This window comes from Miscanthus floridulus, chromosome 1 (genome assembly GCF_019320115.1).
Source record: "Miscanthus floridulus cultivar M001 chromosome 1, ASM1932011v1, whole genome shotgun sequence".
Lineage (NCBI taxonomy): Eukaryota > Viridiplantae > Streptophyta > Magnoliopsida > Poales > Poaceae > Miscanthus > Miscanthus floridulus.
This window is the reverse complement of record NC_089580.1, coordinates 179,289,980-179,360,061: the sequence shown is the minus strand read 5'-3', so window position 1 is coordinate 179,360,061 and position 70,082 is coordinate 179,289,980. Positions and strand designations below refer to the sequence as shown.

Below are 70,082 nucleotides of genomic sequence, written 5' to 3'. Positions count from 1 at the left end.
AGACACGGCACGGTCAGGCACGGTAGTTTTGCCGTGCCGTGCCACCGTGCTCAGCCTCTGGCCCAGGCATGGCACTAAGCACTCCAGACCGTGTCGTGCCGTGCCGTGCCACTGGGCACGGCAGTCCAGCATGTTAGTGCCGTGCCTTGGCACTAACCCATAAAACCACATCAAAATTTTAGAAAACAGAGAACAGCTCAAATATGAAGAAATCAAAATCAAGAAGAGAACACCAGGCAACAAAATATCAAAAGGAAGGGCTGTGCAATGGCTGCCTCATTAAAAACCTGTCCAGGTAAAACTCATCCTTGTGAGAAACCCTAGACAGGGAAAAAGAGTGCAGCCAGCCCCTTAATGTAATTCAATTGTTCATTACATCCAATCCACAGGTCCAAAGCATCCAAGTCCAATTAAAATTACAGACCATTACATAAATGAATGACTAATCAAGATAAAGGTTTTCAAAGGCCTCCTCGAGCTCCTTATCCTCCACCATATGGAGAGACCGATGTCCTCCTGCTCATCCGACATCTCGTCGTCGCCGGCCTCCGGTCCCTCAACGCCAGTGGCTTCAAAAAAAGAAACAGATCTAGGGTTAAATCAAGAAGAAGAAAAAGAAGTAAAAAACAACCAAGCAAGATCAACAAGAAGAAGAAGTGAAGAAGAACAGCGAATCAAGAAGAAGAAGAACAACAAAAACAGATCTAACTCACCTCGCTTGACGAAGCACCAGAGGCAACGGCGACGACGACATCGCTCAGATTCGGCGTCCTGGTACCTCAACGCATCATAGCGGAGCCCCAATGACGCCGGAGTCCGGCGAGATCGACGAGCGCGACGAGCGCGACGAGAGAGAGACGAAGATGATTCGTTGGAGATCTCAACGACTAAGCTACATCGCCGGTCAGAGAGAAGAGAAGGGGTGTACAAGGCCGTGCCGTGTGCCCGTGCAAGCCACCGCCGCTGTCACCAGCCACTGGACGGCGAAAAGAAGAGAGTGAGCGGCTAGGGTTTCGAACGAGAGAGCAGAGCCGAAGAGCGAGGTGCGCGCGGCGCGGAGGGGGAAGAAATGAGCATAGTAGCTTCCCCCGGGCGGCTCCTGGCTTATATAGGCGCCCCACCGCAGCCCTTCATCCAACGGCCAGCGCTCGCCGGGGGCTTCATCCAACGGCTCTTAGCCGTGCCGACCCCGTGCCGACCTTTGGAGCGGGCCGTGCCCGTGCCGTGCCAACGGGCTAGCATAGCGGCCCAGGCACGGGCACGAGGCCGTGCCGTGCTTGGCACGAGCACGGGAGAGGCCGGGCCGGGCCGTTTTCAGACCGAGCCAAATCAGCACCGTGCCCGTGCTGGCCCGATGGGCCAGGCCCGTTTGGAAAACTTTAATGCTGATATAGAATCTCTCAGCATCAGCATGTACAGATCTTCGCTTGTGTACACCTCTCAGGAGAAGGTCAACCGGTGGCTCCGCTATGCCATGCAGCACTTCGTTAAATCTTTCCGTCTTGTCCTCCCAATCCCAAGGGCAACGTACACGTCACCCCTCCGGGTGGATGGGCCGGCTGTCGTGAGCCTGTTCGGTTGGCCAGTTCATATCGTTGCTGGTTCGTGAAGAAGTACTGCTGGCTGGTTTGTGTGAGAGAAAAATACTGTTCCGGTTAAAAATTTACGATCGTTTACGACAAGCCACAGCCAAACGAACAGGCTGACGACTGTGGGAGGATGACGTCCATCTCGATGCTCCTAACATCATGCTACAGGTCCAGCTTCCGGTGGCTGCGTCGGCCAACTACGAAGCGCTTACAGAGCTCAAGCTCTGCAGTGCGTCCTTCTTCGGCGAGGAGTGCAGCAGCGCCGGGTGTACCTTGAACACTTTGGCCCTATTTCACTGAAACACGATACGGCTGATAAGTTTAAGCGAACATGTCTTTGTGTCGTCCTGCTGCCCTCGCCTGCGTAAACTTGAAAACCCCTTTCTCAAAGGATTGGCCCAGCTTGCCATCCGCTCCGAGGCGTTCAAAACGTTTAAGCTTAGATCTGCAGAGGACCTACGAGTGCTGGACGTAACCGCACCCACCCTTCGCGTCCTCGAGCTAGAGTACTGCTTTGACGATGGGAGCGACGACGAGGAGGAGCACGTCAATGTCAGCAAGACCTGCAGAATCGCGTCGTCGAGGCTGTAGGAGATTGGAATAAGCCACCATTTGTGCTTTCGCCGTCCGGACCTGGAGATACATGACCTAACAAGTGTTTGCCGGCTCAGCAGTCTTCATCTAAACATGCACGGGCAATACTAGGACGGCACCACGGACGTTGGTTTCTGGCCGTTGGAGAAGTGCCCTAATGTTGAACACGTAGGCGTGTGGCTTGGACATCAGCCGTCGGAAGGCAGCGTCATTATTGTTGATTTGACGTTGGAAGGCGCGGCGCCATTTGCCAGGGTTAGGAGCATGGATATGACCGTGAGCGCAAATCAGTTTCAAGATTGTCAACTAGTGCCAAGTATATTTGCGCAGGATCTGACGATACAGATACAGCAAGCCGGGTAATAAGTTTCTTAAATTGAAATTAGAATCATCTAAGTACTACTCCCATGGAAAACACAACGAACACACACACACACATATACATTATTAACTAGAAGAGTCGCGTTGCTGCGGGAACTAATGATTTGGAATGATATTTAACTATTTATATAATTCTTAGGAAGAGATTAACTATTATAAACTAATGTTAGCGGATAACGTGACACGCTGATGCGGACAACTAATGTATGCTAGTGGATGACGTGTCTCGCTGACGTGGATATCATAATTGCTTGTGCTAGTGAACTTTAATTGCAAGTGATAGTGGACTACTGAGGTGAACACCTTTTTTCAAAAGCGTGCTTTGCACGTGCTTCATTAAGAGAGGTTAGGGATGATACAACACAAACCGGCGGCGAACGACGGCGAGATGTCGAGGTCGCTGCACGGTTGCACACTAACAAAGGTCACCGTCTCAAACGGTACAACTAAACAGGCGTACTAACTAACTAACCAATTGTTGCGACAAAGCCAAAGCACCGACGCCAATTAACTCACCGCGGCGAAGAGCGCCGCCAGACTCCAATGCCCGCGACGATCCATGAGTCGGCCTCGTCGCAGATCAAGGAGAAGAGGTGGGCCGGCGACTTGGCAAGGTTATCGAACATCCGCCTGTTTCGCTCCTTCCAAACCGCCCAAGAGACAAGTAGGACGAGCGAATCGAAGCCGCGCGCCGTAAGGTCCCTGGGATCTCAGCTCTCGTCCGCTGGAGGTGGACACCTTACGTGTCAAGAAAATTTGCTAATGGGATTTTGTTTTATAAGAATATAGGATTACAAACTAAAGACGCATTGCTTTGTTACTTACGTTTTTTCCTCTGCAGATGCCAATGCCATGCCGGATGTGTTTCTTCTGTGATGAGCAGTATGCGTGGACAGATCACCGGTCGATCTCCTTGGAATCACTAGAAGACGTGAAATTAATCGGTTTCGGAGGAGCGGACGAGGACATGGATCTTGTGAGATTGTTATTTGCAAGCTCCAAGAACTCAATCAAGAGCATGACTTTAGAAGAAGTAACTAAGACTTCCGGTACGGTTTATTTGAAACGGATGATGGCAGAAGATGATAATGGCACGGAGACGATTGACCACAAACTAATGAATATCCCTACTGTTGATCGCGGGCGTTGGCATTTTGGGGACACCATATACACTTGGACGTGCTAGTGCTATGCAACAGAGACTACAACACCGTGGCCGGTTCATGGTGACGACGCCAATACTGCCAATTCAGCATATATAGAAATAGCAGGCATCTATATATGTACGTATCACTACTACAGAATGGACTTGTTGTCCCGGGCGGTAACAGCCTTTAGTCCCGGTTACCGCGCCGGGACAACGATCCCGGGACTAAAGGTGGAACCTTCAGTCCCGGGTCATCGAGCCGGGACTAAAGAGGGACTAACGGTTCACCCTTTAGTCCCGGTTGGTAACCTCAACCGGGACTAAAGGTTCCTTTTCTTTTTCTTTTTTTTTGTTTAATTTGTTTTCAGTTCAGTTACACGTATTTGTTTAATATATAATATGTTTTTATGTACGTATTCTACGCTGCTAATATAAATATACGCATGCGTATAATTACATCTAATTCTCATCTTGAGCATTATTATATTCGAATAAAGTATGAAACTATATATATTATAGATATATATATATATATATGTATATATACAACACTTTCATAATCTTATTCTCGAAAATAACGATATCAATAAACATTTAATTTACATCATTTATTCCTTAAGATCAAAGTAGAACTCGCCGTTGGGATTTAGCACTTTTTCTAGAAGATATCCTGCTATTGACTCTTGAACTGCTTTCAGATGGTCTTTTTGCATGACCCTTCGTTTCAACCATTCAGTCTTGCATTTGAAGTAAAAGGAAAAGTATTAATACACATATATGTATATATATTCATTTAAAAATAAATAAAAATTGATATATACGTACTCTGAGGACATCTTCAGGAGTTCTTCTTATGTGCGCAGTGATAAATTCACAAACGTAGTATCCACACAAGTTATTACCTGGTTCCTGCCGCAAACACCACTGTACGAGAAGAAGATTATTCTCATCATCTCACACGTAAATTGAAGTACGATATAGTAATTAAACACGTGGGGAAGTGTATATAGTACAACTTACTGGTATTTCAACTACATTAAGTGGTGCCTTGCAATCCTTACGATGTTGCCGAATAAACTCTTTCCAAACCCTGTGCGACCAATAATGTACGATCGTTAATAAATTATGGCAAAGTCTATTCAATAATAGTTGTGCGCGAGAGATCGAAATTACCCCTGGATAATGTCTATCATATCTTGGTATAGTGCCCGTTCTTTTCTCAACGAGTCAAAGATTAGTAACCGACTTGAGTTTAACTCAATAACAATGAGTATCCAGTGAAAACTGCATTAGTTTATACACACACGTACATGCATATAAGTTGTATTGATATTACATAAAATGTATAGACTACATTATTATTAACACTTACTCAAAGTTGTACGGGAAAAGTATTGTTGTCTTGTCGTGCTGCTTCACGAAGAACATCATGATATTCTCCTGTGCTTCAGATACCCATCGCTCCTTGACAATAATACCGGTTTTGAATATGATATAAGGATCAATGAAGCCAACACTGGTGTCTTGTATTCTTTGGAGCTCTGACATCTGGAATCTGTATATAAATATAAGATACATGTGAGGATAATTATATACACGTACGCATGGAAGTGAGTTTATTAAATAAAAGTAAGAATCACTTACAAACAAAAGGAGCTAATGATTGATTTGTCCAGAGCGTCCATGTGGTATAGTTGATGCAATTCTTCGAAACTAATATGTAAGATGTCATCGCCACAGAAGTAATGATGGTCTCTAAATCTGACAAAGATCCACTGCTCACCCCTGCCACACGCCTGCATGTACCACTTGTTGAGCAAGTACATTTACGTACCCAATTCATTCAGAGCCGCAGGGTTGTACAGACTTTTGCCATATTTATAAGTCTTCCAGGTATCAACTTCCAGGTTCTGGATTGGAGCTTTGCCCGTCAATTGATCCAAGGTTAAACCAGTATCTTAAAAAAAGCATTAAGGGCTTGAACCGACACTTCTCCAGAGTTGTCTGGTCGATAGACTTCTATGTTGAAACCATATTGATTAGCAACAACAAGATTTTGCATTGGTTGCTTCTGTTGTCCGAGCTGTGGGACATCATTCCCTGATGCTCTTTTCCTTTTCTTATCTGCATCATGTGACTTCACGAGGGAGCGGTCATAGTCTGATAGTGGCGAAGGCTTACGAAGTTCAATCATCTTTTTCTTGTGAGCATCGACCTTCTGCCTCAGCACCTCTCGTGGTAGGTAAAAGTACGGCTTCTCCTTAAGCTTCGCTTGACTCTTCTTTTTGGTATCTATAAAAAAATCTTTCACTTTTTGTCTTCTTCAGCTGCTATTTGCTCATCAGTTTTTTTAGAAAGTATTTCTTGAGAAATAACTCTTTTTCTCGGGGTCTTCTTTGCCGCCGGGACCTTAGACGTCTTTGTAGTGCGTCGCTGTGGAGGGGGTGGGGCGGTGTTGGAGACTGGCGTGGAGGCGATGTGGCCGGTGTTGGTGGAGACCGACGTGGAGGCGTTGGAGATCGTTGTGGAGGCGGTGGGGCCGGTGTAGGAGTTGGAGATCGTCGTGGAGGCGATGGGGCCGGTGTAGGAGTTGGCGATCGCCGTGGGGATGAAGTCGTCTCGCCCCCCGCGACGCTGTGATGAGATGGGGAATGAATGATTAGGCTGGGGGAGACCCTGCTACAAAAACAAGTTGTGTGTCAATTATTTTTTAAGCCAATAGAAAATTAATGGAAAATAATATTTCATTCACTTTCATTCGTACCTAGGGTGAGGTAGGGGAAGCGGTGGCGCCCCAGGAATGATGATGAAGCGTTTGCGCCATTGAATAAATGTCTTTTCTGCTTCTCCTAGTGTCTTTTCCCCATCACCGTCTTCAATGTCAAGAGGAACATTGCTGTAACCTTTAAGCACTCTATCGACCGAGACGCTACCATATCCAGGTTGAATAACTGACCCATGGATTCTTGGTGTCTTCGTTCGGTCTATTGGAGATACAACCCCGACAGCCACCATGATTGATGCATTATTACCATCTGGAATGTGCAGCTCACATGTTGTTAGAGGCTCGGTAATGTCATCAACAGGGAAGCGCAACCCAGCGTCGTCTTGAATAACTGGCAGCTCCATAGAAGCACAACTACTTTTCATCTGACCAACGGGGCTAATGGTGACTCCTGGCGTTGATTGCGATTGCATTTGACTCATTGCTAGCTGCACTTGCCTCTTGATCTTCTCCTGCATTCTTGCCTCAAGAGATTTTTCTCGTTCACGTGATTCAAGCAATGCTTGTCGTGACTCGTCAACAAATTGCTCCAATGCACGGATTCATTCTGCCTCCTCATCCTTCTTTCTTTGGCGGCTTCTGTAGGTATCCTTGTCTGCTGGGAATGCGTGTAGCCACGGAACCGCCCCATAGCCTCTTGTTCGACCACCGTGTTCGGGATTCTCTAGTGCATATGTCAATTCATCCTTCTCTCTGTTGGGCTTGAAAACACCACTATCAGCTTCTTCCCTAGCACGAGCTAGTCTCTGTGTTGCTCTCTCAATTTTTTGGCCGAAAATTAGCTTGCCAGTGTCTAGGTCTAGGCTTCTCCCATGAGCGTAGAACCAATTCTTCGCGCGTTGAGGCCAGTTCTTCTCTATTGTTTCAGGTATGATTCCCTTGGCAGTAATCTCTGCTTCTAGGTTCTGCCACTTGGGAATAGCACTCTTATAACCACCTGATCCCATGCGATGATGGTATTGCTTCTGTCGGGCATTCTGTCGATTCCTCATCACACGTTCCTCACTGTCTTGGGATGTCTTGTATTCTACGAAGGCATCCCAATGGAACTCCAACTTGACAAACGCCTTAGCATTGAAATTCGACGTAGCATTCTTCAAGATAAACTTTTTATACAATGTCTTCTTCCAACTCTGGAACAATGTTGCCATCTTCTTTATTGTCCAATCCCTCACTAGCTCCTTCAAAGCATCATCTGCTTGTAATGTGAAATGTTGAGTGATATCACTCCAAGCTAGGTTCTTGTCACGATCAGATACAAAACTAACATTAGGAGCGGATATCTTCTGCTTCCATTCACGAGCACTAACTGGGATCCTATCCCTTACAACGAACCCACATTGATTGACATATGTCTGAGCATGTGGTCCCAATGGTTTACCGGTGTCGGTGTCGAATTCTGATATTATGAAACGGCCCTCTAATGGCTTTTTTGGCCCTCGGACTTTTCTACTTTTGTCGGTGGTTGATGTAGATCCAGAGACCGGCTACATGAGTACAAACACAACGATTAACAACAAATATACGTACGCATGCATCTATAAGAGATGATAGATAATCGAATATACCTCGCCAGTATTTTCTTGCGCGACAATTTGTTGATCTTCAACCACCGGCATATTCAGGATATCCTCATAATCAGCAAAGTACTGACTCGTGTCATCTACATCCACATTGGTGCCGGCGTTGATAATATCCGCCATTATGTCATCACTCAAGTTATCATTCGGAGCAGCCATTTGTATCTTCAAGATAACACATAGATAGAATTACTATGGTGCATAATATAAGTACATGTGATAACACATATAGAATTACTAAATCCAATTAAATATAATAACACATAATATTTCATCAACATGGAAATAAGTACATGTATATATACACATAGAATGATACAATATATTTTCTCTCTCTCTCAACACATAGAAATAAGTGCATATGTCTATATCTCTAGATATGCATGTGATACACATAGAATGTCTCTCTAGATACAATTTTCTCTCTCTCAACACATGAAAATAAGTACATGTATATATACATATAGAAATAATTAAGTACATATGTATACATATAGAATCTATCTCTAGATATAATATATATAGAGAGATAGAATATATAATTACTAAATCCAATTAAATAAATCTAACATGAAATTAGATAAACTAGTAAGATAATACATTTTAATCTAACATATATCAAAAACTATAATAAAAAACTATCTAAATAAAATACTAATTAAATTTTAATACATTTAAATCTAATATATCAAAAACTATCTAAAAATAACTAAAAAACTAACAATAAACTACATGTACTTATTTTAATCTAACATACAGCCGAGACTTTGTAAAAAAAATCTAAAAAAAAAGCCGATCGAGAGCAGCAGATCATATCGAGTTCGATCGACGGAGGCCGTATGGCGTGGGCGCGCGGGAAGCGTCGGCGACGGATGGTGGGGTCGGGTGCGGCGGCGGAGACGGGATGCGGCGATACAGGCCTGGAGAATGGCGCGGCCGGGCGGGGGTAGACGACGACGGCGGCGCGGCAGAGACGAGCTCGACGACGGCGGATGGCGCGGCCAGGCGGGCGGCTGAGCGACGGAGGCGAGATCGAAGATGAACAGAACAGACGTTCGATATATATAGCCTGCGACCCTTTAGTCCCGGCTGGTAACACCAGCCGGGACTACAGGGCATTTAGTCCCGGCTGGTAATACCAACCGGGACTAAAGGTCCAACCCTTTAGTCCCGGTTGGTCTTACCAGCCGGGACTAAATGTCCTTTAGTCCCGGCTCGTGTTGCCAGCCGGGACTAAAGGTATTTTTTGGCGGGCACTGAAATTGCCGCCCACCCTTTAGTCCCGGTTCTTGGTCTGGGCCGGGACTGAAGCCCTGAAAAATTTGCCAACCCGCCAGCGTAATTGGAAAGGCCTGGGATTTTGTTTTTGTTTAATACTAGGTTAATCAATTAATTCCATAGCAACTTCAATACCTTGCAATATTTATTTTAAAAAATACTATTGATTAACTAATTATTTATTGTAAATAGGAAAATTTTGTAACCTAAAGTTTTTAATTTCTTTTATGAATATAGAATATAAATGTTACTAATACTAAGTATTTTGTTAATGCAAAAATATATTTCTAACTTAAAATTAATAAAACTAATATTATTCGATAGGGAATTTATTATCACATTATTGTAACGTCAATGTTTCAATTTTTTCTCGGTTTTTGACCAAAATTGACATGAATTTTTTGTTGAACCTATAAAAATAGAGAAAATGTAGTATTTTTTGTTCTATAGCTTTCTCAAATGAAAAAATGGCCTATATAAGGATTGTATATATTGATGAGCTTAACAAACTCGGTATTCAAAACTTTTCAATTTGAGACAATCTAGGGTCCCGAAAACTAGTTTGTAGGCGTTGAAATTTAAAAATCATAAATTTGAACCATCCAAACTTTCTCAAATGGAAAGTTGACCAAAACAACAATTGTAGATCTTTTTGAGTTTAACAAACTTGGTATTCAAAACTTTTCAATTTGAAGTCATTTAGAGTTCATAATACTAGAGTGAAAGTGTTGTTTTTTATTTGACCAAATTTGACTTGGTCAAACTTGCTCAAATGAGACACTAAATGACCTCAGATGAAAAAACTCTGAATACCAAGTTTGATCATCTCAGAAAGATCTACAATTGTTACATAGCTCATTTTCCCATTTGAGAAATTTTTATCAAACACTAGTCACAACTTCTTGAATCTCATATATACTTTCTAAAACTATGTCACACACTTGTGAAATTTGAACTACATTTTGTTCAAGCTTTCTCAAATGAAAAAATGGCCTATATAAGGATTGTATATATTGATGAGCTTAACAAACTCGGTATTCAAAACTTTTCAATTTGAGACAATCTAGGGTCCCGAAAACTAGTTTGTAGGCGTCGAAATTTAAAAATCACAAATTCGAACCATCCAAACTTTCTCAAATGGAAAGTTGACCAAAACAACAATTGTAGATCTTTTTGAGTTTAACAAACTTGGTATTCAAAACTTTTCAATTTGAAGTCATTTAGAGTTCATAATACTAGAGTCAAAGTGTTGTTTTTTTATTTGACCAAATTTGACTTGGTCAAACTTGCTCAAATGAGACACTAAATGACCTCAGATGAAAAAACTCTGAATACCAAGTTTGATCATCTCAGAAAGATCTACAATTGTTACATAGCTCATTTTCCCATTTGAAAATTTTTTATCAAACACTAGTCACAACTTCTTGAATCTCATATATACTTTCTAAAACTATGTCACACACTTGTGAAATTTGAACTACATTTTGTTCAAGCTTTCTCAAATGAAAAATGGCCTATATAAGGATTGTATATATTGATGAGCTTAACAAACTCGGTATTCAAAACTTTTCAATTTGAGACAATCTAGGGTCCCGAAAACTAGTTTGTAGGCGTCGAAATTTAAAAATCACAAATTTGAACCGTCCAAACTTTCTCAAATGGAAAGTTGACCAAAACAACAATTGTAGATCTTTTTGAGTTTAACAAACTTGGTATTCAAAACTTTTCAATTTGAAGTCATTTAGAGTTTATAATACTAGAGTCAAAGTCATAACATATTACATAATATCCGTCTCTAAAACATAATATATTAAACATGCATCGTTGTATCATGCGGGCACAACAGTGAATTTCTTCTTGACGTATGACCCTTGGTTATGATCTTGTCGTAACCATGGAGTGTCTTCATCATTTAACATGATGCTTGGATCTTTCTTCACTATGAAGGGTGAAATTCGGATATTTCTTTCGTAATCTTCTGACATGTCTGACTTGTCTTCAATTCCCACTATATTTATTTTCCCAGAAAGAATTATGTGGCGCTTTGGCTCATTGATCATTGAGTTGATGTCTTCGTTTTTTCCTCTCTTTGATTTTGTAGACATGTCTTTCACATAGAACACCTGACTCACATCGGCAGCAAGGACGAATGGTTCCTCTTTGTACCCAATATTATTGAGGTCCACTGTTGTCATTCCATACTCTTTGTCGACTGTTACCCCTCCTCCGGTTAGCTTCACCCATTGGCACCGGAACAAAGGGACTTTAAAATTAGGTGCGTAGTCTAGTTCCCATATCTCTTCTATGCGGCCATAATATATTTGTATATTCCCATTTGGATCTGTTCCATCTATGCAAACACCACTATTTTGATTGGTGCTCCTTTTATCTTGGGCAACTGTGTAAAATGTATTCCCATTTATCTCGTACCCTTGGTACGTGAGGATATGCCACGATGGCTGCCTAGCCAACAAATACAGTTGCTCATCAATATTGTCATCGCCTTGACATTCTTTTCGCAACCAACCACTGAAACTTTCCATGTGCTGACGCCTAATCCAAGCTTCAGTCTTCCCTGAAAATTTGGATCATAAGAACTCCTTATGTATCTCGATGTACGGATGCACCAATGACGAGTTCTGAAGAACTGTGTAGTGTACTTTATTGAAATAATCGTCTTCCATGCCGATATATGTTTTCTTCCCTAAAGTTCCTTTACCACTGAGTCGCCCCTCGTGTCGTGATTCGGGAACACCAATCGGGGCAAGGTCAGGAATAAAGTCAACACAGAACTCAATGACCTCCTCTGTTCCATAGCCCTAGGCGATGCTTCCTTCAGGCTTAGAACGGACTTTCACATATTTCTTCAAGACTCTCATAAACCTCTCAAAGGGGAACATGTTATGTAAGAACACAGGTCCAAGAATACTAATCTCCTTCACCAAATGAACTAGGATGTGTGTCATGATATTAAAGAAGGATGGAGGGAACACCAACTCAAAGCTGACAAGACATTGAACCACATCATTCTGTAGAGTAGCTAGTTCCATTGGATTGATTGCCTTCTGAGAAATTGCATTGAGGAATGCACATAGCTTCACGGTGGCTAGACGTACATGTGGAGGTAGAATTCCTCTTAAAGCAACTGGAAGCAATTGCGTCATAAGCACGTGGCAGTCATGGAACTTTAAGTTTAGGAATTTCTTATCTGGCACATTTATTATACCCTTTATATTGGAGGAGAATCCTGATGAGACCTTGATGCTGCTTAGACATTCGAACATGTTGTCCCTCTCTTCTTTGCTAAGCGTGTAGCTAGCAGGACTTAAGTAATGACGTCCATCATCTGTCTTCTCTGGATGAAGATTGTCTCGTTCTTTCATGCCCTGCAAGTCCTGGCATGCTTTAAGTGAATCCTTTGGCTTCCCGTACACACCCATGAATCCTAACAGGTTCACACAAAGATTCTTTGTTAGGTGCATCACGTCGATTGCGTGGCGGACCTCTAGGACTTGCCAATAGGGTAGCTCCCAAAAGATGGACTTCTTCTTCCACATGGGTGTGTGTCCCTTAGCATCTTTGGGAACAGATTCACTGCCTTGTCTCTTTCCAAATACTACTTTCACATCCTTGACCATTGCGAGTACATCTTCCCCAGTTCGGTTATGAGGCTTCTTCCGATGGTCTGGCTTACCTTTAAAATGCTTCCCTTTCTTTCTTACTTGGTGATTCAACGGAAGGAATCGACGATGGCCAAGGTACACGACCTTTCGACATCTTTTCAAATATATACTGTCAAGGTCATCAAAACAATGTGTGCATGCATTATATCATTTGTTTGTCTGACCTGAAAGATTACTTAAAGCAGGCCAATCATTGATTGTTATGAACAACATTGCTCGTAGGTCAAAGTGTTCTTGTTTGTACTCATCCCAGACACGTACACCTGGTTTGTTCCATAAAACTAGAAGTTCTTCAACTAATGGCTTCAGATAGACATCAATATCGTTGCCAGGTTGCCTCGGACCTTGGATGAGGATCGGCATCATAATGAACTTCCGCTTCATACATAACTATGGAGGAAGGTTGTAGATACATAGAGTAACTGGCCAAGTGCTATGACTAGTGCTCTGCTCTCCAAAAGGATTCATACCATCTGTACTTAAGGCGAACCTTAAGTTTCTAGCCTCATTTGCAAACTCTGGAAATTCCCTGTCTATCGCTCTCCACTGGGACCCATCAGCTGGGTGTCTCAGCATATTGTCTACCTTACGGTCTTCTTTATACCACCGCAACAATTTTGCATGGTCTTTATTTCTGAACAAACGTTTTAAGCGTGGTATTATAGGAGCATACCACATAACCTTGGTAGGGATTTTCTTTCTAGGACGTTGTTCACCCTCGACGTCACCAGGATCATCGCGCCTGATCTTATACCGTGATGCTTTACATACCGGGCATTCATCCAAATTCTCGTATTCATTGCCATGGTAGAGGATGCAGTCATTAGGACATGCATGTATCTTCTGGATTTTTAATCCTAATGGGCAGACAACCTTTTTTTGCTTCGTACGTAGTGGTGGGCAATTCATTTGGCTTCGGAAGCATCTTCTTTATGAGGTTCAATAAATTCCCAAATGCCTTGTCGGATATACCATTCTTTGCCTTTCATTGTAGCAATTCCAGTGTTGTACCCAGCTTTTTTTGCCCCTCTTCGGCCGTCGAGTATAGCAACTTCCTATGATCCTCAAGCATGCGCTCGAACTTAACTTTCTCTTTTTCACTTTCCCATTCTTGTTGTGCATCACGAATGGCATCGCCAAGAACATCACCGAGATCATCTTCTACCGCTACCTCTTCTTCATCTCCCCCCTATTGTAGTATCATCAAAGGCACCATACTGAGCAATAATGTCATCATTGTCTAAATCTTCTCCTTCACCTTTTTCCATCATGACCCCGCTTTCTCTATGCTTAGTCCAACATATATAGTTTGACATGAAACCTGACTTAAGCAAATGTGAATGAAGACTCATTGAGCTTGAATATTCCTTTAAATTCTTACATAGGGCACATGGACAGCACATGAAACCATCCCGCTTATTTGCCTCGGCCACACCTAAGAAATAGTGCAAGCCCTCAATAAAGTCTTGGGAGCGGCGATCGGCATTGTACATCCAATGGCGTGACATAATCTGTATTACACGATAAATTATGAAAACCTTGAACATAATTTAGTATTTTATTACACAACATAAATGACACACACACGGTTGATTAATTAACTAAGTCTGGCTACAACGTAAGCAATCCCAACTATCACTAAACAAACTAAAACTACAATGCACTTCAGTAACATAATTATTTCGTGATCGTACGCAACTAAAACAGACAAATCATTCTTCTGTTGAATATCAATAAGCTTCTCCTGCTGGCTCACTGCCTCATCAGCAGCAGCCGCTACCTCAAGCGCACCTAAATTCTGCACGTATGTAGCATAATCTTCCTCCCAGTACCAACCATCGCATCCATTGCCCTCCCACTGTAATTAAAGCCAAAAAATATTTAGTCAAAAATATTCAAGAAAAGCAGGTCAATTAGCTATAAAGATAAAATGCGTAAGAAACTCACATCGCGATCCGGGCACTTGTAGAAAACACGGCCCTTGTTGGGTCCCTGTCTCTTGACTCGGTACTCCATCACAATCTTCTGCTTACACTTGCCGCAGATAATGAGAGGGAGTTCTGGCCTCAGTCGTTTCGCAACCGAACAAGAGGCCGATGATCCGGTACCAGTTGTCATCTACTTTCTATACTTATTTTTGCAAACTAGTGTAAATTTCATATTTTCTAAAATGATATATTTAAACAAAACTAGTACGGATTTCACATGTTTCAATAAATAACCACCCGTACTAGTTGACCTTGCTTACGTGATCATCTCGGCCAGCATTTCTCCACCGGACGGCACCGTACTTGGCCAAGGAAGAGCTCCGATTCTACGAGAAAGGGAACACGGTCTTCCACGACCGTTGCAGCTCTCCCTCGTAGCATCAAAGTTCCTCCTTGACGTCCGTTACCGCTCGGCAGAGAACATGTTGGCCGAGCTGAACACGGTCCGCAAGTTCAACTAGTACGGATTTTCTATAATTTTCTAACTATTTACTAAGTTTTTCATTTTATGGAAAATTTAATTCTAAAAAAAGGCATGATTTCTAAGTAGTTCATTTCATGGAAAAATAATTCTAAGTGACCTGCTCGATATCGGCGAGCTCGCGGACGTTTAGGTTACCGAGGATAGTAACATTTGTAGATGACATTTGTAGGTCTGAAGTTATCAAATATCCATCAAATTATAGCTCAAAAACATGTTTCAATAAATAACCATCCGTACTAATTGACCTTGCTTACGTGATCAACTCGGCGAGCATTTCTCCACCGGACGGCACCGTACTAGGCCAAGGAAGAGCTCCGATTCTACGAGAAAGGGAACACGGTCTTCCACGACCGTTGCCGCTCTCCCTCGTAGAATCAAAGCTCCTCCTTGACGTCCGTTACCGCTCAGCAGAGAACATGCTCGCCGACTTGAACACGGTCCGCAAGTTCAACTAGTACGGATTTTCTACAATTTTCTAAGTTTACATATAAAATCATAATAAAGTCCAACATATAAAGTTACACATGCATCTACATCGCAAAATGAGATAAGCTACTAATAAAACATAAGAGGATTAAGTTTGTTACCTCCAAAATCGAAGAGCAACACCAATGGAGGGGGAGAGAGCAAGAACAACAGCAAGCTGAAAAACAGAGGCAGTGAGTTTGAATGGAATGGCTCGGGTTCGGGGAGGAAGAAATGAGCTGAATTATAGGCCGGAATTATTAGTCCCGGTTAGGGGTCCAAACCGGGACTAAAGATTAATCTTTATTCCTGGGGCATCACCCAAACCGGGACTAAAAGCTTTAGTCCCGGCTGGTATTAGGTTTACCTTTAGTCTCGGGAGCAAAAAATGCCGAGGCTAATGCCAAATTGGAACATCGTTCTAAAGTCTGTTCTCTAGTAGTGTATTCAGCAGAAAGTTAATTGTTATTTCACAAACTCTATTCGAATCAAAATAGTTTCTTTGGTAAGTGCGTGACCCTTTCCTAGTGTTAGGTTGTTAATACAGCTGAAACTTCAAAAAAAAAGGAGCTACCTAGCGTTTGAGAATCGATTATGACCTTGGATCCATAGAACTAACAACCAGTTGATGAATTTTTAGTTCCTAAGGATGCAAATAAACACAATAGTCAGTAGTGTCATGAGTTATAAACTAGTTGTTAGTTCATTAGTCTACACTCTACAGATAAGAGCTATTAGGATTAGTTATTAGTCTTAGTCCATCTAAACATCGGATTTCCTTTCATCGGGGCTTGATTGCTCAGCCCGTATTTCCTTGGGCTTAGGTCTAGCCTTTTTCTTTGGAAAACATCATTGTACTAAGGACACCTTCAATAGTAACAGCCAACAAACGATTCAAAATCATACATACCTTCTTCGATGCGGGGACAATGGGTTGTTAACAGTGTAGTGGTTGCAGGGATTTCAATCATACATGAATAAAAGTCCAAATCGTGAATGTCGAATTCTCCGTCAACCGAATTTATCCTGCCTACTATCTGAAGGTTAGACGAACGTTGCATCCATCCTCGATTCATCAATTAACGAAAAAAGTATGACACTGAATTTAGTTAAGTTTCAAATTTATGCATGCACAAATAAAAAGGGAGAGGCATCATTTAAACTTTGTTGCAAATGTCCATATTTGTGTCACCATTTTTTTGAACAATGAAGGTAAAAATAATGAATTTCATATCACATAGAAGCCCTATCGATGAAATTAACAAGCAACTAGAATTTAAATGGGTTGATAACCTCAATTTATGAAAGGTGCAGGCCTCCAATCAAACCACCACATTTACTAGAAAATCAACCATACTATCCCAAACTTAAATGCTTGGTAGCTAATATCCTCAAATTAAAGTACCAGTGTCACATGAATTTATAAAAAAAAATAGTAGCCCTCATGAACAATTCTATTCTATACTACACTCATTAAAATGGAGAAACTAAAGGAACCAACTAAGCCATCGTACAAGAATCAAGAGAAATTTAATAACGAAGCAAAGTAGCTACAAATTAAATGGGTCCTAGGAGCCTGACACCACCGTTTAGTTCCATGTAATCATGAGTCATCTTAATATACAGCTTATTATAGTGAGTTATCCTTTTAGTTGTCTCCTAATAACTCACGTTCCTTAATTTGTGTATATAATAGAAGGAACATTGTGAGTTGCATGCAATCATAACTCATACAACGGTGTTGGATTTGTCATATAGTCCTAGATTTTAACTTATTAGGTGGTTGTTTCGTGAAACGACGTCCTCTTTCTCTCACCTCACTATCTCTCCACATCATCAAAATTTCTATATGCATTTGCATCATCATAAAGTAATGGTATATATGCTTTTTTCCCGGTTAATTTCTTATTTTTGGGCCTGGTATTTGACACGAATACTCTATATATTCTTAGCTGTTAAATCATCATCAAACCCAACAATATATTGTTCGCAAAAGAAAATCCAACAATATGTATTTTTTCTGATTAATGTGTAGCAATATAGCTAAATGGAAATTAGCATCTGAAGATGTTCAAAACTGAGTTTGGTCATTGAATCGATGCTGGTCAGAAAGTTGTTCTCGTCGTTGTCGTTTGGCCACTACAAGTGTTTGATATACTTGATGACATCATCCAATAGTAATGAGTTTAAAATGGATTAGTCCTCAAAGTCTCATGCATATATTTATCTGTCCAATTTTTATTGTTCACTCGAAAGCTGAAGCTGAAGCTGAAATCACGCTCTTTGTAGCCGATGCTCGCCAGCCTTTAGTGCCGCCACTTAATTTTTTTTTATACCTTTTCTCTTCCTTCTAATTTCTCACCTGAGCCATATTGTTGAATTATGTTTGTTGGCATCATCTAATTGCATGCAATCAAGTTGCCATCTACAGATGCTTTGATTTGCGTCCACGTATATTGTCTTTATTTATGTCTAGGCTAAATTATAATAGTTTTCTTGTCATATTGGATATAAATTGAATTGAGTTATTTATTAATTGCATTTGACATGGATACTCTACTTATTCTCGACTGTTGGACCATCATAAAATCCAACAGTGTTTTTCCCTTATTGATCTCGTTTCTAGACCTTATATTTTACATGTATACTCTATTTATTCTTAGCCATAAAATTATCATAAAGTCTAATGGTACATATTCTTTTTTCCCTGACTAATCTAGTAATTTTTTGGTCTTTTATTTGACACGAATACTCTATTTGTTCTCAACTATTAAATCATCATAAAATCCAATAATACATATTTCTTCCTTTTTTTATTAATCTCGTAATTTCTAGTCCTTATATTTTACATGAATACTCTACTTATTGTTCATCATTACGTCATCATAAAAATCCTAAGGTACATATTATTTTTTCTTTTTTCCAATTAATCTCGTAATTTCAAGGCCTCACATTTGATAAGGATACTCTATTTGTTCTCGGTCATTAGATCCTCCTAAAATCCAAGGGTGCATATTTTTTCTATTTTTCTCGATTAATCTCGTAATATTTTGGTCTTGTGTTTGATATGGATACTCCATTTATTCTCAACCGTTAGATCATCATAAAATCTAATGGCCCATATTCTTTTATTTTTTATATACTTAACTTATGCTCGGTCATTAAATCATTATAAAATCCAATAGTGTATATTTTTTTCTTTTTCTGATATTTAGATCATCATAAAACAACGGTAGGTACTCTTTTTCTCGATTAACCTTTACTTCTAAACCCTCTTAGCGAACACGGGGCTCCTTCTGTACCGTTCTAGCTAGCTTCTGCACGGCCGCCGGTTCCTATGGCCATGGCCTCGGCTGGAGATGTCGATCGGATCAGCACCGTGCCGGACGATTTGCTTCACCTCATCCTGGGCTTGGTGTGCGACGCGAAGTCCGTCGTTCGCACGGCCGCGCTGTCCAGGCGATGGCGGCGCGTGTGGATCTATGCGCAGCAACTGGCGCTATTGGACACCCAAGTGAGACCCGGCGCTGATCCAGGCCAGTTCGTGGATTGGGTGTTGGCTCAGCGAGGTGATGCTGATATAGGATCTCTCAAAATCAGACCGTCTCGACTCTATAAGGACACTCAAACCTAAAATGGGTAGCAAGAGATCTAAAATTAGTCTCCAACAGAGTACATATACAAGAGACATATTTTAGGTTGTCTGAGAGGCACAACCCAAATATGTACATCTTCTCTCCTAGAAACTTATTTGTAGGAAGGATTATCTTTTGAGTCATGTTTTTGGAGAAGATGTCGAATAGTTATTAAACTTTTTGTCTGTAGCACTATCTAAAGAACGAATGTATCTTATATTTTGGATGTTGTTGTTGGAGATAGCCTCAGCATGTCGTCCAGATCTTCGCTTGTGTACACCTCGCAGGAAAAAGGTCAACGGGTCGCTCTGCTATGCCATGCAGCGCGTCGTCAAATCTTTCCGTCTTGACCTCCCAAACCCAAGGCACAGCATGTTCAGGCCATGGCCACCCCCCGGGTGGATGGGCCGGCTGTCGTGTTGCCCGACCGTGGGAGGATGACGTCCATCGAGATGTTTCTACCATCATGCTACAGCTTCCAGCTTCCGGTGGCTGCGTCGGCCAAGTACGAAGCGCTTACAGATCTCACGCTCTGCAGTGCGTCTTTCTTGGACGGGGAGTCCAGCGCCGGCGGCGGGCGTACACTCGGCGACTTTGTGTCGTCGTCCTGCTGCCCTCGCCTGCGTGAACTTGAGATCTCCTCCATCAAAGGATCGGCCCAGCTTGCCATCCGCTCCGAGACGCTCGAAAGGTTTGAGCTTGAATCTGCAAATGACCTAAGAGTGCTGGACGTAACCGCACCCAACCTTCGCGTCCTCGAGCTACATGACGACTGCTTTGACGATGAGAGCAATAACAAGATCAGAATTGTGTCGTCGAGGCTGCAGGAGATTAGAATACGCCATGAATCGAGGCGTCGCCGTCCGGACCTGGTGATACATAACCTAACAAGTGTTTGCCGGCTAGATCTTGAACTAAACATGCACGGGCAATACTATGTTCGCAGCACGGGCGTTGGTTTCTGGCTATTGGAGAAGTGCCCTAGCGTTGAACACGTACGCGTGTGGCTTGATCATCTGCGATCGCCGCCTAGCAGTGTCATCGAGGGTGACACTATTGCTGATTTGACGTTGGAAGGCGTGGCGCCATTTGCCAGTGTTAGGAGCATGGATATGACCGTGAGAGCACATCAGTTTCAAGATTACCAACTAGTGCCAAGTATATTTGCGCTGCTTCTGAGGTGCCCACGCCTGAGATCGTTGCATATCAACATAAAAGATGATACAGCAAGCTGGGTAAGTTTCTTTAAATTAAAACTATATCTAATTACTAGCTATTTCCCATGGAAAACACAACGAACACCCATATATAGAGAGAGAGAGTACATTATTATTGCAAACTACGACTAAACACACCTTGCTTCGTTTCTTTACTTCGTTTTTTCATCTACAGGCGAGAAGTTGGACGTGCTCCTTCTGTGATGAGCATCAGTATTCATGGACAGATCACCGGTCGATCTCCTTGGAATCACTAGAAGACGTGGAAATAACCGGTTTCAGAAGAGCGGATGAGGACATGGACCTTGTGAGATTGTTATTTGCAAGCTCGACGAACTCAATCGAGAGCATGACTTTAGACAACATAACTAAGACTTGCGGTACCGGTACGGTTTCTTTGAAACGGATGACGGCAGACCAAGATGGTAATGCATGGCACGGAGACGATTGATCAGAAACTAATGAATATACCTGCTGTTGATCGCGGGCGATGGCATTTTGGGGAGACCATATACACTTGGACGTCCTATGCAACAGAGAATACAACACCAGTTAATGGTGACGACGCCAATTCTGCCAATTCAGCATAGAGATAGGCATCTATATAAGTATTCGGCAAAAAGTTAACTGTTACTTCACAAACTGTATTCTGTGAATCAAAATAATTTCTGGTAAATCTATGACTCAGTTCTTAGTGTTACATTGTTTAATACACCCAAGCCAGGGGCGGATTTAGAAAAATAAGTTAGGAGGAGCTTTTCCCATTATCTTCCATCTCTAACCCCTTCTTTCAAGCTTCCATAGGTACCCATTTGTAGGGAGCGTTTAGGAGGAGATCCATGCTTTGAGTAGTGGTTGCAGAGACTCAAGCGCACCTTGCTCGGTGCTAGATCCGCCCATGACCCAAGTTGAATGTTAAAAAAGGAGCTAGTGTTTGAGAGTTGTTAATATTAGTCGAGCTACCATTCATGGGGCTCGGTGGTGTCGTGTTTAAGTGTTTCAGATGTTTGTTTTTAAGGGTTTTATGTGGATATTGCATATGTTGCAATGGCTATATATGTATGTTGCAAGCGTATGTTTCAAGTGTTTCAGACGTATGTTTCAAGTATTTTATTTGAATGTTGCAGAAGTAGATCTGGATATTGTATAACATGCATGTTGCAAGTGTATGTTTCATGTGTTTCAGGTGTTTCATATGTATGTTGCAAGTGTTTCATCTGGATGTTGCAAAAGTAGATCTGGATGTTGCATGTGTTTGCAATGGCTTTCAAGTGTTTTGCAAGTGTTTTAGACGCATGTTTGCACGTGTTTTAGCTGTTTCAGACATATGTTGCAAGTGTTTCATCTATATGTTGCAAAAGTAGATCTCGTGTTGCACATGTTGCATTGGGACCCACTTGCCGTAGCTGCTTGTTGCAGCTGCTGAGGTGTCGCCATGGGTCACCGTGTGGTCGCCTGAGGACGGCAGACGCATCCACAACACGCATTCACAGGCTGGGCAGGTGACTGGGACCCACATGGGTTCTCACGTGCCGGTGCGGCGGTCAGGGCGGGAAGCAGCGTGAGCGGCCCCGCGTGCAAACGTGAAAACAAAACGAGTGTGACGATCAGGGCAAGGAAGCAGCAGGGGTCCATGTGGTGGGTCGCAAAAACAGACGGCGCGGGCTCCTTTTGCGTGCGGCGCGGTCTCCCGCCTATTAGCGCGAGCCATGTCTGGACTCGGACGTCCGGACACTGGTTATTCCAAAATAAAATAGTAACAAATGTAAACTATAATGTATTGCATAAAAATGAAGTATACTATTATAGACTGGTTGAGGATAAACGATCAATTAAAAGTAGAACATTAAGTATATCTTTTCTTGATTCGCCGGTCACAAGAAGCAAGAGGCACGGTGAACATACATAGAAACACCGATTGCCATGATGAACTACGTATTAGATTTAAATTGGACCTTTTAGGCTTCAGAAACGCCCTTGGTCTATGTCTTTGTACATGTACGACGTACAACGAAACAGACACGTCTCTTTCCAGCGTCGTCGCCGCTTCTCGGCAAGACGCCACGCGCAGTCCGTCGCCGCACGCCCGCAGCCCCGAACCCAGCTCTTCCCAGCGAGGTTTTCGATGATGATAACCCAAGACGTACGCTCCCGCAGTCCCCAGCTTTCGAAATCTCAGCTGCCATTGTTTAACGTCGCTCGCCCGCCTCGCGGTGCATTGTTTATTTAACAATTTGGATCTGTTCTGGCCAGATCTCCGGGCCGGCTCCAAGAAAACAGATTGGGAAGACGCGTATGCGCCGAAGGGCCCAGCTGGGCAACATGCATGCAATGCATGGGAGGCCATTAGCTATTTGACTCCAAATGGTACAAACCTGTTTTTTAAAGAAAAGATGGTACAAACCACGAATTTCTATCTCTGCCAAGAGCTTATACTATACTATAACAGTTCTTGGACGGTGCCATCCATACACTCCGCACACGGCACTCCCAATCGTACAAGCGAGGAGATCGCGTCTGACTCTGACGTCTCTTGGACTCACACACACGGAGGCAATGTGAGCTGATCGCCTTCGGTAACCACCCAGACATCTAATCGATTCTGGGTTTGGGGTGATCTCAAATCTGATTGGACAAAGCAGAATCGGCGATCGATCACGTGAATGGAGGCGAAGAAGTACGTTTTGCCCTGCACCTGCCCGAGGTCCAGCACGAACTGCTGATTCACTCTATCATCAGTGGAGGGACCCGCGTCATCGTCATCTTTTCGAACACCGTTTCTATAGTCTGATGAAACTGCTCGCGCGTTGTACTTGTGCGAGATTGTTTTTGCGATCAATGCGTGGCGCTGCTGTCCACCACGTGTAGTTCGCGCGCCCTGTGCGCTGCTGCCGGGTGGACACGGCGCAGAGAGAGCCGTCTCAGCACCTTTCTTCAGCTCCCAAAGGTATAGTATATAGGGAGCTTTAGTTGTCTGTTGACAGATTTTCTATAGTCACCGACGCCGGCTCCCGATCCGTCCTGCGTCGTCGTGCATCCTAACGCCCTCCTTTCCCTGCTTGTGGGCTTGTGGCTGCACTCTCCTTCTCCAAATCCCGGTTCTCCTTGGTTTGGTCTGCGGATCTCGCGAACTCTAAGCGCGAGCGAGCGAGCGAGCATGGCGTCGCCGTCGTCGGTCGCCGTCTCGTCTCTGGAGACGGAGGCAACCCAGGCTGCCGTGACGAGGGAGCGCAAGCTCAACCCCGACCTGCAGGAGCAGCTTCCCAAGCCATGTAAGCATAGCAACTTCCAATCTTTCATCAATGCCGCCGCCTTAATCTGGCAGCTCAGCTGTGTTCTGCACTAACTGCATGCACTGCATTAGTAGTACATGACAACGAAACATGATGCAGCTCAGGCAGAGCGCACTAGCTCATTGTTTCCGTGTCCCTGTCCCCGCAGATCTCGCGAGGGCAATGGTGGCGGTGGACGCGGACCATCCGAACGGGACCGAGGGGCGCGACCCCCGCGGAATGAGCGTGCTTCAGCAGCACGTGGCCTTCTTCGACCGCAACGGCGACGGCATCGTCTACCCCTGGGAGACTTTCAAAGGTAGGTGAGGTGACCACCACCTGATCGATCGAATCACCCAAATGACATAACATGCATGTTTTCATGCTGGTAAAGTCTGTGGGCCACAGAGCGGAGCCGCGTGCAGAGCAAAATCGTCTTCTCTGCCAGTGGTAGTACATAAATTAGCAATCGATCGACAGGAGAAGATTATTTCATCGATTCCGCTGTTGCAGTGATCCTTTAATCTGCTTTGCCTCCATGATTTTCAGGCATGCGAGCAATAGGGTGTGGGTTCTTTACATCCCTCGTTTTCGGGTTCCTCATCAACCTCGTCATGAGTTAGAGAGAATTCCTTATTTGACAACAGACAAATGACCTGTTCCTTTTTTGGCCCTCAAAAAATTTCCGTTCCCTATTTGACATCGAGTTCAACTTTCGTTCCTTCTACGACACTCCGTTGGGTTTGACATCCATGAACCGTTAACTGCCACGTGAAAAGACGATTTTGTCCCTGTAGGCCCCACCACCCTCCTCTCCTCCCTTTCTTCCCCACGTACGGTCATGGCCGCGCCGCTCCCCGCCCTCGACGAGCTCGCCCCGGCCATGGCCGCGACGGCCCTCAACGAGTTTTCCCCCGGCCATAGTCGCGACGGCCCCCGACGTGCTCGCCCCGGCCCGCCGCACCGAGCTCGCGACGGCCGCGCGCTGTCCTCCCCGAGGTCGCGCCCTCCCTCCCGACCTCGCGCTCTGTCCCGCCATGGCAGCGTGGGAGCTCGGACCGCCGCGCCGCACCACGATCTGGTGGAGCCGGCGCGCCGCCCTCGGCCAGCCCCGCGCCTGCCACCGGCGCGCGAGAGCTCCCCGCGCGAGCTCCTCGTGAGGTTTTCCCCAGCCATAGCCGCGACGGCCCCCGACATGCTCGCCCCGGCCCGCCGCACCGAGCTCACGACGGCCGCGCGCTGTCCTCCCCGAGGTCGCGCCCTCCCTCCCGACCTCGCGCTCCGTCCCGCCATGGCAGCGTGGGAGCTCGGACCGCTGCGCCGCACCGCGATCTGGTGGAGCCAGCGCGCCGCCCTCGGCCAGCCCCGCGCCTGCCACCGGCGCGTGAGAGCTCCCCGCGCGAGCTCCTCGCGAGAGGGAGCCATGGCTGCACCAGCCACGCGAGCTCCGGCCGCGCCCGCATCCCACGCCGCGAGAGCCCATCCTAAACCGCGCCATGGCCGGTGCCGACCTTCGCCTGAGCTCCTCCCCTCCATGGCCGGCGCCGACCTCCGCCTGAGCTCCTCCCCGCCATGACCTCCGTCGACCTCAGCCCGAGCTCCTCCGCCAGCGAGCAGCGCCGCCCTCCCCTGCCTCATCCACCAACAAGCCGCGCCGCCCTCCCCTGCCTCCTCCATCAGCGAGCAGCGCCGCCACTCCCTGCATCCTCCACCAGCGAGCGGCACTGCCATCCCTTGCCTCCTCCGCCAGAAAGGGAAGAGAGGAGGGAGAAGGTGGTGGGGCCCACAGGGACAAAATCGTCTTTTCACGTGGCAGTTAACGGTTCACGGATGTCAAACCCAACGGAGTGTCGTATAAGGAACGAAAGTTGAACTCGGTGTCAAATAGGGAACGAAATTTTTTTGAGGGCCAAAAAAGGAACGGATCATTTGTCTGGTGTCAAATAAGGAATTCTCTCCATGAGTTATCCCACTCAGCCGGTAACCTTCTGTGGACCTCTCTACATGTTTTGGTTTTGGCTGTTCCGCAGCAGCTTTGCTAGACTGGTGATCTAGCTTTAGACATTCTTTTTCTTAACGAACAAGCAGGAGGAGGCCATTTTTTTATTTTATATTTTTATTTATCCCTTTTGAATCCAAAGTTTTAATAACAACGTATGTGTAACTAGATTTTCAACAAGTAATCCATTGTGACATCTATGTGCTTGGTGTGACTCCCACTACAAAAAAGAAACAATTTTAGGAGAAACTGAATTTTATTGTTATAATAAGCCTCTTTGATCCGTGGTCTCTATAGATCATCTAAAGACCTAATGGTCAAGATCCACCTTTATAAATCCAATTTTAGAGTCGGGTCTCTATAAATGAGGCTATTTTCAAAGGCTGTTATGGAAAACAATTCATAATTTTTCGTATAAAATTTGATGAAGACAGATATATATTACATCAAAGCTGTAGAGCTCCACACGATTTATAACTTGTAGTTAACAACTTTTATACTTGAAAAGGTTAGAGGCCTAATATTCATTTTAAGTTCTCAAATTTTGGATTTTTTTTTTGTTTTTCAAATGACCTTGGATATTCACATGGTTATCCTATTTTTGAAGTTTGAGCTAAGTTCAAAGATCGGTGGCGCATTTTACTAAAACAGATATGTTCTCTTTGAATGTAGGGATGGTTACCATCCCTTTTGCTCTCCGTCCATATAAAGAACATTCATAAGGCTAAACACGGGAGTGATTCTGAAACGTATGACACATTGACACTGAAGGGAGGTATGTCTTGCTTATTCTCTTCTGAAAGGCCACAAATTTAAAGTCATTCTCGACATAAAATCTCTCTTTAAATGCAACCAGTGCCGGCCCTAAGGGTAGGCCAGGAGGTTCGACGGCCGAGGGCCCAAGCAGAGGAGGGGCCCAAGCCCAGGTATACAAATCCTCATGTCCTATAGTCCATTAGACATTAGCAAACTAATAAAAAGAGAGACATAGAACTGGCTAGGCGGTCCAAAAAGACAACATTGACATTTCTTTCTTAGTTTCCTTTCTCCACGGCCCTCGGGTAGAGAGGAGACGAGGAGTCACGCTGCACACAACACACTCTGATCATGAGTTCGGGACGTGCGCTTTACACGCGCGGAGCTGGTGAGCCGCGCCGCCGCGAAGAGCTAGACTTATGAATTGCGATTCTTTGCTTCTTATGAATTGCGATCATCGATTAGTTGTTTAGGCCCAAGGTATTTTTTCCTTTTTATTTTTAATCCAAATTAATTATTTGTATAGTATTCCAGACTTCTAGTACTTTGTACCCATATAATCATTTTTTTTAATTTACATGTTAGAATTTTATAATATTACCTAAGAAACATTTGTCATGGGGTGAGAAAAGAAAGCGAATATATTATTTTTTAATCTATATTATTCCCCGATAATTATCATACATCTACAAATATATTCCTTAATCTATATTGTTTCTCGATAATTATCAGACATGTTAAATTAAAAATATGTTATTGAATTTATTTTTGTTTTGTACGTAAAATTAGCGCATATATATTATAAGATTTTATACATGGTCAAGAGGGGCCATTACAACGAGATCGCCGGAGGGCCTTTAAAATCCTAGGACCAGCACTGAATGTAACTAGTTTTTTCTTAACTTGATCTTGTTCAGGTTTGATCCATCAAAATTCGATGCTATATTTAGCAAGTATGGTCGTACTCATCCAGATGCGTTGACAAAAGACGAGATGAACTTGATGCTTAAGGCAAACCGCAATATATATGATTTCCTTGGCTGGTAAGAACGACATGCTTGAGAAGTACTATTCTTAAATTAACCAATTTTCAGTTACTCGATCTTTTATAATAATGGGTAGTGTTTTTTTTTAATAAAACGTTGATGTCTACACTCGATTATTGGGAAAAATTGTACACTCGAGTCTTGACAGCATCTAAGTAATATTTTCAAATTCTAACGTATAGTAGATTGATGGTATAATACTCCCTCCATTTTTAAACGTATGACACTGTTTACCTTTTTCATTCGTTTGTAAGTCGTCTTTTCTATAGACATTTGTGCAAATAAGCAAACTTACAATGCATACTTAAAGTACTTTGCATGACAGATCTAGTAATACTTATTTCACTCTACCTATTGAATAAATATCGTTGATTAAACTTTGAACATAAATTCAATTTTGCCATATATATTTTAAAAGGGCTGTGTATTTCAGAGTACATTTCAAAACTTTAAGCTTTTTCCCTTATCTCTTTTCTTTTGCCATTGATTGTCTATTTACTATAGATATATTTGTAGTCGCGCTTAAAAGTTTTGTTCCCAAAGTATCAGATTGAAAGATTACATCGTGTATCCACAGGATCGCTGCTATCGGTGAATGGCATTTACTCTACAGCGTGGCAAAGGACAAAGATGGTCTGTTGCAGCGAGAAACTGTCCGGGGCGTGTTCGACGCGAGTCTATTTGAGCGACTGCAAGACAGCAAAAAATCCTCCTGATGGATGGGCCAGACAGGAGTTGTCCACCTCAAGAAGATTGTCGATAGAAAAATTAGCATGTTATACTTGTCCTGTGCAATTTCTTAAAAAGGGTAATTTTGAGTCGTCTTCAAATAAGAAATGCTTTTATATTGTAGTATATACATTCTTATAGTGCAATTATTGTCATCCTTATCTATTCGTGCAGCGCTATGGTCTTGTTCGCTTCTCTTATAATCCGCCTTTTTCAGCATATTTTTTCAGCTGGAACAGTGTTTCGGCTTGTTTTTTCAGCGAACCGAACGTGGCCTATATGTGATTATTTAAGAGTCAAGGCTTTCTCATGTTTATACCATGTCTAGTAAATTTCTCTTGTAATCTTTTTTTTTCTGAAGCTCATGTGTTCAAAATAGGCATGAAAAACGAAAAAAAAAATCCATGAATAGGAGTGAGCAAGAGACAGGCATTAAGAGCATTTCTAGTAAGACTTCTCCACTTAGGCCTCACTTTAGGTGTTAGTAGACAAAAAGACTCACTCCAACATTGACTCCTTATTGAGGCTCCCAAAAGTAGGAGACCCTCCCTCGTTCTTGCCCCTACTTTTCTATTTTCCACCGTTTCCCTCCCTGCTCTCATCTGAATCTAACTTGTGCCCGATCACCTCCGCCCCTTCCTTCGTCCCCATCGACTAGAACCGTTCCTCAGCATGCTCTTCAACCACCACACCTTTCCCCATCCAGCTCCACCACCTGCGGGACCTTCCCCGGTCAGCTCCACCACCATATGCCCTTTCTCAACCACCTCCACCACTTGTGCGCCCTCCCCTAGCCACTTGTCCTGTCGCGTGCCCTTCCCAATGGTCTCCAACACCTGCATGCGCTTCCCTGGCAGCCTCCATCGTCCGCGCACCCTTCCTGACATTAGAATTGCATGTGCAAGCATGGGCTCTACGGGTGGCGGCGTTCAACAACAACTGTGGTGGATCAAGTAATGGGTTGAGGTAGAGGCTAGTGGTGGTGATGGACTGATGGTAATGGAGGAGAGAATTGTTGTATTGCTATGTTTTATGTTTGTGGACTTAATATTCTGATGAATTATGTGACATGATAAACAATGTTGTTTAAATTTGAATTATGTAACATTATTGTTTGAATTTGTGTCCGGTCAAATTGGTATTAGCTTTAAAGAACAAATTTAAAGCCAATACCTTCTAAAAAGTACACATTAGTCATAATAAGTTTTGATCATTAATCATCAAAGCTGAATTAGTAGCCTAGGTGCTTTTAGATATTCAAGGACCCACTAATTTGCATCAAGTACACAGCTTCTAAACTCAATGACTTGAGTGCAAGGAGTTTGTGTCTATTTCCTAAGAGAAGATTGTGTAGAAACAAGAAAAACTAGGTACCCAATTTTTTATGTGGGTCCTACTTTATTAGTGTGATCTAGGGTTGAATATTTAAGAAGAAAAATGTCTTCTTTACTATAGTAAAATCAACAATCTGTTTGATCTCTGAAAACAAGATTTTAGCTCAATATACTCCACTAAACTATCTCAATTGATCCAATAATCCAAATGAGATTCTTTTTTTTTGTTTCTCCATGTATAAGTTGAGTTTTGAGTTCAAATTATGCGAGGAAATAAGAGCAAGCAAGTCCTTGCATTGCAATGGAACGTATACCTTGTCGCGCAGTCACTTGAACAACCTTGTTATGATGTCACTTGAATGACTTGTGGCTTGGAGATTTAGGTAACGGTCGTGTCATATGCTCTAGTAAGCAATCTCTATAATAGGAATCTTGCACCAAAAGTGGATGCAACATACTCAAGTGCCGGCCAGGAGATAGTTGTGACTACTTGTTACATCAAGCTTATTATTCATCTGCTAACCTTATCTCCTAGTCTCTACAATCTCTGAATTTGTTGATCAGATTACGTACAACAAGGAACCGAACACACACAAGACCATGACACATTTACAAGCTAGTCTTTGTAGGATGGATTTGGATTTCAATTGGACTTGTCTATTTATATTTGGATTTCAATCCATCGGCCACCACTAGACCACCACACCTTCTTACATGCGACTCATAGGGAAATTCTATTCATTTGTGTACATATATAACTGGTTAGGTTATTTGTGGTGGAACTTTTTCAACAGGTCTAAATTCAAGTCGTCGGCTTGACATAGATGCTCATATTTCTAGGATTACTTGTGGTGGAACTTTTTCAACATGTCTAAATTCAAGTCCTCGGCTTGACATAGATGCTCATATTTCTAGGGTTATCGGGTTGTTGACTTCAATTGGGGACCAGTCTCTCCTCTTAGGAGTAAGTTGTGTGCTCATACGTTTATAGGGATGAGTGTATATGCATGTTCGTGTGTCTATGTCTGAAAAAAAAAATCTATTTTTTTCTTTTGAGAAAATCCACATTTTAAGGCTCCACTTCTATTCTTGTTCCCTTTGAGAAAAGCCACATCTTAAGGCTCCACTTCTATTCTTGTTCCCTCTGAGAAAAGCCACATCTTAAGGCTCTATTTTTGCCACGTCTGACATCAGTACTATACTACGTATTTCTTAGCATGAATAAGCATGTTTGAGGTTGTCTCGATCCCAAAATATAAAGGATTCTTAGTTATCCTAATTAAGTCAAATCATATTAAGATTGACTAGGTTTATGCAGAAGAATATTGTTTTCTATCAATCAAAAGAAGTAAATTATGAAAATACACAATATAATATATCTAATGAAGCTCGGTTTGCAAAAATATATATCTAATGAAGTTCATTTGATGTCATAAATATTATTATTATTTTCTATAAATTTGATCAAAATTATTAGAATGGTTTGTTTAAGAATAACTTAATATATCTTAGGACCGAGCGAGTATACGAACCAGAAAAATGCACCCACATTTTGGCACGTGAGTACGTGACATGGAAACGGCGATAAAATTGACCAAGGCAGCCAGCATCAGGAACTGACACGTCCATCCTCCCACTCGCCGCACGGCACTGGCACGCCACGAACGTTGAGATGTACACCCTACACCCTACGAGAGTTCGAGTTTGAAACCTAAGTACCCTTTTGTTTAATCGTCGGATCCATTCATATTTTCTGAGGTTAAAAGGTAGCAGTAGCACTACTAAAATTGTGGTGGTGGTGGTGGTGGGGTGGTTAGAGGCAGAACCAGCAATTTTAATTAAGGGGTCTGGACAAATATGATGACACATATAAGCGTATATTTCAATAATTTTTTTTCATGCTTTTGCATGTACAGTTATCATTCATAACGAAAAATAGATGAATTGTTGCATTTTCACAATATTATGATTTAAAATAGATTAATCGTCACATTTTTGCTATAAATTAACAAACTTTATAAGGATATTAGCTGCTACCGCGACACGAACATGTACCCCTGTTCCCTTGCCAAAGTGCCAACAGCCTAAGAGCAGCTCCAGTGTATCTTCAGATCGAACCATGAGCTGAGGTGGATGTTCGATTACCGAACCGAGCACACTACAGACATCGAACCGTGGGATGTCAGAGCAAAAGCGACTCCTACTTTCGGTTCGCGCCATGGACAATAAAAACAAAGCACAGCTCCTAAGTCACTTGCACATGCAGCTGAAGCAAGAAAAGTGTATATGGAGTAGTACTTTTTAATTGTTTCATGGACCCCATTAACCGATGCTTGCACTAGGAGCACCGAACCATCGGCATGTTTGCAGACCCTAAACGATCGTGGATTATTTACTGCTGGTTAATTTGGTGTGAAAAAAAATATTATTCTAGCTTATAATCCACGATCGTATACGAGCCCTGCGTCTCCAAAATCGATTTTTAACTGACCTGTGTCAGTCTCGGTTCGATGTTAGGACTGGAGCTGCCCTAATGAAAATGAAAATGATTTGGGGACGGCAGCATGTCCATGCACGTCAATGCAATTCAAAGTCACAACTCCCACAAGCAAGGAGATCGCGTCACTCACACATGACACACCGGCCGTGAGTGCCCAGTTTATCGAGTCGTTGTAGCCCGGATCAAGGATTGGAAAATCAGTCATCGCAATGCAGTGCAGCAGCAGTGCTGCATTGGGCAAGCGGCGCCGAGCTCGATCACGTGAACTTGCTTGCAGTCCAGACTGCGTCGTGACGAGGTCCTAGCAGGCTAGCACACTGTTTCGGTGGAGGTTTCCCTTCTTCGGGCTCGGACGACGGACGGGTTTCTATCCTAACGATGACACGTTACCACTTTCTGAGGGTTTCTTTTGGCAACAATCGGTGCTTGTCGTGGTGCCTCCCGCGGCCGTCCACGTGCGCTGTTCTCCGTGTGGACGAGGCGGACGGTGCACCGGCACCGCCTGCGCCTGCGTGAGCGGTGCTTCAGTTGCCGCACCGCGAAGCTTTATAAAAAGCAAGCAGAGCGCACGTAGAGACATATACCATCAGCAGCTAGTAGCACATGACTCTGTGTGTGCAACTCGTTTCGAGCCTGTCCGCCCGGAGCCCCCGTCTCGCCGTTCTCCACCTCCGAAGGTACCTGACACTCCTTCCTGCCCCGCGCATCGCATCCGCGCTTTAATTTGGCGGCCTCGGTTCCGGTTGATTCCTCTTTTACTCTCTGCGGGTGTCCGTCGTTTCGTTTCATCCACTCGCCGAACCGATTTGTTTCGTTTTGTTGTTCGATCCGCAGATCCTGTTGCGAGTTCAGCCCTTGTTTACTTCGCGAAATTTGGATTTTGGGGTTACTGTAGCACCTTCGTTTTTATTTGATAAATAGTGTCCAAACATTGACTAATTAGGTTTAAAACGTTTGTCTCGCAATTTCCCACCAAACTGTGCAATTAGTTTTTCTTTTCGTCTACATTTAATGCTCCATGCACGGGCCGCAAACATTCGATGTGACAGGTACTGTAGCAACTTTTTAGATTTTTGGGTCCAACTAAACAAGGTCTCAGCCCGAGAGTGACCATGTCGTCGTACTCGTCGCCGCCCCCGCCGCCGCCGGACCAGTCCCTGGAGACGGAGGCACCCAACGCGCCCGTCACCCGGGAGCGGAGGCTCAACCCCGATCTGCAGGAGCAGCTCCCAAAGCCATGTACTCACCTCGATCTCTGCTTCCTCCACTTTTCTGTTGCCTGTCAGCCTGTACGATTGCCTGTCAGCCTGTATGATGGTCGTTGTGGCTATGGGTCTGTTCGGTTCGTGATCACCCCGTGAATTTTGGTTCATGATCATGATGATCGTTGTGGCTACGGGCCTGTTTCGTTCGTGATCACACCGTGAATTTTGGTTCATGATCGTTGTGGCAAACTATGACACCGACTAACAGCCACTACAACTCTACAGCAAAATACGCATGGAGACAGCGCTACCTGTTTCCTTGTTTGAGAGAGTCGTAATCCAGCTATAGGGCATTGATTCCGTTTTCTTTTTGTCCCTCTCTCCCGGTTCGCAGATCTCGCGAGAGCTCTCGAGGCGGTGGACCCGAGCCACCCGCAGGGGAGCAAGGGGCGCGACCCCCGCGGCATGAGCGTGCTTCAGCAGCACGCCGCCTTCTTCGACTGCAACGGCGACGGCGTCATCTACCCATGGGAGACGTTTCAAGGTACGTGGCACGGTTGGTTGATCAGTCATCACTGGGATGGCTGTGCTAGCTGATGAGAGAAGGCTGTGTGACTGATTCAGCAGTAGTAGCACCGATGATGTTTGTGTTGTCAGTGTCTGTCTGACTTTTGCTCGATGGGCTTAGGATTTTCTGTCTGTGTCTGTCTACTACTTTCAAAAGGATTTGAATTTTCAGACAGACACTGACAGAGAATTCAAATCCTAAACCGTACTGCTGCTGAATCGGTACTTTTTTTTTTTGGCCCATCTAGCAGTAGTCACTACTACTTTCAGCACTGCTTCTGAATCGGTACTGATTCAGCTGCTTAGGATTTGAATTTTCTGTGTGTGTCTGTCTACTTTCAGGCCTGCGAGCAATAGGATGTGGACTCCCGCTATCATTCATGGGCTCGATACTGATCAACCTCTTCCTCAGTTATCCCACTCAGCCGGTAACGTTCTCTCTCGGCCTCTTTCATGTACCTGCATGTTTCCTTTCTGAAATCTGCGGTTACCTTTGCGTTACTGAGCAGCACCACCCCTCAGACATTCAACTCTGGAAGAGTCTTGGCTGTCTCGCCACTTCCTTTTTTAGTAGTATTTATTAAAGGAGAAAGAGGTCTTGTCAATCTCTTTGCAAAAGAAAAGCTCTTGTAATCAGATGCTCTTTCTGAATTTAGGGATGGTTACCTTCTCCTTTGCTGTCCATCCATATAAAGAACATCCACAAGGGTAAGCACGGGAGTGATTCTGAAACTTATGACACCGAAGGGAGGTATGTATAGTACACTAGTACGCATAGCACACTCATTATTGTCTCAGTCTATGACCAAAGGTTTAATGCCGATCCAGCCATAACTAGTCTGTACTTGCTTTAATTGTGCACAGGTTTGATCCATCAAAGTTCGATGCTATATTTAGCAAGTATGGTCGAACTCATCCTAATGCTTTGACAAGAGACGAGTTGGGCTCAATGCTTCAAGGAAACCGCAATACGTATGATTTCCCTGGCTGGTAAGACATAGTTCAACTATCAATGTTTGCGTCTATCAGTTCTATTTTAAACCGTTCTCGGGTTAGCCCAATTTTTCTATTTTTGATAATTCATTTTTTGCACAAGAAGTTGCTTTCAAATGTCCTGTTCTAATGCTTGTATTTTCCGAATGTTGTGTGATCTTGCCCCTTCAGGATGGCCGCTGCCGGTGAATGGTTCTTACTCTACAACTTGGCAAAAGACAAGGATGGCCTCTTGCAGCGTGAAACTGTCCGTGGTCTATTTGATGGGAGCCTATTTGAGCGACTGCAAGACAATAACAACAAGAAGTCGTCCTGAATGCTGAGCATTGTACAGCTCAAAAAAGGGTTGGCAGTACAAAACTACCAGATTATACCAATGGTCGTGTTCAAATAACAGATGCTTCGGCTTTGTCCAACCGTCATTAACTTTGTGTGTTGGGATTTGTTTATATGTGTTTTTTTTATAACGGTTTATATGTGTGTTGTGCCACCAGTTTCTTCTCCTTTTGTCTCACACAGGTACTGAATTACGCCTGTGTTTTCTAGTGTTCACGCGGAAAAATGTGCGTTTAAAAGTGATGGGCAGAACTGTCATGTTGGTCTTGAAATCTGAATTCCTTCTTTTTTACCGAAATTCACGCTCTCTAAATAAACCCAAGGACTTTTTTAAATATTTATCCTGAATATCAGTAACCAAATAACAAGACGTCAATAGCCATTATTCACTGTGAACAAAGGCATTGTTTGACAACATTTGCCAACAGTACCCCTTGGATACAAGAAAAAAGATGCTTGACGCACCATCCATTTTATGCAACCGTACTTACAACAAGGCAGTACAAGGCATTTGATTGATAAGTGAACCACCACCTCAAGGGACTCAAATTATCTGTAAAAATGGATGTATATTCTATCATGGCAATATCATGGCTGTAAAAATAAGGCTGTATAGTCTATCTAAAACGCTCGATTCCAATAAATAATAAGGCAACAAAAAAATTGATTTATGTTGATTTTATTTAAAACTGCATTTTTTGTGTAGAATTTGAAACATTGCACATACTGTCTTTTCATTAGTTCCTCTGGCTACCGGGCAACCAATTGGAAAATTAGTCTTGTAGCATTAAAAGATTGTATTACCATAGATGTACCATTAAAACATTTAACAACTGCTACATACCATTACAAGTTTACAACGGCATAGGCGATGGCGAAGCTAGAGAAAATTGAAGAGGTACACTTGCCTTGTGGGTGTAAAGACTTATGCCATGAAGAGTGCATATATAATGAAAATTTAGTTATTATAACCGATTTTTGAATTTTTGGGGGTGCATGTGCACCCCAAGTCATACTATAACTTCGCTCCTAGGTATAGGTTTTACCATTCGGTATACTTTCAATCAATTACAAAAGCGAAGACGACGTATAATATGATGAAGTAGATGTCAGTGTAATTGAGTTACTCGTTAGGTCGCTTCGATTAAGTTAGCTCAGGGTAGTTCATCTAAGCAAAGAGTGGCATAAAGTTGTTAGTTGTTCAGTCCGTGAATTGAAATTGTACAGGATGAATGATGCGCTCGTAAATGATTTAAAACGAAGAGAGTATATGCTAGTGTAGTTGAGTTGCTCGTTGGGATTTTACCTAAGTTAACTCACGATAGTTCATCTAAGAATTAGTGGCGTGAAGTTGATAGTTGTCGGTCGATGAATTAAAATTATGTAGGATAAGTGATGTACTCTTCCTAGTTTTTAACAAGGTGTGACTAAAAGGTTAGGCTGCTATTTATCTTTTTATTTTCTATGTCTAATAAAAAACATGGCAAAAAGGAAAACATGCACTATGGGTGTGATTGGTAGCCCTGATGGAGCCATCCAAAACGTCATCTGGCACTATGTCATGCACTGTCTCTGTGTTTGGATGCCTGTGCCAAACGAAATCGATGCACCGAACTATGCATTTGAGGCCCCTCGTGCAGGCTCTGCAGGGTACGTAGAAATCGGGCTTCCCACGTAAGCCGAGATGGTGTGGTGCGACGCATGATCCAGGACCCATATATCATACACTCAAAACTCGCATCGAGAATGCCCTGTTTGATCGTGCATCTCACCGTCGTGGACGGACTCTCCGTCCGGCTCCCCCTCTTCCAAGCAACCAATCACGCCCTGTCTGTACAGGAAGACGAAATGTTCCCCGCACGGGCGGCGGCGCGTTGGCCAACCTCCGGTTCCATGTCGGCCACCGCGCTCTTCCTGCCCGCAAACCCAAACTCCACGCCTAGTCCCGCTAGCACTCTCCGGCAACCTGCGCCGGCTTCTACCTCCGGAAAGCTCCACTTCCCGCTCCGCCTCCCCCGCCATGCCCGCGCTAGGACCTATCGCTCCGCCGCGTTCGGGAGGGGATCGCCTGTGGCCGGGCGTAAAGAGAAGGACCACTACGCCACGCTGAACATCCGCCGCGACGCCACGCTCCAGGAGATCAAGGCTGCCTACCGGATTCTCGCCCGCAAGGTGGTATTCGCTTTCCCTTCCCCTTCCCCTTCCTACCGCGTTTAGATTGGTGTTGCGTTGTATTAATTTCCCTACGGTTATTAATTTGAGCCATCTGCATATTTTCTAGATCCTAATGCTGGGAAGTAGTAGCATTTTTTAAGGGTTTACAAAGCAAACTCCAAATTTGTCATTTTTGTTCTTGGTGCTTATCACTCATGCTGTGTTGGATCAGTTTTTGACATGTTTATAGTTATTAGTGCCAAAGCTACATACATTGAACATATTTCCCTGGTTTGCTTTCGGCTACAGTACCATCCTGATATGAATAAGAGTCCTGAAGCAGAAGAGAAGTTCAAGGAGATCAGTGCTGCATATGAGGTAATCTTCTGCCTTGTGGCTTCAGCTGAAGTGCTGAAGGAGAATAGCACTAGAACGTGCTTAGTATTAGATTAATTTATCTGTGATTTTGGTATTACTTAAATGATAGACATTAATCTACTCTATCAATGTAGACATGTCTTGTGTAAAATGTGATGTAAACCGAACTGGAGCGACAATTCCTTAAGGTTTTTGCAAGACCTTTTACTTCAAAAAATGATAGGCTCTCTACATGTCTCATGATCTCACCATGATTGTTGTGTACTTAATTTCTGGTTTATGCCCCTTTATCTGATAGAGTTTGAGTTGCATCTTAAAGGAAGGCAGTGAAACGTTACAAACCTGGTTTTTCAACAATATCCTGGAATCGTAATGAAATTTACTTTGTATTTAACCAGTGTATTTAGAATGTGGTTAGTTCACTTGGCTGCTTCTACAGAATATATATGAGCAGAACACTTACAAATGTGATGATACTCCCTCCAGTCATTATTACTTTACATTTCTTACAGCAAAATACAACTAACTTCAGGACAACTTGGCTGCCTGAAATTTCAATTGATATTGACCGCAGGTAGTATTTGATGATGCTATCAGATGACCATCCTTTTATGTGATCTGTACTATTATCTTCTTCAGGTTCTATCTGATCAAGATAAAAGATCTTTATATGACCGCTTTGGAGAAGAGGGGATCAGTGGTGATTACAGAGATGGAGATATTGGCACACATGGGGTACACAATTTATTTAGCACTAAGTCATTTTCTTTTTTGACCAGTTTGATTCCTATATTGGGATATAAATTTATTTTCCTTTAGATGCTCTTTTTCTCTAGCCAACATCCGCTTTGTTGGTAAAGTGCATTTATGCCCACCAGTTAATGTAATAGCAGTAAGAACTGTTCAATTTGATGTTCTTATGGATGGACTTATAGACTGGCTTCTCACCTTACCTTAAGCGAATGTTTTGATCTCAGAAACTCGACTTCTACATCAGCCTGATTTCCATTGATTGAGAAAATGGAAAACTGCTAGTTAATAGAGAAGTCATAGTTTGATTTTTTTTAACTAGGCTCTAGGGCCTTTTAATATAGTTTGAAATTTTTGATTGACTTGACCTTTGGCATTTTTTTTTTTTATTTTGCAGATTGATCCATATGAACTCTTCAATGCATTCTTTGGTGGTTCTGACAAGCTTTTTGGGGATAGTATGGGCTCTGGAGGATTTCATTATAGTGCAGAAGCAAAGGGCAATAGGGCACTTAATATCAGGTAACAATTTCAACTTAGCACCATATCAGAATGTTAGATCTTGAATAGCTGTTTACAGCTTATTTTCTACTTTACAGCTATAATCTGCTCCTTTCTTTTGAAGAATCCATCCTCGGAGTCAAACGTGAAATCAATGTTTTTCGTCATGAAACTTGTGGCACCTGCCATGGAACTGGAGCTAAATGTAGCAATGACATTACAGAATGCACCCGATGCAGAGGTCAAGGCAGGTTGATGAAAACTCAAAGGACACCTTTTGGTACAGTTTCTCAGGTGTAGTTATTTCTTCATGAAATATGGTTTGTCAGTTATTTTCTATATTCACCTCCATTGCTAGTTGGACCAATGTTCCTTACTATCATGGATCCTAAATTTACTTATACTACCAGTACAAACTGTCGTCTTAGAACAACTTCTAATACTTTAAAGTCTTTAACCACGACTGTACATTCTCCCATGAAAATGTTATTAATGGATTCATCATCTTTTTTTTTTTGGTTAAATCCAAATGAGAAGAACCAGCAACAAAATGTGTGATATTACTTGGTCCGTGTAACCTATTTAACGTTGTTGTTAACTTACTGTTTGCTCATTTTTTTATAGTTTTATTTCCTGAAGTTCAACATAATATAGCTTATGCAATATCTTATGTTGTTGTATTCTGTAGATATCTTCATGCTTAAATTGTGAAGGCAGCGGGAAGGTAATTACTGAACATTGCGCAGAATGTTACGGTTCGGGCAGAGTCCCAGTTGAATGCATTATCAAAGTAGATATACCTGGAGGTATTGATGATGGCTCCACCATTCGAATTAGTGGTGGAGGTAATGCTGATAAGCAAAGGCAAGCATTGGTCAGCTGTTATATAATATCTTGGTCATGCATCATTTGTGTTTGTTGTTGTTGTTGTTGTATGCATCATTTGTGTAGTTTGTTATATGTTTGATTTGAGTGTAACTTTTTTAAAGCTTTTACGAGATGGCAAGGTGGTGGTTGAGTTGCATAACTGAGTAATACCACCTGGATGATATGTTAAACCCATTTCAGTTGTTACTAAAATGGGTCCATGACCACACCTATCTCTTTTAAATAGACACCCACCAGAATTACATGCTAACGATTTAAGATCCACCTATGGTAATAGATGTAACCATTACATGTTATGCATTTCTATCTTATTGTGCAGGGGTGCAAGTGGTGACCTGTATATATTTGTTCGCATTAATGAAAAACAAGGCATCCACAGAGATGTTCTCAATTTGTACTCAGAGGTTTCAGTTGATTATACTGATGTGATTTTAGGAACCACAGTGAAGGTTAGCTGTTAATGCGATTTTAGGAACCTCATTCATATTATGCCTTGTCTACCTTTTTTTTCTCAAACACGCAGGAGAGCTATGTATCATTATATTAAGAAGAAATATGCCTTGTATACCAATATCATGTGTTGTCAAAATATATATGAAATTGACGTGTGTTTGATGAACTCAAGTCTAACTTATGTTAATTCCATAGTTCTGGCAATATTCTCATTTAGTTCTAGCAAACCTCCCAGTTCAGCTTAACCTAGCAAGGAAGTTTATGTTTTCAGGTTGAAACAATAGAAGGACTCAAGGATCTCCACATTCCTCCTGGCACTCAGCCTGGAGAGAACTTAAAATTTTGTCAACTGGGAGTTCCAGACATTAAGAAGCCTAATGTCAGAGGAGATCACTACTTCATGATAAAGGTGAAGATCCCGAAGAGTATCAGGTTTGAATTGCTGGCACTTTCTAATAGCTCAGGGAAGGATATTGTATTTACAATCAACAATCTGACGAGATTGATCGATGTTTTCTCCAACTTCAGTTATTTTTGCTTTCTTGATTAAATTGCGTGCAGCTCTCCTGCATCGTTCAAAAAAAACCAGCAATTTTGTTGTTTTAACCTCAAGAGGTTACTAAAACCTATAACATTGTTGTTTTTCTATTACATCCTTTAATGGCATATCTATCATATATCATCTAATTAAGTGTAAATATGAACTACAGATAATTGGAAATCTAGTCCAGCAGAAGCATTTCTTCTTGTGTTATGGTGTTAGCATGGGTTTGTATGGTTCTTTCGTAAGGGAGGATCTTGTGTTTTGTTCTCTTCTTAATATAATGATGCGCAGCTCTCGTGCATGTTCGAGGAAAAAAAAACCATTTTAGCATCCCAAATATGGTCTCGGTTCATATTGTTTTGACTTTTGGTGTATAACTTCTGACAGTTATTTTGACTTCTACAGTGGCCAGGAACGTTTGCTGGTTGAAGAGCTTGCCACACTAAAGAAAGCTCAGAATAACTCAGTTCCCGGTGAAGTTTAATCCTTTTTCTTGAGTTATTGTTGTTAGCATCTGTCTCATGGGTTGAGTCCTGAGCCTGTTTTGTGCCTTTTCTTTGTCTTATTCAGAAATTACAAAAATAGAAAATTTTCGGGAGAGAAACCATCATCCATCTGCCAAGAGAAGATCGTTCTGGGGATCTGTCTGGAATTTGTTCAGGTAGTCATCATTTCTCATTATTTTTTCTTGTCATGAAATGTAAGTAGGCTTATACTGATTGCGCCAATATGATTTGTTTTTTATTGATCTGCCAAGCTAGTTTTAGTACCTAGTGCATGACGACAAGGACAGACTTGGTGCTCTTCGAATCTCTGATTGCTCTTCTTTTTTTTTGGGGGGGGGGGGGGGGGAGGAATGTTATTTAAAGGCAAGGACATATGTATATGTGGTTCAGATGCCTAGCTCATCTACACTGCCCTCATTCTGTAAAACTCGAATCCACTTTTGATAAGGCTATTTAATAATTCCATTCAAACCATTCTAGGGATGATAAAGGTGATCAGAGATTTGCTTCAATCAGTGTGCAACCTATTATCCCAGGATGGAATTCTGGCCGAGGAACTGATACTGCTGTCCCCTTGCTGTTAAAAGGATTCCTCATGACCGCAGCACTCTTATTTGTAATCAGCAGAACCAGTAAACTCAGGTACATTCGGAAGCGTGTTGACCGTCCAACTCAAGCCAAAATACCTGCAGAGCCAGAGTGAATTTCTGTTGTCCACGTTTCTGAACGTTAACGACATCACAGTTTTGGTGATCATCATTTCATAGTTTTGCCGCGCAAAGCTTGTTCTGGGAAAAGAACCCATCCCGGCCGGCTTTGCTTGTAATGCATGGTGTCCAGACGTACCAGTAACAGGTTAACAACGGTGACATAGAATGATATGGGCTGCTTCTCATTGGCCATTTCTTGATTCATTATTCCAATATGTAGAAGACACTTGCAGCAATTTTGAGTTTTGACAAAAACCCACAGGAAAGACATGAAGAAAAAGCCTGTTTGGTTGGCTGGTTCGTATCGTGGCTGGTTCGTGAAGAAGTACTGCTGGCTGGTTTGTGTGAGAGAAAAATATTGTTCCGACTGAAAATTTACGATCGTTTACGATAAGCCACGGTCAAACGAACAGGCTGTGGCCATGGGCTAATGTACACTGTATGCATCTTGTCTGCGCAAAGTTTTGTAATCTTCCGGGCTTGATATTGGTTAACGATTTTGTTGCAAACAACAGCTCTGACGCGAGACTAACTTCTTCGATGGGCCAATAATGGCTACTGATACATAATCACAAACACAGCAATATCTCCGTACAGTAAATAGCAATGACAACTATTCATACAATCTGATTTCAAACTCATCATTTTTCGCTTTGAGATCCAACAGTTCAAATGCATTTTTGGACCTCTGCCATGTCCGATCGGTTTCCAGACTTCCAGTTCCAGACCGAGACAGGCGCCGCAGTACAGAAGGTTCGCGACATCCGTCCGCCCCAAAGCCCGCAACGTCCGCTCTACTGCTCATGCTCTAGCCAGCTGACGGGATCCACACTGCGCCATGTCTTTCCGGCCGCCGCCGCCGCATCCGTCCCACCGGAATCCACGGCGATTCCCCTCCGCCTGCTATCTTCTAGTACTCACCCTCGCTGTCCTCGTCGTCTCCACCGCCGCCAAGTCCTCCCGCCGCCCCATATCCGTACGTCTCCCCGCCTGACCTGGCCCTGCCTTCTCTCCTCCGTCCGCCTCTTCTAGTCTCTATCCAGCTCATCGCGCTTACCGAACTCGTGGTGCAGGACAACGAGATCCGGCAGAAGAAGGAGGCCTGCTACACCGACGTCGAGAAGTACGTGTTAGGATGATGAGTTCTCTGCTTGTTTTCTGTTCAGTGGAACGCATCTGACGCGATGCTTCTGAGTTCTGACGGTGGTTTCTCTCGGCCATGCCGCAGCGGGCTGTGGGGCTGGGCGTGCAGGTCCTCGCCGACGGAGAAGGAGAACTGCGTGCTGCGCTGCCTCTCGCCGGAGTGCTACGACCTCATATACGGCGGCGATCCAGTGAGTGGTGGCATCAGGATGTGGGGTTTCAGCAGCTGCGATATACTTGATTTATTGATTTTTTTTTTGCTTGGCTGCGTTGTGCAGCTTGAGGAAGGGGAGTTGGACTATGTTCGAGGCCAGGAGTACAAGTACTGTATGCACAAGTAAGAATTACCAGAACATCTCGAATATGTTCGTTTGGGGTTTGGAATGTTGAATTGGGTCTGCCTTGTGTTGAAGATTGAAAAAATCGTAGATTATAAGTTGGGTTGGAGTCCATGTAAGATCCCAATCATATGATCTTAAACATAAGAATCATAAAAATGTGATACTATTGTTGACTGGAATCATAGAATCAGGCCCTTGATCAAGATTGTAAAGGTGAAAATTTGTAAGACAGAAACATAGATATTAACAAGCATTATTGTGGGTGCATTTGTAAATGAAGGGAAATGATATTGATACTCCCTCCGTCCACAAAAGAATGCAATTCTCGCTTTTCGAGGAGTCAAACAGTCTTATCTTTGACTAAATTTATATAAAAAGGTACAAACATTCATGATACAAAATAAGTATCATTAGATTATTTATAGAATGTGTTTTCATAATAAATTTATTTAGAGACGTAAATACTAGTACTATTTATTATAAACTTGGTCGAACTTGAGCTAGATTGATCGGCACGGATATCACAATTGCATTCTTTTGTGGATAGAGGGAATACTATGCCTTTTATGGTTGACTAGCTCTCTAAACATACAAATAATTAAATAAAACCGCACGACTAGGAAGAGAAATTTAAGTATTGAGAGATTAGGAATAAGTAGGAATGATTCAGACCCAAGGTAAGGTTTGTACCTTATACAAGTGTACCTTTTATCAGTCTTCATTTACTAATTTTATCGTAACTATTTGTAAATCTTGGTAAGTGCTATGAGCAAATTAAAAAACAAGGTAGATTATACCTCATCTGACTCAACTTTGTTTGACGTATTCTATCTAGCAACTATTTTGGTGTCTAAAGGGGTAAATAGCGTGGAGGTAGGTGAACATAGTAGTTTCACCCAATTTTATTCCACCAATCAAACGTTGGGTTAACTTCCCTATTGATTATTGTCTAAATTAAACAACCTCCATAAACTGCAGACTGCAGTAGAACTGAAGTTTTAGTCCCTACTGTTCCTCACTCAACTAGAAGTATATAACTAGGACAGTCGGTCTCTGTAGTCTAGAAACTAGGATAATAGTTCTCTACGAGAAGATTCTTTGCTTGATATATTCACATTTGGATTCACATGTTGCAGCTTTTATTATCCATTCTGTTCTTTTCTGTTTCCGAACTCTAGTTTCGGGCATTCTTTTGGAAACTCTAATTTTTTCCTTTAAGATATCAAAGTTGTAATAGTTATAATCATCGTATGGATTTCTTTTTCTGTTTAGCACTAGACTGTCTGGCTTTGAAGTTGGTTACCTGATCATATCCCCGCACACCCACATTTGTTTTTCTTTCAGATCATCCCTTGGAGAAAGCTTGGATGGTGTGAAGGGATCCTTCAGCTACTCATGAAAGAATGGGAAGAAAAAGGTTCTGTTAGTCTGCTGTAAATTTTATTTTGCAATCTTGAACAGACACGCATATTTTTTAGATAATGGTATTGTAAATTCTAGACTTCGCTTTTTCCCAAAGCATCACCGGTGCACCACCTTATATTAATTTTCATGAGAGAATTTCAGTACCTAATAGCCTTGGTAGTAAATAAACTAAGGCAGATTTGACCAAGTTGGCAAGTGTTCGGTTGGTAACTAAATTTAGACAAGATCCCTTAGGCATGGCAGTGTGGCCCATCATCTTTAAACATGCCCGGACCAACGACCTGTATGCCTCACTGCGGTGGCCAGCCAACCAGCTGTTTGGTTGGTAATGGTTGCACTGAATCTGCTGAAGGCAGTGGTTCGAGGCATGTTTGATGCATTCACCTTGGGAAGGCAAGGGAGGCATTGTTTATCTTGTCAAGTGCTTGTTTAGTTCTCAAAATTTTGCAAAATTTTTCAAGATTCCCTGTCACATCGAATCTTTGGACGCATACATGAAGCATTAAATATAAATAAAAAATAAAACTAATTACACAGTTTAGACGAAATTCACGAGACAAATCTTTTAAGCCTAAGTAGACTATGATTGGACACTAATTACCAAATAACAACGAAAGTGCTACAATACAATTTCCCAAAACATTTCGCCAACTAAACAAGGCCCAAGTTGCAACGACATGCACACGTAAGTACAAAGGCAAATTAAACATTGGATTACATTGTTGACCACACCACTGTTACGTGCGTGAAGTATCACGAAGTTACAATTCCTTAAAATAGGAGTAGTATTTTAGCCAACACTTGTGATACCAACAGAGTGATTCTTTTTTTTTTTTGGAGGGGGGTGGGGGGAGGGGACCAATAAGGGATTTTATAGGGGCCAGGGCGCTGGCCGCTGGAAACCTTATTTCACACTCTTTAACGGATAATAAGCCACTGAAAGGGCATACGTTTCCATTTCACCTCTGCAAAGGAGAGTGCTCTCCAGAATCTCAGCATCAGTAGCACTAGCATCCATGGTTATACCAACAGCAGAACATTCAATAGAAGTCCCATCAGCTACTTGATCACCTTGCTTTCCCTGCATTCGCTCACACTCCCTTCTTATCGACTCAAGGTCCTCTGCCACTTGCTTCATGCTGGGCCTGTCATCCATTTGCTCTGCAAGGCAGTCAATTGCAACACGGCCAACCTTATGAAGAAGCTCAATATTCTGAGCTGGGAATGTAATCTCTTCATCATACATCTCAAGTGCCTTTTCTTCTGTGAAGTTGATCTTGAGGCTGTTATTTCCTGCATATGATGGTTTTTTTTTCTAGTAATCAGCTCTAGAAGGACAATTCCATAACTGTAGACATCTTCTCATTCAGAATACCCCTGGCATACACAGGGTCCAAGTACTCAATGTCCGCTATCGCATTCACAGATTCAGCATACGTTTTCTCTATGGAAAGTAGCCTTGATGTCCCAAAGTCAGAAACCTTTGGCATGAAGCTCTCATCAAGAAGTATGTTACCTGATTTCACATCTCCATGGAAGATTTTTGGAGCGACAGATAAATGCATGTATTCAAGAGCTGCTGCCGACTCAGCAGCAATATCCAACCTTGTTTGCAGTGGAAGTGGAAGTCTTGGGGTACCATGAAGGACGTCGCAGAGGCTTCCTTTAGGTGCAAACTCATAGGCCAGCATTGGAATTTCCACCTCTAAACAGCAACCCAAGAGCCTAAGAATATTCTTGTGTTTAATTTCAGCCTGGATCTTGATTTCATTCGCAAACTCCTTCATTCTTATTTCCCAGAAATTTTTAAATTCTGGATAAATGGAGGTATGGGGTACTGGAGTGGAAAGCTTTTTCACTGCAACAATCTGATTGTCATTGGTGGTTCCCTCGTAGACCTCTCCCAAGCTACCTTTGCCAATAACAGTGCTATAGTTTCTTGTGATGTGATCTAATTCCTTCTTCGTGTAGATCTTGATGTTATTGATACTTGCCAGTAAAGGACCTCCATTTCTCTCAAAGAATGCTCGAAGCTTTCTCTTCTCATTCATCATAAAAATAAAAATTGATAGCGCTATAACACATGAGATGCCACATATTACTCCTGTGAAAAGATAATGGCAAATATAGTTCAGAATTTAGACAGCTTATACATCCTGCCTAGCTAGCGTACCTTTCAAACCCACATTTTATTTTAGATGATACTCCCTCCATCCCTATAAGTTGTTCCAGCTTTTTTAGAGAGTCAAAACATCTCAAGTTTGATTAAAATTATATCCATGTAAGTCAAAACTCGAAGACATTTGAGACTCGAAGACATTTGAGCCCCACATACTACATATGTCCACGTTAGTCAAAACGCACTATAAAAAATACTCTGAACTATAAGGTGGTTTTATAAGTTATAAAGAGGGTATGTTGTCGGATCTCTTTTTAAAACTGTCCGATATTCAAAATTGGGAGTTTTAAAAATTTAGCTACAAGCTCGAGTGGCAAATCAGACTTTACTAAAAATAAGCATTGCATTACCTATACAGATCTTTGCTCCACGAGAGAAATTGGGATCGCATTTCTGTTGCAGTGGATTGCCGTGGCTGCATCGTTTACATTTGCAATCATAAGAGCCCTCTGTGTTGTGACAAACCCCGTAGCACGGATACTTCTCCGGACGCAAGCACTCGTCAAAATCTGCATGGATGCATCTGTTGGTTTGATCTCCCAACCACAGTGGCCCAACGGCCACTTGGGCCTTGACCTCGCGCTCTGATCGGGGGCGCCCAGTCCATCTATGGTTGGCGGGCCCCTGTCACACTGCGCATTAAATAGAGGTGGGGTCGGCGGCTCTCAGTAAGAGGTTCGCCTGAGCCATACGCCCCACCTAGAAACCCTACTCCGATCTAACAGAGGGGCGCAGCCAGTGACGGGAAGCACCGCCGCCGCCACTGCACTGCGCTACCACGGTCTTCACTGCGTCGCTCTCTCTTCTCCGACCGTCGCTGCCTAGCGCAGAACTTCACCGATGAACCTGATGGCCGGATCCCCTACTCAATGGATGGTCAGTGCCTAACCCTAGCTCCTACATCTCCCTCTCTCTCTTTGTCTCCTACTCCCGAAGGAAGCTCCAGGTCTATTTGATTCAACTGCTAAAGAAATAACCCACTGGATCCACATCTAGATGATCTAAAGTGACTTAACAATGGTATCAAAGCCGGTTCTAGTATGTGGATCTTGTCAGGGGCTAGAAACCCAGAAAGGGGAGGGGTACCCATAACCCTAACCCTAACAGAAGGGAAAAGACATGGACGACGGTCCGGGGGAAGTCTTACCAGGGCTTCCCCGCCGCCGTCACTACCGCCTCACGCGGGATGGAGCACCCGCCGCTGGTTTGCTGACGCGCGGGAAGAGATGGATTAGATCTTTTCGGATCTGAACATACAGACTAGGGTGTTTTCACTAACCCTAACCCTAAAATGGGTGATAGAAACAGAGGGCTCGGATTCAAGAAAACGACGAGATCCGAACCCTAACCCACTACAGACTCGGGGAAGAAGAAGAACAAAGTGAATCCCTAACCCTAGATCCAATCCCCATCCCCAAATCGGTCAAAACAGAGAAAAAGAAAAGCAAGGCCGGTGGCTTACCTCACCGCTGCCATCTCTGCCGTCGTGCGGGAAAGACCGGACCGCGCCGGTGTTCGTCGCCGAGGTGCATCCGCGCGGGTACGGGTACAGGGCGCCGACACGGAGCCGCTTGATGGCGGCGCGCTCTCCCGACGGGGAGCGCGCTCGTCGGCAAGAGAGCCCGCAGTGGCGCCGTCTTTGTTTTCTCCTCCGGCGCGGCTTGCTGTCACTCGTGTGCGACGCGCTGCTGAGAGAGAGACGCGTGAGAGAGACGGGGAGAAAGAAATGAGCCTAGGGTTCAGAGGGAGGCCGGCCGCGGCGCGGTTTTGATCAGGCGATACGGCCGGACGGCCGTCGGATTTGATCCGACGGCATGGAATGACCGGGCCACTCAGCGGCCCAGGCGGGATTGAGCTTTCCCGGCCCAGGCCCAGGTTGCGGCCTGGGCGCGGGGAGGAAGGCGCGCGCGTTGTGGTGGGCCGTGCGCTGCTGCTGCTTGCGGGCCACGCGCTGCTGCTGCTTGCGGGCCGCGCGCTGCTGTTGCATATGGGCCGAGCACGTGAGCAGCTGGGCCGCGTGCACTGCTGCTGCTGGGCTCCGGGCTATACAGTGCTGGACCGGGCCAGAATGCACAGTGATGATTAAAAAAATGTTTTATTATTTTTCAGAAGCAAATTTTGATGATTTCATTCAAAGAATAATTTAAAATCTCTGATAATTATTGCACCAACGTGTTAGAATTTTCAGAGAGTAGAAAAGTACAGCAAAATGCTTCTGAAAAGTAGAAAAGAAATTTTGTCAATTTTCCGCTGCAAAGTTAAAGGTTTATTGTCTTCTAATTTGAAGAGCAGTTATAGTTATTCAGTAAATGATGAAAAGTTTATCCTCCAATTAAAAATTTTCCAGCTGGTTCTAATTTTTAATTAGAGGAATAGACGGTTGATAGTTAAGATAAATTATAATATTGTTATTTTCTGACCAACGTTGATGATAACAATATTATAAGTTTATTTATGAGTTTAAGTTGAAAGTTAAATTATGGTATTGTTATTTTCTGACCAACGTTGATGATAACAATATTATAATTCTATGAGTTTTATATTTAAAGTTTAAATCTCTGATGAATTTTGCATCAAAGTGACCAATTTTTCAGAGAAAAGATAAAGATCAAGGAATGCTCTTAAACTAGAGAAATGTAATTTTATGTTTCCGCTGCAATAAAGTTGATTGTCTTCTAATTAAATTCGAACCAACGGGAGAATTTAATTTTGAGGAGCAGTTCTATGTTTTATTCCATTTCTGCCCAACGGTGATGTGGAATTAATGTAAAAGAATGATGTTTTATTCTATTTCTGCCCAACGGTGATATAGAATAGAACATAAAGTTTTCAAAGTTTAATGAGCATTATTGTTGAATATTTTTCAGACAAAAGACCTCCATGCTTTCATTCTTGAAGGCAGTAAGAGAAATGAGCTGGGTACTTGTGACTCAGATGATGAAATGCCTAAGGGCAAGTTATGTATGAAAGAATACCATTGTTTAAGGGACTGTGTTCTCTTTAAAGAATGGCTTCAAAAGAAAAGAATTCTAGGATATTGATCCAAGAAAAGAGATAGATTAATGAGAGTCTTCATTGAAAAATGTCTTTTATGTACTCTCTGTGAAGAAGAATTTATTTTCAGTTTCACTTATGAGAGTTGTAAAAGTCATATACATGTTTAATTTGACTAACATTGGATTACACATGTGTGTTAAAGAATATTCGGATTTATTTCTGAATTTGATGATTGAACACGAGCCAATCCTGGCAATTATGTCTGTTCAAGAGAACTATCTCGCATGGCGGGAAAAAGTTTGTGATAGTACCCGCATGGCGGGAAAAGTTTGAGAAAATACCCGCATGACGGGGTAAAGTTGACATAGTACATATGTTAACCAATCCTGCAAGGCGGGAGAGTTTGGCATAGTACTTATCCTGCATGACGAGAGGAGGATGTGATGATTCATATGCTCTAAAGAAATATCCCGCACATGGAGAGAAGTTTAGGATAGCTCTTATGCTATTCTAGTATTTACCGTACACTCTGATTGTGTCATGGTCATAAGTACTCAATGAGTTTGAGAACAAAAGAAAGTTGCATGTGAACCAAGAGATAAAAAAGATATGCAAGTGTGACTTGCAGAAGTATTGATAATAATAGACTATGTTGAGTTTTGAAGTGTAATGAGGAAAATGTACTCCCATACGAATTTTGTTTGCATGATGTAATCATGTGGATGAAGTAAGTAATCAAAGTTTCCTCATTCACAAGAGTTCTGAATGTTTTGAAATTATGGTAGAAAAGTTCATACCATATTTCGAGGGGGAGAAATGTAAGATTAAGAAAGATACTTCCCCATACTTTAGATAATGCAATGCATACTATGCATTGAAGGTAAAAGTGATCTATAAAAGATGAATGTGATCGTTGAGGGAGTAAGACGGTCATAATAGCGATACCCCTAAAGTAAAGAAATAGCTAAATTCCTAGACTTTTTATAGTTCCGATGGGAAGATAACATAGTCAGCTAGTATTTATACTAGATGACGCTATATGAGTTTTTAGCAGATTAAACCCAAAATAAAAAATTTGAAGATACACCATCTTTACAGAAGATGGAGTAATCTAGGGGAGCATGGTATGTAGATACCTAAGGCTTGAATAGAAGTGGGATTACATATCCACTACAATGTTTTTAGAGCAACAAATTGCTTTATACATGCTGATGTTGTATGACATATACAACATCAGATGTTAGCTCTTAAAGAGGATGAATAAGTAAACAAGGATCTTATGATACAGGAGGCTATAGAACAATTGCCTTTTGGCAATGAAGAGTAACAATAGCCTTATATGAAAGAAGTGCCACGAGGCCCTAGAAGGTCTCAAAGAATAAGAAAATCAGATATTTATGGTGACTAAGAAGTAAAAGTTAAGAAAGAAATTCAAATAGATAGTGATTCCACCTCATTTAAAGAAGCCATGATAGGCGTTCACTCGTCTAAATAGCAAGTAGCAAAGGAAGATGAAATGAAATCGATAAATACCAATGATGTTTGGAACTTAGAAAAAAATCCTAATGAAGCCAAAACAGTAGGCTATAATGGGTCTATAAGACAAAGGTGACTCCAAAGGGAATATAGAAAGATATCCAAAGGGAATATGGAAAGCTATAAAGCGCCACTTATGGTGAAATGATTTACATAAAGAGCAGGAATAGATTATAATGAGCATGCAAGGATTCTTTTAGAATCATAATGGTATTAGTGGCACATTACGATTTACAGTTACATCAGAAGGATGTAAAGACACATTCCTCAACGAGGATTTGTATGGAAATGTTTACATGGCATAACTCAAAAGGTTTTGTCGTGGAAGGAAAAGAACGTAAAGGGATGTTGTCTAAAGAAATCCATTTATGGATTAAAGCAAGCTTCAAGACAGTGGTTCTTGAAGTTTTGACAGTACAATAAGAAAGTTTGGGTTTTAAAGAGAATGTAGAGGACAATTATATTTATGCAAAGTTTAAACAAGGGAAATTTATTTTCCTAATCCTGCATGTGGGTAGCACCTTACTCACTAGTAGTGGTGTTAATCTACTGTTGGAGAAGAAGCAGTTCTTGTCCTCAAGTTTCAATAAGAATGATCTTGGTAAAGCATCATTCGTTACAGAAATTGGAACTTACCAAGATAAAAGGAAAAGGGGTATTAGAACTATCTCAAGTGTATACTTAGAGAAGATTCTAAAGAAATAAAGTATATATGTGAATAAACCTGCGCCTGTTCCTATAGTCAAGGGTAATTGTTTTCGGAACTTTCAGTGTTCCAAGAATAAATGTGAGATCGATCAAATGGACGTCCTATATGCTTCAGCTGTTGGAAGCTTATTGAATGCTTATAAGCAAGAACTTACCCTTACATAGTTTATGTATCCGGGATGTTTTTGGCAGAAGTCCAGTCCAGATATAGATCACTGGAATGGAGTTGAGAATGTTTTGCAATTGTACAAAGATTTATAGGCCTCATGGTGAGTAAGAAAGAATAAGTACTCTCAAATAGATGTGGGTACAAATGTTAAATTTTGGCGAGATGTTTAGTGAAACCCACATAGTAGCTAACACTCGCAGTTGGAGTTTTATTGTGGAAAAGCTCCAAAGAAACAGTTGTGGTGTCATCAAAGATGCATACACATGGTATAGCTTGTTATGAGGCTTAAGGACAGACGAAGTGGTTAAAAGAACTTACACCCGGAATTAATAATGGTATACAACAGCAATAACCATTTAAGTAGTTCGCTCCTATAACAACAGGTCAAGTGTGCTGCCAAACACATTGACATTAAAGTTGTACGTTGTGAAGGAGAAAGTCCGAAATCATACTAAAAGTATTGAACATATAAGTAACAAGCAAGTGCTTGCGGATCCGCGTACAAAAAGCTTACCACCCAGTGTGTTTGGAGAACACACAGTCGACATGGGTTTATGGTATAGCCTATGATTTCCGGACAATAAAGGGCCCAAAGTTAAAGAATTTGTTTCAAAACAGAGATGTGTAACGTAGCTGTTAAGTCTATCGGCGATTGACCGTGACGATGAAGCATGCTCTATGCACTAATCTGTGATGGAACAAATAAAAGTGAAAAGGATTAAAGTCAAAGTTTAAAGTTAAAATATGAGATGAGATCAAGGGGGAGAATGTTGGTTTGATCTCCTAACCACAGTGGCCCAACGGCCACTTGGGCCTTGACCTCGCGCCCTGATCGGGGGCGCCCAGTCCATCTATGGCTGGCGGACCCCTGTCACACTGCGCATTAAATAGAGGTGGGGTCGGCGGCTCTCAGTAAGAGGTTCGCCTGAGCCGTACGCCTCACCTAGAAACCCTACTCCGATTTAACAGAGGGGCGCAGCCAGTGACGGGAAGCACCGCCGCCGCCACTGCACTGCGCCACCACGGTCTTCACTGCGTCGCTCTCTCTTCTCCGACCGTCGCTGCCTAGCGCAGAACTTCACCGATGAACCTGATGGCCGGATCTCCTACTCAATGGATGGTCAGTGCCTAACCCTAGCTCCTACATCTCCCTCTCTCTCTCTCTTTGTCTCCTACTCCCGAAGGAAGCTCCAGGTCTATTTAATTCAACTGCTAAAGAAATAATCCACTGGATCCACATCTAGATGATCTAAAGTGACTTAACAGCATCATGCACGACTCCGAAGTCATGATTATTTCGGTGGACATATATAGTGGTGAAAGCAGTTTCCTGCCTGCTGCATGCTTACCGGTGCATCCATCGACGATGTACGCGTTGCCCTCGTAGCCGTGGGAGCAGTTGCATGTATACCCAGGGCCGTTCACAGCATCGACGCAGCTACTATGCTGGCTCTTGCACGCGTACGATGAACTGCTGCTCTTCATGGCGTCTGAACAGGTGAACGCCGACGCCCCGTTGGGCCGGATCGCCCAGTCGAGCCACACCGGCATCGTCCGCTTCCTGTCCATCTTAAGGTCAGCGGTGCGGAACTTAGCTGTTCCTCTCCACCAGGAATCCGTAGCTACACGGGCTGAAGTTGTAGATGAGCCGGCGGACGGCCAGGGACTCCTCGTCGTCGGTGTCGACGCCGACGGAGTTATCGGTGAGGTCCGGCGGGATGTCCACCCTGCAGCAGCCAACGCCGGAGCAACGGCCGTCCCTGACGATCTCTGCTCTCCTGCAGTAGGAGACGCAGCCGGTGTAGTACTCGTAGGGGTACCCAGCGCTCCTGATGCTGTTGGGCCGGCTCTGGATGTACGCCGTGACGTCGCAGCCGACGACGAAGAGCTGGTTGTGCACGTCCGATATGCGGAACACGCCCTGCGGGTTGAACCTCACGGGGGCTTCGGATTCGTACGAGCGCCGGTTGCCGGACCTGTCGTAGCAGGTCCAGGCGATCGGCAGCTCCACTCGAGCGCCGGCCGGCACCACGGACAGGTTCAGGACCTTGTAGCCCGTGCCGGCGAGGAATGCAACGCTGCTGCCGTCGCACGTGATCTCGAAGCCGGGGCGGAAGCAGTTGGCGCCGATGCCAAAAGGGTAGGGGACATCGACGCGGCCGCATGTAGTTTGGCAGCCGGGCAGTGCCCAGTCCTTCGCAGCGTCGACGGACGGCGCGGAGGATAGCGTCATGAGCACGAGCAGCGGCAGTGCCGACACGGAGGATACCATAATTCCCGTGGCTACCATGGTACTCACACTAGGCTTCTGGTTTCCTTGGCCGCCGTTTCCACAGCCCCGGGTTTATTACATACTACCCCGTTCCTAAAATAAGTGTGGTTCTCGCTTCTCAGTAAGTTAAGCATTTTTAATTTTGATCAAACATATACAAGAAAATATTAATATTTATAGTATATAATTAATATCATTAGATAAATTATCAAATTTATTTTCATAACAAACTTATTTGGAAATATAAATGTTGCTAATATTTTCTATAAATCTAGTCAAACTTAAGAAAACTTGACTGAAACATATACATTAATAACGACACTTATATGAGGACGAAGGGAGTATAGGCGGAACGAGTGGATTGATACCTAGTTGGTGAGATGTGCGTGTTTTGGGTGTGATTCTCCGTTATTCGGTGGCAGGGCAGCTAGCCCAGCGCCCCACCTTAGTTAGTCCTTAACAGAGGCAGGCAACCTTAAGCGCCCACCTCAGTTAATATCGATTAACCAAGGCAGGCGTTTAAGGTTGCCCGCCTCAGTAAACCCATTTTCAGAGGCAAACACACTATATATAAGGCCCACCTCTAAAAATAGTGGCCTAGCTCCCCACCCCAAACAAAGGTCCATATCTATCCCCTACTGAGCTCATATATAGTGGAGACTTAGGGTTTTTCTTCTCAGTTCATTCTCTCCCTAGAGCCAACCCTCTCCTTCTTCCCTCTCCATAGACGGCGGCACCCCTCCCTCTCCCTCTCCCCCATAGGCGGCGGCGCCTCTTCCCCTCCCTCTCCCCATAGGCGAGCAACGACCGAATCTGACGAGTGGGCGGCCCCCTGCTCCGGCCACGCCCGGATCCAGCATGGAGGCGAGCAGCGGGCGGATCCGGCGTGGAGGCGAGCAGCGGGCGGACCACAGCGCGGCGGCGCCCCTCCCTCTTCCTCACAGGCGAGCAGCGCCCGGATCTGGCGAGCGGGCGGCCCCCTGCTCCGTCCGCGCCCAGATCCAGCGTGGAGGCGAGGAGTAGGCCGGCATGGAGGCGAGCAGGGGGCAGGGGGCCAACGGATCCGGTGAGGAGGCGAGGAAGAGGCCGGCGTGGAGGCGACGGCAGCATCCTACGTCGCCGGGTTTGGCTAGTGGCCTCAGGAACTGGCTCGACGGCAGGCTTAGGACGGGCTCCGATGGGCTCGGGATTTTGTTTTTGTTTTTTTTATTAATTAACCAAGGCGGGCATTCTAAGGAGCCCGCCTCTGTTAATTGATTTACCGAGACGGGCAAAGCAACCGCCTTCGCTAAGGATTGATTAACCGTGACCTTTGAACGGAGGCGGTTGCGTTGCCCGCCTCCATTAAGATTTGTATAGTAGTGTGCTCTAATATGTTTGTATCATGAAATACTAACTACTCGGTTTGTTTTCAACTATCATGAAATACAAGGTAGCTTAGGAATTTTAGATCAGATTATGGGATAAAACAAACGACGGATATTTACATGATTTGGTATAGTTTTGACTTAGGACAATTTTATACTTCCTTATTTAACTGTTGCCTGAATACTGGTCACTGGACTTTGGTACTCCAGTAGACCGGTACTCCACTTCTCGCACCAAACGCAGAGTGGGCATCCTATCAAATGTAGGTAGTTGGTGGAGTGGTTGAAGCAGTAAACACTATTTTTCAACCACAAATCAACCGCCAATCTGAAACAAGTCCATGATGTTCATCGCCGCGTTCTTTTTTCGAAAAGAAATTAACATCTGGTTTTCACTGACAACATCATTCTCGTGTGTCGTTTATATATACAACAAAGGATTGATTGACCGACAATATTTTAATTATATATCTTCCTTTGGATCTTACTGTTTGTTTTTCTTTTGCCTGTGATCTCAGCGCAATGACGTTACTACCGCCTTGCTTGATCACCAAACTAGGCCAAAACTAGGCCCCCTTGCATCGTTGAGTTCTACACCCCTGTCCCGGTATAAATACATATCTCGCCTTTTAAGGAGTTAATTTTTTTAAAGTTTAACCAAATTTATACAAAAATATACTAATATTTTTAATAATGCATAATAATTATCAATTAGTTGAGTATGGAGTATATTTTATAATAAATTTATTTAAAGATACAAATGTTAATATTATTTTCTATATTGATACTTAAATTTAAAAAGTTTGACTTTGTCGAGAAGCTAGATGTGTATCTTTCTAGCTACGGAGGGAGTACTACTAGAACGTTGACCTATGGCATTTTGAGTTCTTTTTTGAGACTTTTACCTCTGTATCATTATAAAAGATGATCGTTTCCCACATGCCACTAAAAAGTTGGGCCGCACCCATGCGCCATCCACCTAAACTTTCTTGTCTCCCAGGCCATTCCATCCACTTTGCAGTCTAACAGAGGGAAACGGCATGGAGAAAAGATCTGCTTGCCCTGAGGCCATAGAGGCTGATCAAAATCACCATTGTCCTTCTGTGCCACTCCCTGGCCGAGCTGGGCAGTTGTGTTGGCGCAAAAAAAAACTAGAGTATGTACGTGATGCGTGAACATATGAATTAATGTGCACCTTTTTTAATGCCAAAAAACTAGAGTATGTACGTGATGCCAACACAAGAAATGAACACAATATATAATAATAATATTTAACACAATATATAATAATAATATGGTTCATAGACCAACATTTGGTCATTGGTTTTCAACGCATTAGCTAAAGTTTTCAACATGTCACCAACATTACAGCAGGCACATAAGTGCTTCATCCAGACATTAAGTTCTAGTCAAGCCAAAATGAAATGATGCCAGCAGGCACAACAAACAACAGTAGCTCATGTACTACTCATCCAAAAGTAGGCACCAGGCACAGCTTTAGCAAAATAGCCACAAAAGCAAATGAGGCCAAAAGACATCCCCACACAACAATCAGGCAGACACCTTTCATTCCAGCATTACCTTCTTCTTGCTCCTGGTATTTGAAGCTAGGCTGGCTGGGCTTGTTGGTACAAGGGGAGGCTTCTTAGGTGTCAGCTTCTTCTTCACTCCTATCTTCATTCTTGGTGAACTCTGGGGCAGAACAACCTCCAGTGGTGGTGTCTGCACTGTTGCAGTTGATGCCTAGAGGGAGACTAGTTCATTGGAACCAGTTCTAGACCTGTTACTATCAAATACCAGTTATTGGAACAAGCTTCATTACAATGGGAAATTGCAGAACTATAGGAAAAACATACCTGCCAGATAGGGTGTTTGGAGTTGTTGATGGTGCAGTGATAGCTGATGCCTTCTTTTTCTTGGAAGTTGTTGAAGAAGATGATTTGCTCTTCCTCTTCTTTTCTGCAGCATTGGCCACTACCTCATTGTGTGGGAATACCATCCCTGTTGATGGAGTGGCCACCACAAGGCTAGTCTCTGTATTGGTACTAGCTGCTTTCTTCTGCCCTTTTCTTTGGGAGACCTCTGCAAAAGACAATTATTAATAGAAAATGTAGTTCAGTTAAATGATAGTTTCATTTATGTAGATGTATTTGATTACCTTTCTGCCTCCATTGCAGCTATGTCTGCTAGATCCCCATTCTTGCAAGTGTACCAGTGATGCCCTAATTCATGGCATATGGGACACTCATGTTTCTTCTTCTTCTTCCCACTTCCTCCCTCCAGAGCCCCTTTCATCCTATTTTTCCTTCTTCCTGCCGTTGACTTAAGCAATGGAGGGTGCATGAAGAACCCATGTGTGGCTTTGGGCCACATGGACTTGTCAGGAATACATGGGACAGAGCCTGCATAAGCTTCTTTGAATTTCTGGATAGAAAAGTACTCATCTACATGGTCTTCTAGTTTTGCTCCATGAATTGAAGTGATGTACGCAATAGCATATTTGCAGGGTATTCCTGACCCTTGCCAAGCATTACATGAACATGTTCTATTACCTAAGTCAACCACAAACCTAAATGAACTACCCCCCTTAGCACAAACTTCTGCAACACCTTCAAGTGAGCTTGTGATCACTTCTATGTCAAGGTTGAAACTGTCTTCTCTCAGCTTCTTCACAATATGAGGTAAAATCTTGCCTTCAAATGTCCTTGCCACCCTCTTCCTATGATTTCACTTGATCAATATCTTCTGTCTAATGGCGTCCATCAAGTCATCCAGGTGCTTCCCTTTCTCAGGCTTTATCCAATTATTGAAGGACTCAACCAAGTTATTAGTGACATAGTCCACCTTTGAACTAGTGAAGAACTGGCTCCTAGTCCACTTTTTCTTGTGAGTCTCTTGGAGATATACCATAGCCTCTGGTTTGGCTTGAGCCATTGCCTGATAGTGTTTATTAAACATGTATGGGCTCCATGAATATGCAGCTGCCCATAAATGACCATCAAAAATCTTTCCACTATACCTCTTCTTGAAATTTTGTACTAGATGATACATACACTCTCTATGTTTACATCCTGGAAAAACCTCACTAACTCCATGCATCACTGCCTGTCCACAATCTGTACTGAAAGTAAGTCCATCTGGGCTGCCTATTGCTTCCTTCAGCCTCTCCATGAACCACACCCAATTCTCATTAGTCTCTGAATCAATGACACCAACTGCTACTGGGAACATCCAGTTGTGCCCATCTACTGCAGAGGCAATGCACAACTGGCCTCTAAACCTCCTAGTTAAAAATATACTATCTACTGCAAGATATGGTCTACAACCTCTAAAAAAGCCATCAACACAAGCCTTCAATGCAAAAAACATCCTATTAAACCTTATCTTGTTGTTGATGGTGTGGTGATCAATGACAAAAAAAAGTACTAGGACTGCTTTCCTCTAACTGAGCCTTAAGTCTAAATAGGTTATCAAAGCTTTTGTCCCAAGGCCCATACAACTTATCCATGGCAAGGTTTTTACCTTTGTACACTCTCCTGTAGGGCACCCAGATCCCAAATTCAGCATTCAACTTCTTCTATAGTTCTTTGGCACCTAGAGTCATATCTTCCTTCAGCCAATCAATCACTTGATGACACACCCAAAACTGTGTGACTCCTACACAGACTCCAGTCCTCCTGGCACTCTGATAGTCATGGCCAAATGGATTCTTCTTCACCTAAAAAAAGAAACAGTCCTTACAATCATTAGGCCCAAAAAAATAAATGAATGTACATTTGGTAAAACAGAATACCTTTATAGTACGCCCATCCTTGGTAGTTGATGCATGAATTCTCCACCGACAGCCCAATTCTTCCTTGAAACTGCAGTTTGCCCTAAACCTCCCTGTGTCACTAGCCTCAATGTCATAATGGATCTCACGTCTCACAGCATGAGTAGCTACAGCCAATCTAAAAGCATTAATGTCTGAATACACAGTGCCTACTGCCATAGAAGGGTTCTTCTTGTCATAGTCAGCATCAGGCATTTGTTCAGGCTGTTTATTTTTAACAATATCATCTACATCCTCTATTTCATAATCTTTCTCATCATCATGATCATCAACATCAGACTCTTCATTAGTGTCTGATTCAGAGGCCTCAGGGGTAGCAGGCTGTCTTAGCTTATGAGGATTGGAAGGTTCGGGATAATCAGGACCAAGGTTGAGATACAATCCTTCATCATCAACACCCACATGCTCATAGGATGGATTTGGGTTTTCAAGTGATTCATGTTCAGGCACTACAGACACGCTCTGGGAGTTTTTGCTTGGTTCAGCTATGCTAGGACAGTGGATTGAAGGGGTGACTAGGGCTTGAACAGAGTGGGCATTATCACCAAACTCCCAATCAGGAAGCTGAGGCTCACTAGTTGGGCTAGTATATGCAAATGTCAAGTAGCAGCACTTCGAAGCCTTGTTTTTGGCAAACATTTCAACCAAGTCTTGGTCTTTGCAGACTTCAATATGGAGCTTACTGTCCAGACATAAATAAAACATTCGAGCTACATCACCGTGCGTGGGAGGACACTTGTCGACAACGGACCCAAACAAATCTCTGAAGTTAGTCCGGTCAGCATCCACAACCATGTCCAACGAGTACCACCGACCACGCGCATTGGGAGCAACAATCCTAATTTATAGGTTGAAGCTACTGTCTGCGTCCATCTTACATAGGAGCACGCAATTTTTGGACACACTAAACATTCAGAGTAGAAGCCGTGTAAATTTTCTCATGCAAATAAATTAGCTAAGCTAGAGGAAATACGTTGAAGCTTAAATCATTAGATAAAGATGGTAAGAAAGGATATTCATTATTGCATCACTATAGCTTGACAATGACATGCATATTTATCATGACCAAAAACATGTTGCCCTGCTGCTTACCTGCATGAGGAACACAGCAGCCGCCGCCAGTTGATGTTGTTGTCGCTGATCACCAGGAGCAGCGCTGACTGCTGACTTGCCGCTCAAAAGCTAACTGCAAGCTACTAAAATCAGAGAACTACACACACCGCTGCAGCTAAACGGATATCTGGACAAGAACGAAGAACGAGCAAGCAAACTCAAAGCTTGGCCGATGGGGCTGCACAGAGCCACCGGCGGCAACAATTGGTCGGCGTGGTACTACTCACTGCCGAACCTGATTGAACCGAAGGCCACCAATTTCAACACCTATGCTGTGGATTTAGAAATCGACTGCAAGAACAGACGAAAATAAAAGGAGGCGGAGGAACTGCTCGCCGTTCACGAGAGAAGCAGGCAATTTGGCCTAAGGTTGTGCTAGACTCGGCTGCACGACTAGGAGCGCTCGGCTCTGCTCGAGCCTGCACCAGTAGCACCAGGTGCCGAGCACCCGTGCGCACAGACAGGAACCGACGAACTCGAGCAGACGAACAGAGTAAACACGAGCTCCAAAAATCGACGCCACAAGCACCTGGGATGGGTATTCTTGCCTCCCAGCCGCGACGCCTCTAGGGTACCGCCGCCGCCGCTGCTCACCCGCCGTCGCCGCCGATCCGGACTTCGCCGCTAGGGTTTGGGGAAGAGACGAGAGAGAGGAATCGAGAGAGAGAGAGAAGTGAGATGGCGGTCAATGCTTCTCAATTTGCCCACCGTATATGCACTCTAGTCTCAAGGGGTAAGATGGTTAGTTCTCCTGCTCGGTCCCACATGTCAGACCTGTCAGACGTTACAAACCGAATAGAAGGTGGACGGAATGGCATGGGGGACAAGAAAATTTAGGTGGATGGCACTTGGGTGCGGCTCAACTTTTTAGTGGCACGTGGGAAACAAAACCAACTTTTATAATGATACAGAGGTAAAAGTCTCTCTTTTTTTTTTGTGTGTGTCGCGCATCCGGCATACGCCAAAACCGTGTATGATTCTGCACGAGATCAGCCCAAATTTAGTCGAAAAAAAAAAAGATCAGCCCAAATTATATCTGAGCCGCCTATTGGGCCATGAAGTAGTGATAACCGGCACCTGCAGGTACGCAGGCCTTGACGGATCACCATTGTCACATGGGCCTCTATGTGTACGATGGGGCCTCTTTGTTATCCAGCGAGGCCTGATTGGAACAACCGGCCTGTCGTTATCCATACACCTTAGCACAGGCTTCAATGGCCGGAAATGCGACTAATACAGTTTCATGGCAACTGGTGTTAGTGTTACTGGGAAAACAATCTACTGGAAGCTCATTTATTTTAAAACGTACGGTTTTGAACTCGCTGGTGCACGTTAGAGACCGTTGAAGTTTACTACTCCGACCGTGTTACTGCCAATTGCATTAGCAACCTTTTGCTAAAGGATTCCAAGTTTCCAACTCATGTACGGTCCAAAAATGGTACGTACTCGTGTGGTTCGAACGCTGGAGCGCAGCATGACAAATCACCTGAAGAACATTCACGCAGGGCATTCTAGCAAACACTGTATAGATTGACAAATCAATAGGAGTAGCAGCAGGGGTAAAGAATCTGAAGAATTTTGAATGTCCCGGTGGCCGCTCAACTTATCTACCATAACCCTTGTTTTTTCAAAACTGAAATCATGAGGAAATTTATAATTGCCCTTGGCCCTGTCCAGCCGGTCCCACATACAGCCTTAAAAACAGAACACCTGCCATGCTGCCCTTTTCCCTCCTCCAGTAAGAGCCACCTGCAGCGGCTTTCATTAAAGCAATCAGGCCAGGCGTTAAGCCAATCAGCCCTCCCAATCCCACCCTTAATCAGCTCATCCAGCTCCCAAATCTTCCATTATAACCCAAGATTCCCCTGCTCACTCTATTTCTACTACTGCTGGTACTCTCCCCACAAGCAGCCCCCCTCCATGATAGTGCTCCCTCTGAGCTAAGCCTCTCTCTCACCTACCTACCCACCCGCTCACACCCCCAGTCCACGCCGGCGATGGCCGCAATGCCGGCGCCGGCAGTGGGCTTGGCCGTCCTGGTGCTCTTCGCCGCCGCCCTGCCGGCTCTTTATGCCGATGACCTCAACAGCGACGCGCAGGCGCTGCAGGCGCTGCGCTCGGCGGTCGGCCGCTCGGCGCTGCCGTCGTGGAACAGCACCACGCCAACGTGCCAGTGGCAGGGCGTCACCTGCGAGAGCGGCCGTGTCGTCGAGCTCCGCCTCCCCGGCGCCGGGCTCATGGGCAACCTCCCCTCGGGCGTGCTGGGCAACCTGTCGGCGCTCCGCACGCTCTCCCTCCGGTACAACGCGCTCACGGGGCCCATCCCCGACGACGTCTCCCGCCTGTCCGAGCTCCGGGCGATCTACTTCCAGCACAACAGCTTCTCCGGTGAGGTCCCGGCGTCGCTGTTCGAGCTCAAGAACCTCGTGAGGCTGGACATCGCGGGGAACAAGTTCACCGGCGAGATCTCGCCGGACTTCAACAAGCTGATCCGCCTCGGGACGCTGTACCTCGACGGGAACAGCTTCACCGGCGAGATCCCCAAGCTGCAGTTGCCTGCATTAGAGCAGTTCAACGTGTCGTACAACCAGCTCAACGGGTCCATCCCCAGCACGCTCCGGAAGATGCCGAAAGACTCCTTCTTGGGGAACACGGGCCTCTGCGGGGGTCCACTAGGCCTGTGCCCCGGCGAGACCGCGCCCACGCCGGCCGGTTCGCCGGAGTCGCAGCCAGGATCGGGCGGCGCCGCTGACGTCGGTGGCGGCAAGAAGAAGAAGCTCTCCGGCGGCGCCATCGCTGGCATTGCCATCGGCTCCGTGTTCGGCGTGCTGCTCTTGCTCGCCCTGCTTTTCTTCCTCTGCCGGAAGAGGTCCAGCGCGCCCCGGGCGGCGGCGGCGGTGGAGAAGGGGCGGGAACTCGGCATGGAGCCGATGGATGTCGAGCCGAAGGGACAGAACGGCTCCGCAGCTGGCGCAGGCGGCCACAACGGCGCTGCGACGGCCGTGGCAGTTCCGACCGCCGCTGCGGCTACGGCGGCGGCAGCGAAGACCGGCGGGTCGACCGGGTCCAAGAAGCTCATCTTCTTCGGCCCCATGGCAGCGGCCCCGCCGTTCGACCTGGAGGACCTGCTGCGCGCGTCGGCGGAGGTGCTGGGCAAGGGCGCGTTCGGGACGGCGTACAAGGCGGTGATGGAGAACGGGTCCGCCGTGGCGGTGAAGCGCCTCAAGGACGTGGACCTCCCGGAGCCGGAGTTCCGGGAGCGCATCGCGGCCATCGGCGCCGTGCAGCACGAGCTGGTGGTGCCCCTCCGCGCCTACTACTTCAGCAAGGACGAGAAGCTCCTCGTCTACGACTACATGTCCATGGGCAGCCTCTCCGCCCTGCTGCACGGTAAAAAACTTCCCCCCTTCCACCATTTTTACCGTTTCTTCCTGACGAGTTCGTTACCCCCGTACTGTCGGTGGGCGGGTTGGGTGAGGACGATCATTTCTCCGGACACAGCCTGGCAATATTCTGGGACAGGTAAAGAAAGAGGGGGAAAAAAATAAAAAGGTTCCACGAGCTCGTGGTGCTCGGCACGAGCCAGCGTGGTTTCCAAAAGCCAAGCCGACGGCAGCCGGCGTCGCCGAGCAGAGGCGCGCACGGGATGGTTACGGGTTTGCTAGGTGTCGCGTCCCTTTCGCCGGATCCTCATTCGAGGCGGCCCTCAATCAATTCGCTGGAACCTACTGTCTGCCTGCCCCAAGCGGCCTAGCCCCATCCAACCCTGATCCGGTCCCCTTGCCCTCTGGCAACCGAACCCGCCGCCCCGGGGTGCTGCTTCTTTTCCGCCATGCCAGCCATGGCGCGGCGTAGTTGCTGCGTCGCTGCGAACGAACCAACTGCTTGCGAGCAATTGGTTATAGCGGCATTGGCCGCTAGTAGCCACAAACTGAGCTGGCTCAGAGCTACTTACCTGACGTGACAACCATGACTGGTCCCGGAGATCGATTCGAGCTCCCTGGTTCGCCTGCTTGGTCCTTTGAACATCTCTGTACCTGTACTGGGGTAGCTGTATATGCAGAGCTCTGAATCAGTAGTAGATTCGTGGCGGCAGTAAAAGTTCCAGGGCAAGTTGCGCATGTGGAGTGAGCCGGTGTCCCGAGTTGCAGGCCGGGCCGGGTAGTGTGGTGTAGTTTCGCTGATCCATGTGACATTAGTTGGCGCCACTGTTCCTCTTCCTCGGGATTCCTCTCTCTTCCCTTCTCGCGCCAATTATTAGCCTCGCCTAGCGTACGGGTTTTAAAGAATCATTCAAAAAGTCCGGACCGCCCCGGCAAGATGGCACCGGGTGTAACCGAAGCAATCCCGCTGTATAATCTGTATACGTACGCGCCGCAGTAATTGGCATCGACCGTGAATCCAGCAGCTGTGACATTCCTGTACTCCTCCTTCCTTGTGACGCGAACCATGTAGGAGTAATTGTAATGACGTGGTGCGTGCGGATGTCGTGGTCATGTTATGTTTCTCCTCTGGTGTGGTGACGCATCGGCATCGCAGGTAACCGTGCCTTCGGCCGGACGCCGCTGGACTGGGAGACGCGGTCGGCGATCGCGCTGGCGGCGGCGCGCGGCGTGGCGCACATCCACTCGACGGGGCCCACGGCGTCGCACGGCAACATCAAGTCCTCCAACGTCCTGCTCACCAAGAACTACGAGGCGCGCGTGTCGGACCACGGCCTGCCCACGCTCGTCGGCCCTTCCTTCTCGCCGACCCGGGTGTCCGGCTACCGCGCCCCGGAGGTGACCGACATCCGCCGCGTCTCGCAGAAGGCCGACGTCTACAGCTTCGGCGTCCTCCTGCTGGAGCTGCTCACGGGGAAGGCGCCCACGCACGCCATCGTCAACGAGGAAGGGCTCGACCTGCCGCGCTGGGTGCAGTCCGTCGTGCGGGAGGAGTGGACCGCCGAGGTGTTCGACCAGGAGCTCCTCAGGTACCAGAACGTGGAGGAGGAGATGGTGCAGCTCCTCCAGCTCGCCATCGACTGCTCCGCGCAGCACCCCGACAGGAGGCCCGCCATGTCCGAGGTTGCCACGCGGATCGACGACATCCACCGCTCCAGCCTCGGCGGCGACCGGCAGGCGCCCGACAGCGCCGAAGGCGACGAGCCATCTCTATAACCGCCATAGCAGCAGCTGCTCCTCCCCTGATTTCCACCATACGTACTTGTCAGCCTCAGCCCTCAGTGAATGAAAATTGCTTAGTTCTTTTCTTTGCATGGATCGATATTGCTCTTGCTCCCCCGGCTACTTTTTAATTGATTCGCAAGCAACTTGTGCATGTTCGTTTTTTTCTTTTTCTTTTCTTCTTCTTCTTCTTTATCTTTTTTGGGCCTCTCTCTCACGGGCTTTGATTCTATTCTATAGCACATGTCACTGTACTCTTTATTCTTGGAAAGCAACATTTGATGATGCCTTGCCTGTATCTGTATCTATATCTAAGACCGACACCATTACCAGCTGCACCAGTATGTGTATTGTTTGCTATATTCAAAAAATACGCGCGAAATGAAATGATTCATTCATGGACCATGGTAGCTCGGCTTTCGTTGCCAAGCCTTGCTTCACATCAACCTCTCTTATCGTGGTTGTTAGGGGGAGGTAATGGTTGTTGACTTGGCACATTCTCTTGCGTAATTAACCTACGGGGTAGCTCCTTTTGTGGTTGAGAAGATTGCTGCCTGTGCCGCTGTGCGGCCTGCCGATGAAAGCTCTGCTAATGGCGTCGCGTTCGCAGCTTGTGAAATCTGGTTGGTCTTATTTAGTAGGTCAGAAAGAAGAAGGCAGCGTGCGTGATGTGTTTATCTTCGAGTGTTGTTGAAGTAAAATGACAGAAAGAGACCTGTGATTGTGTGGACTTGTGTTCATCTGCAGTTACCTGTGAAAATGACAGAAAGGGAGTTGTGCGTATGCTTGGTGCGTGCCCTGTTCAGTGCATTGCTAGCTGCAACGGCATGGGGATCATTCAAAAATATATATAGATTAGGATGCCATCACTAATGTTATATACAGATATATATAATACTATATCTGATTATCAGGTAGGTAGCAGTGATTTTGTTCACTACTGTGCCATAGTCAGCAACATTCAGCAGATCCATTGTACAGTAAGTAACCTTATTCTGAAATTTGAAACTGCTACTGCATTATGGACAGTGCAAACTGACAATCTGAATCGTTTGATAAGTGTGCAACGAGATGATTGGCGTGGTATCATTCAATCATAAGATGATACAGTACGACGCATCTCACAACCAACAAAAACAAAAGGAAAGAGAAAAGAACACCATCCATTCCCAGTTCCGATACCGATTATACATAGCTTGTGGTTGCTGTTGTGAAGTTTCTACTTCAGATTTTCTTTTGTATCAGCCTCGAGTGAATGAACTGGACCAGTGTGCTGTCTTATGTCAAACCAGCTGGTGTACTCGATGCTGGCTTCAATTCGCTTTGCCTCGTCGACACTCGCAATCAATAAAAAAATGCTAATGGCAGTTAAGCAGCATTTAGTACTGCCAACACCTCCATAATGGAGTTGTACGGCCAAAGCAGTTTGCAAATGTTTCACTCGTCGCCTGAAAAATTATACCAGCAGAGACATGCCGATCTCGTCCTGCTGCCAAGGGTCCGGCTGGTGGTGTTGTATGTGGAAGCCCGGGGGTCGTCGTCGTCGTCATCGTCGTCCTCGTTTGCAGGGTCCTTCACAGCGCTATAATGTGGTGGTGTACGCACAGCGGAAGCGGCACCTATCACCGGCTGAGAAGAGCCGACTGGTGTCCTCAAAGAGCAAGGAGACATGCCACCCGACCACGCCAGGTAATCGGGTTCCACCCAAGGAGTATCCATGTAGCTCAACTTCTGAGCTAGCTTCCTGCAGTTCTGCTTCACCTTCTGCATAAATAGATGTTAAAGTTAGTGCATTTTTCAAACGCGTATACACTAAAGAAACATTTTTGGAACAAACAAGTTTATGTTTACCTCCACAAACGCCTAGCCCCTGCCCTCTAGACTCGTGAAACCGAAACGCTACTTCGTTGGACTGCCTTGACAATTGTGTCGCTTGGGTACAGAAACGTGGTTGGACAGTTTTAGTACACATACTTAATACCAAATGGATAACAAATTATACCATTCGAGTATCATATCACGTATCTTTGAAGCGGGGCTCTCTGTAGTTGTGTGTTGTCCCTAGTGGCAACGTCGTACACATCTTCGATCACATCTTCCTCGTCGTCCTCGTCAATCGCCTCCTCAGTGTACGGGGGCTTGATATGTGTCCTCGTAGACCTGTGAAGCCACCGTAGGTACTCGTCGAAGGTGTGCTGGGGGACCCGCATCGACCGGCTACTGGCCCCTGGTCTGCCACAACTGGATGTACACGTTGTGTGTCACGCGCCAATCCTTGGTCTTGCACCTCTTCCTGTGGTCATACCTGCAACAAAATGATTGTTAGTTGTACCATACACACCTCTGAATTATTGTTTTGTTATTAATCGATAACGCACCTGTGCAATTCTTGGTTGGTGGAGTAAAGCGGTGGTGGATAGCCTGTCATTCTTCCAAACTACCTGCAAACCCTGATGGGCAAGTGAATCTCGACCACGTGGAAGAAAATAAGAGGAACGTTGCAGCGATACTCGTCTGACTCATCCCTAGTGACAGGACTCAGATAGTCCTGGAGCTCCGAAGCATCCCAAGGACACCAATGCACCTGAATATTTCGTAATTGAGTTAGGTTGTGATATAGTGTACATCGAACAAGACACATGTATGATAGTAAAGATAGTGTAACCTGGTGCTGTGTCAGGACGTCAAGACAGTTCGTGTAGTCCCTGTACTTACGCCTCGCAATCCCTCTAACTAACTCTGCTTGCGTCCAGATATATAGAGCTATAGGGAGTGTATCATGTCCGTTCCAATGCTACACTGAACACGATAACAAATTAGCCATTAATAATTTCATCATATGTAACTGTCTCGAAGAATATAGTGAACCAAAGTATTTACAGGGAAACCAGTAACAAGGGGCCTCCCAACGGGCCATCGTTCCCAACACCAAACTTGGAGTAGGTATGAGCAACCCCAAGGTTCGCATACCCTGAGGTGCGACGACAGACAATTCATAGTTGTCGATACGTCCATGCCAGGATTGCGCTGCCCCAGCTGTACGCCACTATGCTATCCCACGACTGACGTAGTATGTCAAGAAAGATCCAGCTGATGGTGTTGGTCGAAGCGTCTGGGAATAGGAAAGCACCAAGGAAGTGACAGAGCCACACTCTAGCGAACCTGTCGATCTGAGCCTCATCAGCCTGTTGGTCCAAGTAATCAAAGCGCTCTATGATCCATGACGACAAAACACCGAAACTTTTTCTGAAATTCACCAAAGAAAATGAGACCCGATGGCTGCAGGAAAGCAATGCAAGTATTAAATAGGCTTGAATTGCTCACTTATTTTTCTTGGAAACCTCATCGTCCGGTGGAAAAAGCCAGTGAACTGAGCCACCAGCTCCCT

The 70,082-nt window shown here is 44.4% G+C and overlaps 6 protein-coding genes and 1 pseudogene across 8 annotated transcripts; 5 read left to right on the top strand and 2 right to left on the bottom strand.

The window, feature by feature from the left end:
- Positions 1–23,863: 23,863 nt before the first annotated feature.
- Positions 23,864–28,695, top strand: LOC136549823 (peroxygenase-like). The gene is made up of 7 exons (XM_066541245.1): positions 23,864–24,098; positions 24,268–24,417; positions 24,648–24,716; positions 26,047–26,078; positions 26,770–26,876; positions 27,771–27,896; positions 28,477–28,695. Exons 1-7 carry the CDS (start codon positions 23,984–23,986, stop codon positions 28,613–28,615), a joined length of 738 nt encoding a protein of 245 aa, XP_066397342.1. The 5' UTR covers positions 23,864–23,983; the 3' UTR covers positions 28,616–28,695.
- A 4,370-nt stretch (positions 28,696–33,065) lies between these two features.
- LOC136549818 (peroxygenase-like) lies at positions 33,066–35,809 on the top strand. The gene is made up of 8 exons (XM_066541239.1): positions 33,066–33,139; positions 33,297–33,317; positions 33,565–33,701; positions 34,062–34,211; positions 34,577–34,662; positions 34,891–34,985; positions 35,099–35,224; positions 35,399–35,809. Exons 1-8 carry the CDS (start codon positions 33,066–33,068, stop codon positions 35,541–35,543), a joined length of 834 nt encoding a protein of 277 aa, XP_066397336.1. The 3' UTR covers positions 35,544–35,809.
- Positions 35,810–37,344: 1,535 nt separating this feature from the next.
- LOC136549806 (uncharacterized) lies at positions 37,345–42,639 on the top strand. 3 transcript variants are annotated; one of them, XM_066541214.1, is made up of 11 exons: positions 37,345–37,735; positions 38,027–38,095; positions 38,735–38,830; positions 39,243–39,367; positions 39,445–39,640; positions 40,035–40,210; positions 40,554–40,683; positions 40,959–41,119; positions 41,637–41,704; positions 41,802–41,892; positions 42,218–42,639. In XM_066541214.1, exons 1-11 carry the CDS (start codon positions 37,412–37,414, stop codon positions 42,438–42,440), a joined length of 1,659 nt encoding a protein of 552 aa, XP_066397311.1. In that variant the 5' UTR covers positions 37,345–37,411; the 3' UTR covers positions 42,441–42,639. The 3 variants fall into 3 exon arrangements, 2 of the variants coding, with proteins under 2 accessions (XP_066397311.1, XP_066397325.1); XR_010782048.1 differs by having other exon boundaries at positions 40,959–41,096; positions 41,637–41,892; positions 42,218–42,275; XM_066541228.1 differs by lacking the exon at positions 42,218–42,639 and having other exon boundaries at positions 40,959–41,096; positions 41,802–41,898.
- Positions 42,640–43,153: 514 nt separating this feature from the next.
- Positions 43,154–45,449, top strand: LOC136549831 (uncharacterized). The gene is made up of 5 exons (XM_066541257.1): positions 43,154–43,423; positions 43,521–43,570; positions 43,676–43,781; positions 43,869–43,927; positions 45,276–45,449. The coding sequence occupies exons 1-5, from the start codon at positions 43,286–43,288 to the stop codon at positions 45,328–45,330; spliced, it is 408 nt and encodes a 135-aa protein (XP_066397354.1). The 5' UTR covers positions 43,154–43,285; the 3' UTR covers positions 45,331–45,449.
- An 811-nt stretch (positions 45,450–46,260) lies between these two features.
- LOC136467663 (wall-associated receptor kinase 3-like) lies at positions 46,261–54,496 on the bottom strand (annotated as a pseudogene).
- A 40-nt stretch (positions 54,497–54,536) lies between these two features.
- LOC136467654 (wall-associated receptor kinase 2-like) lies at positions 54,537–55,235 on the bottom strand. Its single transcript, XM_066466424.1, has one exon. It carries the CDS (start codon positions 55,233–55,235, stop codon positions 54,537–54,539), a length of 699 nt encoding a protein of 232 aa, XP_066322521.1.
- Positions 55,236–63,328: 8,093 nt separating this feature from the next.
- On the top strand, positions 63,329–66,992 carry LOC136549796 (probable inactive receptor kinase At1g48480). Its single transcript, XM_066541203.1, has 2 exons — positions 63,329–64,919; positions 66,069–66,992. Exons 1-2 carry the CDS (start codon positions 63,527–63,529, stop codon positions 66,686–66,688), a joined length of 2,013 nt encoding a protein of 670 aa, XP_066397300.1. The 5' UTR covers positions 63,329–63,526; the 3' UTR covers positions 66,689–66,992.
- The last annotated feature ends 3,090 nt before the right edge of the window (positions 66,993–70,082 follow it).

What these genes read in the sequence shown, in the direction of transcription:
- LOC136549818 (XM_066541239.1), top strand. Translation starts at nt 33,066, where the DNA reads ATGACTCTGTGTGTGCAACTCGTTTCGAGCCTGTCCGCCCGGAGCCCC. An exon ending in GCCGTTCTCCACCTCCGAAG is followed by an intron (nt 33,140 to 33,296) that starts GTACCTGACACT and finishes TTCGATCCGCAG; the next exon opens with ATCCTGTTGCGAGTTCAGCC. An exon ending in GGAGCAGCTCCCAAAGCCAT is followed by an intron (nt 33,702 to 34,061) that starts GTACTCACCTCG and finishes CCCGGTTCGCAG; the next exon opens with ATCTCGCGAGAGCTCTCGAG.
- LOC136549806 (XM_066541214.1), top strand. Translation starts at nt 37,412, where the DNA reads ATGTTCCCCGCACGGGCGGCGGCGCGTTGGCCAACCTCCGGTTCCATG. An exon ending in ACCGGATTCTCGCCCGCAAG is followed by an intron (nt 37,736 to 38,026) that starts GTGGTATTCGCT and finishes TTTCGGCTACAG; the next exon opens with TACCATCCTGATATGAATAA. An exon ending in GGTAATGCTGATAAGCAAAG is followed by an intron (nt 40,211 to 40,553) that starts GCAAGCATTGGT and finishes CTTATTGTGCAG; the next exon opens with GGGTGCAAGTGGTGACCTGT.
- LOC136549831 (XM_066541257.1), top strand. Translation starts at nt 43,286, where the DNA reads ATGTCTTTCCGGCCGCCGCCGCCGCATCCGTCCCACCGGAATCCACGG. An exon ending in TGCTACACCGACGTCGAGAA is followed by an intron (nt 43,571 to 43,675) that starts GTACGTGTTAGG and finishes GCCATGCCGCAG; the next exon opens with CGGGCTGTGGGGCTGGGCGT. An exon ending in TACAAGTACTGTATGCACAA is followed by an intron (nt 43,928 to 45,275) that starts GTAAGAATTACC and finishes TTTTTCTTTCAG; the next exon opens with ATCATCCCTTGGAGAAAGCT.
- LOC136549796 (XM_066541203.1), top strand. Translation starts at nt 63,527, where the DNA reads ATGGCCGCAATGCCGGCGCCGGCAGTGGGCTTGGCCGTCCTGGTGCTC. An exon ending in CCTCTCCGCCCTGCTGCACG is followed by an intron (nt 64,920 to 66,068) that starts GTAAAAAACTTC and finishes TCGGCATCGCAG; the next exon opens with GTAACCGTGCCTTCGGCCGG.
- LOC136467654 (XM_066466424.1), bottom strand. Translation starts at nt 55,235, where the DNA reads ATGGTAGCCACGGGAATTATGGTATCCTCCGTGTCGGCACTGCCGCTG.
- LOC136549823 (XM_066541245.1), top strand. Translation starts at nt 23,984, where the DNA reads ATGGCGTCGCCGTCGTCGGTCGCCGTCTCGTCTCTGGAGACGGAGGCA. An exon ending in CCTCATCAACCTCGTCATGA is followed by an intron (nt 24,717 to 26,046) that starts GTTAGAGAGAAT and finishes GTGTCAAATAAG; the next exon opens with GAATTCTCTCCATGAGTTAT. An exon ending in ATATATGATTTCCTTGGCTG is followed by an intron (nt 27,897 to 28,476) that starts GTAAGAACGACA and finishes GTGTATCCACAG; the next exon opens with GATCGCTGCTATCGGTGAAT.